General features: G+C 36.8%; 2 protein-coding genes and 1 non-coding gene across 5 annotated transcripts; 2 read left to right on the forward strand and 1 right to left on the reverse strand.

Moving 5' to 3' along the window:
* The first annotated feature begins 3,861 nt into the window (after positions 1–3,861).
* On the forward strand, positions 3,862–54,967 carry LOC134796291 (broad-complex core protein isoforms 1/2/3/4/5). Of its 3 annotated transcripts, XM_063768365.1 has the most exons (8): positions 3,862–4,993; positions 25,861–25,904; positions 37,397–37,613; positions 44,044–44,226; positions 44,557–45,036; positions 47,469–47,646; positions 47,768–47,815; positions 49,955–53,988. In XM_063768365.1, exons 3-8 carry the CDS (start codon positions 37,428–37,430, stop codon positions 50,308–50,310), a joined length of 1,431 nt encoding a protein of 476 aa, XP_063624435.1. In that variant the 5' UTR covers positions 3,862–4,993; positions 25,861–25,904; positions 37,397–37,427; the 3' UTR covers positions 50,311–53,988. The 3 variants fall into 3 exon arrangements, with proteins under 3 accessions (XP_063624435.1, XP_063624437.1, XP_063624436.1); XM_063768367.1 differs by lacking the exons at positions 3,862–4,993; positions 25,861–25,904; positions 49,955–53,988 and adding an exon at positions 54,072–54,967 and having other exon boundaries at positions 37,380–37,613; XM_063768366.1 differs by lacking the exons at positions 3,862–4,993; positions 25,861–25,904 and having other exon boundaries at positions 37,380–37,613; positions 49,081–50,098.
* On the reverse strand, positions 42,497–42,580 carry Trnal-uaa (transfer RNA leucine (anticodon UAA)). The gene has a single exon. It is a non-coding gene; the product is annotated as a tRNA-Leu (tRNA).
* On the forward strand, positions 54,250–58,061 carry LOC134796301 (broad-complex core protein-like). The gene is made up of 2 exons (XM_063768386.1): positions 54,250–54,377; positions 54,946–58,061. The coding sequence occupies exon 2, from the start codon at positions 54,963–54,965 to the stop codon at positions 55,293–55,295; it is 333 nt and encodes a 110-aa protein (XP_063624456.1). The 5' UTR covers positions 54,250–54,377; positions 54,946–54,962; the 3' UTR covers positions 55,296–58,061.
* Positions 58,062–66,456: the final 8,395 nt, after the last annotated feature.

Consider the following 66,456-nt stretch of genomic DNA (forward strand, 5'->3'; position numbering starts at 1 on the left):
TGTAGTCTAAACCGAACGGTGCCTTAAATAAACCGGTCAAGTGCGAGTCGGACTCGCATTCCAAGGGCTCCGTACATTAAGTCCGATTCACGCTTGACTGCACATTTCTAATAGGTTTTCCTGACATCTATAGGTAAAGAACTATTTTGTGTATTTTTTATTTTAGTCCCAGTAGTTACGGAGATAAAGGGTTTTTAGATTAAGGGAAATTTTTTGGCTATTTTCTTAAATAAATTCTTACCTATATATTTTAAAATTATAAAAAAATATATATTTAAAATTCTCAAAATGAACTCTTTTATTTGACATATAACACTATATAGTTTGAAAAACTTAATTTTTATTTTTTTCATTTACCCCCCAAAAGTGGTCTCCATGTTTCAAATTCATTTATTTACGTTACATGTCCGTCTTTGGGTCACTAATATACATATGTGTACCAAAATTCAACTTAATTGGTCCAGTAGTTTCCGAGAAAATAGGCTGTGACAGACGGACAGACAGACAGACAGAAACACGAGTGATCCTATAAGGGTTCCGTTTTTTTTTCCTTTTTAGGTACGGAACCCTAAAAATAGGAAAGAGCTAAACAGTTTTTTAGCAAAAATGCACACATTAATTCAACTTATCGTTATATTCGTCCTGCTACAAAACAAGCAAAGGCGGGGGGTGAATACGCGCCGGGAATTATTAGTTTTATTTTAGGGGAGTGCTTTAGACATTCCTGGCTGTGTTCTCGTTGCAGCGAGAGCAAGAAACGAGAATTGTAGGAAAACCAGTGTATTTAGGATGATTCCCTAGAACGGTCCGGTCTGGGCCGAGGCGTCCGACGGTCTGTTTGGTGCTCTTTTTATAGAAAACTGAATCGGACGCCTAGGCCTTTACCTGAATCTCTAGCTAGCTAGCTCTAGCATGAGTTATCCTCTCAATTGTGGTCTGGGGTAAGTATTTATTCAAACCAAAAAATACTAATTAGTAGTATATCTACCCAAAAAAACTAAAGCTATGGTGTCTCGCAATATTTTTTTAGTAAGTTAACTAACAATATTAAATGTACTTACTTTTTACACTTTGAAACATTATCTGACAGGCTTCGTCAATTGAGTAAACTATATAACATATGTATGCACGTGTCTCTTTCTTTAATATCTCTGGCTACTAGTAAAAACACTGTGTTAATTTAATCTTAGCTAAACAATCCTTATTACCAACAGAAGTTAAAAAATAAGTTTTTCGCGGGCTGTTTTTTGCAAAAGTATGTATATATATTTGTATTTACTTACTCCTCTGGCGCAGCGACCTAAAGTGTGTCTTGGCCTCCAACACGACTGCTCGCCACTGATCCCGGTCCTGTGCCATTTCTATTTGTACTTACGAATAAATTATTTATTTTTCTATCTTTTTTGTCAAATTCGTTCGTTCTGTCTACCTCTTCTAAAAATATGAGATCTCTAATCAAGTTTGTCTGAGCGTTCGACTAGGTAAAGGCGCAATTGGAATCATATTTCTGCTTACTCGAGATAGGTATGCTGCGCTAATTTGGATAAAAATATATGCATTTAAGAATTGCGTCATGATTAAAATCTCTGTTTGATTAAAGGACTAGTTCTAGGATGTACGTTTCCTAGAACTAGTGATGATAACTTACCACTTACGGAGTCTAGATAAAGATCAGAAGGGTAAGGTAGGGGGAAGTACCAAATACCAGACTAACAGGCCAATTCGAAATTACAGTGACACCAGAATGATATCTGAATCATGTCAATTAGTTATCGTGCGTTTCCCGCACCAATAAGTATAGGTACAGTCGCCATCGGCCAAGGTGCTCAAAAATATCTGAACACACTCTAACGCCTTGACAATAGAGGCGTGTTCAGATATATGTGAGCGCCTTGGCCGCTCCGATATATCTGGTGGCGACTGTACAGAGAAAATACGAGCGAAAGCACAAAATCTGAATGACATAATTAAGGGCCACCGCACACTAGCGTCTTTTGAGCGTCGGCGTCTAATCAGCGCTATAGGGAAAGAGAATAGATAGTAGAGAGGGGTCCTGTCATAGTAAATTTTGTAGTCACAGTAAATTTACTGCCATCTATCGACACACGACTAAAACTCAAAATGAAAACGTATAAAATTATCAAAAATATGTATATACAGGGTGTCCCTAGCCATTGGACAAAGCCGAAATGTACATATGATTTAGGGTATTTAGAACCAGTATACAAAGTATCATAACAATCGGTGTAGCGGTTACGAAGAAATTAACAAATTACGATTTTTTTACTTTGGAGCAACCTGTATGTGTTAGTAGCTCCTGAGGTAATAAATAGTATGAAACCTGCTTCGACCGTTTTGATTATCTTTTTTATTTATGACATTAATAAGATTATGACTTTTGACAAATGTCATTATTGCCGCACATTTTCAAACAAATGATTAATACAGTATGTTTCTTTTTGTTGTCGATTATTGGAAATAACTTTTGTTTGATAACTTATTTTTTTATCTTTTGTTCCAATTAAAAAAATATTACCGTTAGAGCATTTCTGAGAAATAACCCTACGTGGGATTTCAGGGTTTGTCCAATGGCTAAGGTCAACCTGTATATGGATAAATGTTTTTATTATTTTTATATCTTTTTGATCCATGTTCATTCACTGATATCTATGTGTTAAAATTGTTAAATATGAAACGGTGTCGTCACGCCATCTAGCCGAGTATAGGCCAAAGGTGTGTGCGCCATCTATCCGAGAATGACTTTTTCTTGATTTCCGAGGCACGTTTTTTCCTTAGACTTTATTCATCTTATACGAAGTTACATATGTCTTTGCTATAGGTAACGGCGTCGTTGCGCAGTTGCGCCGACGTCGCGTCGAGCAGCAGCCATAGAGTAGACTAGACGCTGACGCTCGGGAGACGCTAGTGTGGGGTAAGTAAGATGTCATTCTGATCAGTGTACGTTCGAATTGGCGCCTGTAGACCCGTATAAGAAACTATATAAAATCAGAAAGTTGGGTACCAAATTTAGCCCTATCTCCGATCTGAATAGTAAACGTTACCAAACAAACATGCCGTGACAACCGCCTATACAATTGTCGTCGCAAATCATCGCGTACCGGCAAAAAACCGCATTGTTTCTACTAATAAAAACTTCTAATAAACATGCAACTAAGCTACGGGCTTCCGGGCAAATAAAACATAAAAATATATCCTATTTTCATAGGGCGGGGGTGGCTAGCCCCCCGGGGGTGGGTGCTTGCGCAAAAACCCAAAAACATCGAAATGAAAATGAGTGTAGCAGGGGGGTGCTCTGCTGTGTTGGTAATTCATTTTTAACATTAAGCCTGTGTGGGTTTTAAAGTACAGTCGGGACAATATGTGTTAATGCGTAATGGGATGCTGACTGTATCTGCACTTATGATGTTTTAAGTTATTTAGCTTTATAGTAAACGTACTTAAGACTTAATTAGTCCTAATTAATTATATTTTAATAGTTATACCTTATATGTTTGTAAATTTGTAAAAGACAGGTAATATTTAATCAGAAGTGGGATAGTTTTACAAATAGTTTAATCAATAAACATCTCGGTATCTATGGATGTCATTATTTTTAGTTTAAATTTGATTCACACTATTTTTGTTACCTATTGATAATGTTTTGGATCCAGTTCCCTCGTAATGTTAACCATTTTTGTATATAAATGCCTTGTTAAGTTATAATTAGTTAATATACCTACCTAAGTAGATATTTAAAAATATGACGTGGTAAAGTTTTCCAAATTGTATAGGTATACTGTTTAAGTCAATTATTCTGCTAGTTATTTTAGTTTGAAGTCTAATTAGCAAACTAATATGCTTCCTAATTATTTAGTGCTAACTGCCGCCGAGTGTACCCCGCGAGTTCGCATACCCCCCACACACACCTACACGCACTAGCGAGAACATAAAACGCAATTTTGTATTAGATTTAATTTGACTCGCACACTGGCGCGTCGCTGTGTGCGTGAGGAAGTACCGCTTTCTACGCACAAATTGATTACGATCGTCGCCGAAAAGAGGAATTTGCATACACGTGGAACCTTTTTCCCTTTCTCTAAAAAAAATCAATCCATTTCCCGCGCTCATCGCTCGTGTTTTGTTTCTTAATTTGTCAGCGGGCGTCTTGGAAGTTTAAGTTTGTCTATGGTCATGCGTGATAGTGTAGGGCTAACTAGAGTGCAGGTGGGTGCATGCCAGTGCGGTCGGGTCCGCCCGTCGCGGCGCCGCGTCGTCGAGTGAGAGCGCGATTTAAAAACTATACGAACCCGCGCAGCGAGCGCCAGCCCGTAATACCACCCCCCGCGTAATGATTTTTTGGCGATGAATTTATATTCGCGCGCGAGCGGTGCCACTTTTTCGACCCCCTAAAACCCCCTCCCCCCGCTCATTAACGCAACCCAGATATGCAATTCTGATCTTTGACGAGGAGGCTGTAGTGTCGGCGGGCGCCTCGTCGGGAGAGGTGCCCCGTTTTGTTTTTTCCCGCCCGGCTTCATTATTGATGGCATCGGGACGGTAATGCGGAAGCATGTGTGAACGTTTCATTACAAAAGGTGGACGCCGCTCGTGTTAATATTGCAGACCGGCCGGACCCGACCGGACGGGTGGACGCCTCCGCAAAAAAAACTTTAAAATAAAAAAAAGAATAATTGGCGCAATTAGTTGTCCGGTGCAAAGATTCGATTTTTTAGAATTTTAAATTTTTAAGTTTGGAACGCGTGGCGCGCAACTATCGCGTGGCTAAAGTTTCCGAAGTTCGATAAACTTCTCACGTGCGTGTGTGCTCGGCGGACAGTTGACGGAGTTCGCTCGGACTGAATTTTCGCGTCGCGCTTTTCCGAATTTTTTTTATTGGCGGGCTTTCGGCGGACATTGACTTGTGACTTTGTTGAAGTTTTTGTTGATTGTTTTTTGTTGTTATCATTTTTGGGAGTGAGCGGCTACTGCAAAGGTAAGTTTACACACTCACACTACAATAATAAGTACACAATTAAAACTGCTTCTATTTATGTCACACATTGAAATTCTCACAGAATTTTGACAGAACCGGAAGTATATTTATCTATTCACGGGAATCTTTAATCCTTTACAAGTCATAGATTTGAATATTCAACAAGTTTGCAACTTAATCTTTATTTTTTATTTTTCTCGCGAACAATTAGTTTGACCCTTCTTAAGTTAGCTATTATTATGATAATCTATGGTACTGGCCGCGAGGCGAGGGACAGCGCGGCTGCAAGTGGACCGAGACCTCCACATTAGATGCTCCTGCATAAATAATTTAAAAGTAATAAATTAAAAAGTTGCATCGGACCGTTGTGTCGCAAAATTCAAATTAAGAACTTAGACGATTATCAGTCGATTATTTTATATTCGGTTGATTATGATAATAGTAAGCCGATAAAATTATTTTCTTTAAATATCCTGCAGAACATTCAATGCACTTTGGTAAAGATATTACACGATAGATTAGATACTAATGTTATTAATTCTAGCACTTTTTTATTAACTACCTAATGTTTAAAATATAATTATTTCGATATTCAGATAATCACGTAATGGATTAATCAATGACGTTAATATTGAATTGAATTTGTAAATAAAAGCCATAAAATCATACCTATCAAACTCAGTTAAACAAAATATAATTAGTTATATATATCCGTGTTCCTTTTGTGCAATTTTTTTATCTTTATCTTATCTTATATTATACTATATTTCCCTTACAAAAAATAAGGCCAAAAACATTATCTATATTTATTAAAAAATAAACGACCGACACATGCGTATTTTTCCCCGCACAATCACATTCGCGCGTTTCGCGCGCAGACGGCGAGCACAATTCTGCAGACTCCAGCTTGCAGCGCGCTGCCCGTTGCAGCCCCGTCGTTGTCGCCTTAGCCTAAATTCCTTTTTTGAATTTTGTATCTATTCTTCGGCCGTTTTGTTTGCTGTTGGGAGCCTGTTTGAGGGACTAGTTTTGATTTTAGAATCGTTTGTAGTGATGGTAAATGTTGGTTTTGTATAATAGTTTAACTAGGTAGGTAGGTACGTACCTACTTTTAAGTAGGTAAGTATGTGTATTTGTGTGTAGGTGCGTATTTTCTAATATTGTTAGCATAAGCTTTATTCAGTATATTAACCATTTAAAAGGTTATTTATTATTTAAAAAAAGGGTCTGAGAAATGTAAATATGTCTATACCTTATTTAGGTAAAAGTCGTAAAAAAGTTTGAAGAGCATGAAAATCTCGTAGTTTCCTGTAAAATAGTTGTACTCCAGTTTAGTGCCGCCGCTAACGGCGCGCTTCCTAGAAATTAGCAAGTTGCCGAATCGCATCCAGACGCGCATCGATTCAGCATCCGTCCCAGACTAGAAAAAAGTAAAAAACGGTGACAGACTCATTCCGCCGCCGTCTCCTTTCTAATCGCGCCCCCACACGCACGCGCGAGTTTTTAATTGCACCCCCACCCTCACCCCGGAAAAAAAGGGCCCGAGCACACGATGGATTAGCATACAGCCTCGCAGAGAAACGGTGAGCGCACCCCTTCAGTTTTTGCCGCCATATTTTTTCGCGGTATTTCGGCGGGGGGCTGCGTAAGCGCCGACACGTTAGTCGGCAGCGGCCGGCACTATGTGCAACACCTGCACGAGCGCCGTCAAACGTACTAACACCAGTGGTCAGTGAGTGGATTGTTTTTTTTTTTAAAAGGTGAGTCTCTAGGCTAAGTTTATCGGCCTAGCCAAATTCGCGATAGCTAGGAGCAAGGTCGCCTGATAAAAATTATTTGCACAAAAATGGATAACCTCATTTCGGGACAACGCCGCGTTGTGCTAGAACAGTGACTATTTTTTTAATCGCTACTTTTATCAGTTGAATGCGATTATAGCTATGAAACTGGCTATTGCAAAAAAATCTATCTCTTTCTAGAGCACCAATTAAGAGCGTAACAGACTAACAGTTCATAACTCGAGTCGCGAGTTTACTCAGTGTCTATGTGAATCTCAACGAGTAATAACATGCATAAAATATTAAAGTAACGTATACGATTTAAGTTCTTTTAATAAACTTTGTCGGTGAATAAAGACAATATTGAATTGTCATTCGCGAGTGTACGGTGAACTGAAAAATGTGGCTGAAAAAATTGTGTTCGGTGTTAAAAAATAGACGGTGTAGTTTATAGGCACTCCACAAAAAAAAGGTAAACACAACTCTATCAGTCTATGCCACTTTCATTTTCAGGCGGCCTAAAAAAAGTTGTCAAAAATATTTTTCACTTCATGATTCAATTCCGCGGGATTTAAACGGAGAGGTTGGTAGATGTTTTATTTTTTCTGCAAATTAGTTTAAATGGAAATTGACGTTTGAAATTCGAATCCTGTTGGAAAAACCGTTATACACGTGTGACAAGTTTCAAGTTTTGTAGTTAAATATCACACTATTTAGTGCTGATTTTATATTAGACTGACTATTATTAAGTGCCTACTTTAAAACATTGTAACTAGAACGCAAGATATCACTACACGTACAACATACATACGACGTGTGTGCCTAAATAGTTAGGAGGTAAATCAGCCAAATTACGTAATACCTAGTTAATAACTTTATTGCTAGTAACAGCCTTAACCTATCCGTAATTTTAAATACACTATACATTTTATATGTTAATCTAAATAACTTTAAAAAACAGGCCAAACTTCTTACTTCATAAAATAAAAAAGTTATTAAAATGCTTAGTGAACTTAAATAACTATAAAAAAAATAATGAGTTATACAGCATTTCTGCTTTTAAATATGCTATTTCATGAAAATACAGACTATATAAAATAAATATCAGAAGACTTGCGTTCTGAAACTTGAGCTGTCGACCTTATTTAATTTAATGTCACTTCGAGCGTAGAGTATTGTTTAAGATAGATTTTTAAGAAAAAAAAAATATTTATTAAACTTTAAGTACAAAAAGAATTATAGTAGGGTAATTCGCCAGTAACTGGCCACTGTTAGTAATTGGCCACCCTAAACTAAAAATTAATTATATTCACCTATAAACTGGCTAGCCAGTTATTGAAACCTTATACTAAAATGAATTCTGTTTATAGGTGAATAGAATTAATTTTTAGTTTAGGGTGGCCAATTACTAACAGTGGCCAGTTACTGGCAAATTACAAGTTAAGTCTTTTTGTATTATATTTGTTCTTCTAAAGAGGTTATAGGTACTAATGTGAGTTTCTGTTTATATAAAACTCGTAGAAAACGTTTTAAATAAGTCTAAAATATTAAAATAAGTTTTCCGTGTATTTGCCTAAGTTGGATTCCATAGTAATATTGTCTGAGAAATACCTAATGTAACCTATTCTAAGAAGTTACACACATAAATTTTATCAGAAGACGTAGAGTTCAGCGAGTTGAACGTTGTAAAAATTATACAAATGTTACTTTAAATATGTATACCTATTTGAAACTACATTAGTAAATAGTAAGAATTATAAAAATCATAAGATCAAGGAAGTTGGTTTTTAGCCATAGATTCTTTTTGTTTAAATAGTTTCCTAATTCTTTCGAATTGCGCAAAAATGAGGTCACAACGCCTGCTTCTGTTGTGAAAATAAGTACTAAGTATGTACCTTTCGTGAGTAAAAACACTTGCTAGCCAGTAAGTGTATTTATAGACTATTAAGGATGACTCACGTTAGACCGGGCCGTGTCCGGACCGGAGCTTCCGGCGCATCGTTTTCTATGGAAGGAATCACGTGATCGCATGTCATGGCCCGGACACGGCCCGGTCTAACGTGAGTCATCCTTAATAGTCTATAAATACACTTACTGGCTAGCAAGTGTTTAAAACTCACGAAAGGTACATACTTAGTACTTATTTTCACAACAGAAGCAGGCGTTGTGACCTCATTTTTGCGCAATTCGAAAGAATTAGGAAACAATTTAAACAAAAAGAATCTATGGCTAAAAACCAACTTCCTTGATCTTATGATTTTTGTCAGCAATTTCACACTTTACCTAGTGGTTCTTCTTAAAAGCAAATAAGAAAACGTCCTAACCTCTTATATTAAATTCGATTGTGCCTGATAGGATATTCTTAGTTATCTCGATCTCTCCAGAACTCGGCTCAAATAAATGAGAATGTCAAAGAATTTAATTTCCTAACCATTTTGTAATTTGTCAAAGTGACAATAGTATGAGGTCTCTAGCGACTTTCATATTGATTGTCACTGTGACAAGGTACGAAATGGGTCGGTAATTTTTTTTTTACTGTACCTATTCTTTTCTATGTTGGTCCACTCCTATTGGAGAAATCGGGGAACACCCTATTACCAAGACTCCGCTGTCCGCCTGTCTGTCAGCAGACTCATGAGCCGTGATAGCCATATATACAGTTTAAATTTTCACAGATGATGTATTTCTGTTGCCGCTATAACAACAAATACTAAAAACAAAGTAAAATAAATATTGAAGTGGGGCTCCCATACAACAAACGTAATTTTTTGCCGTTTTTTGCGTAATGGTACGAAACACGTCGTGCGCGAGTCCGACTCGCACTTGGCCGGTTTTGTAGTCGGTTAAACATCTTCCGCAAGCGAAAATATTATAAGAGTTTTATATTTCCGTAATCTACTTAAATCTAAACCTAGCTCCGGTTTCCCGCGAAGTATAACTAACTCGAGAAAATATTATTGCTTCGAGTACGAGACTTTCAGCTATGGAAATTAGACTGGAATAGTGTAAAAAAATATATTTTTACGTAAGTCCATTGACAGTTGTTTTTGCAGCATATTTAAAAGGGTACTAAATATCAATCTTCATTTGTTTTACGGCCAATTATAGATTTAAATTCTATTCTCACAAGAAACTTCAAAGAAGCGCATGCCACATAGTATAGTAGGTACCTAAATGTATGATTCGCCAATGCTTTAATACTAAACGCAAATCAAACTGACAACCATAATCATATCACTATCTCTCTCACTCTTGCCATGACCACACAAGCGTGAAAGAGAGTCAGTCTGGTTTGCGCATAGTTATACGCATAGGCTAGACAAGCTTGCTCACGCGCACCGCTACGCGTCTACGCATCGTAGTGCACTCTACGCATGCGTAGGCCCTCATAGACCAATGCACTCTAGTTTACGAAGATTGCTATTTCAATGTATGTAGTATGTTTCTGTACTGACTGCACTGCATCTCACAGTGCTAGTGTGTTAAACAAAATGGTAATGATAATATATTTGAATAAAAGTCTAAGCCTAACTAAATTTTCCTTGACATTTTTAATCTAATAGTTACTTAATGTTGTCCTTCTTATATCTATGTGTCTATCATTTTTAGTTACCTATACGTATTTCTTGACAGTGTTGCCATTTTTGCAGATGTATTTTTCACTTATATGACGAAAGCGAAGCTTAAAATAGGGATGATGACACATGTTGAATTTTATAACAAAACCTAGTAAAATAGATAGAAAATGAGCAATTTATCACAATAATGTGGATTAAAAAATAATATATGGAAATAATACAAAAATACAGGACCTGAAAGTTCCAAAATTAAAGTTTTTTTTTTACTTCCAAGAAGGAAATAAGTAAGGATACCATTCGATTCCTTAAATTGTATCCAAAAAAAGATTGTAGAACAACTATGTACATAAACGCAATATTTCACCGACAAAACGCAATTATCTTGTTTTTTCCATACAGTGCATACTTCAAGATGGACTCTTAGTGACCTTGACGTCACGGTCACTTATCGTTTTGTTAGGGGCGTTTCGCGAGTGAAGTACGACTGTCGGACTTTGACTATCATTTCTGACTTTTGTATTGCTTTATTGCAATGGGTCCCATAAAGACATTTGATCCTAAAAACAAACCTGATCGATTGATATCGTAAAGGAAAATTTGTCATCTAGCCTATTCACGATTGATTTAAATGTTTTAAGAAAAGTAGCCGTGGCAGTGGGGGAGGCCGGATTCGAGCCGACGTCTTCAACTTACGCGGCTCCGCCACTAGAGGGCTTGGTCACTTTCTCTTCAGCATATGATATCTAAGGTACCTGAACTAAAGAAGGCTCGTTATTTTTATATTTCATTTTTCTTCTGTTTAATACTAACTTGCATTTCATACTATGATACTAGCGAACGTGAACGCATTTTTTTCAATTCATTCACATCATATACACACTTATAAAAGTATGATTTTTTTTAAGTAGGCAAGCTTAAGAACCAGGCTTTTGGCACAGGTAGAGTCAAAGAATTTAATTTCCTACCCATTTTAGGTCTCTAGCGACTTTCATATTGATTGTTGTGACACTGTACGAAACGGATCGGAAATTAAATTGTTTCACTGTACCTTATTTCAGTTTATAACCTGAGTCTCATCCGCTCATCTGTCCATGTGGCATTTATATTTACAACATAAAAATGAAGCCCCGCTTGCTAAGCACACATTTGCAATCGCGTTTTTATCGGCCGCAGCCGTTGAACCTAGATAACGGCTAGGCTGACGCCCTAGGGATCTAAATGCTAACCAACTTCCAGAAAAATATTTATATAAGGCTCCCAGTGACCAAAATAGCTGCGAGTTTTAGGATAAATTTAGGGAAGACGGTGTAAGGTAGGCGGTCAACTATAAACATATTTATGGAGGGAAAATATAGTGTCAACTTAGGTGACAATGCAACAACGTAACCGAGACAGTGACAATGCAAAAACTTAAGGTAACTTTCGGATACAAACTACACCAGCATTACTACTGCCACAAATGTCAAAAATCTGGGCAGAAATTTGCGACAGCAATTTTGTTGGCAGTTATGGCACGTTGCAGTAATGCAGCCGACTGCATTGATGCAGAAAACGTCAAAAGATCATTTTATTAAGTAATTTATACTAAATTTGATATTTTGATTACATGACATTTTAAAATCGGATTTTAATTTGTTACATTGACCCATAGTTACATGACCATTTTACCAGTAAAATACAAGTATAAGTGTTTCTCTACTAATATCCATATTATGACTAAAAACATCATCCTTCTTGGCTTATCTATTTTATAATAAGACGAATTTAGTAACATATTAGGGAAATTATTTAGACGTCATCGAAACCTAAATAGCTTCAGAGGATAAATAACAAGCAAAATTCTAGAATATAGTAATGACTGGAATACTAATATAGGTACGTACCGTAACTACATGAACAGCAATAGTTTCCTTGTTATGCCATTTTTATCAGCGAACAACCTAAATTTAGTTATTGGTAACTAGGAAAAGGTGAAGTACAGCGGCATACAGAAGTGTTTTCCCATTATTCATCTTCTAAAAATAGACATACATTTTTATAGCCGGTCAAATAACTTTGTCAGTAGAAAAGGCGCGGAATTCAAATTTTCTATGGGACGATTACCCTTCGCGCCCATATTTTTTTAAATTTACCTCGTTTTTCTACTGACGGGAATGGCTTGATAGGCCAATTGCACTGCTACCGCAAATGTCAAAATCGATGTTGCTGCCCAGATTTTTGACTTTGCTGCAGTAATGCTGGTATAGTCGAAATCGAAACGTTACCTTTATTTCGCTCTATTCACACTGACAGTTCATGTGTCAGTGTGTCTATTGCCTAACCGTTACACTTTCAGTGAGATAGATATGTTTCCTCGCAATTTCACATGTACCTAAATTCAACATTAATCAGCATACATTTCATTTCGTAGTAGGTACGTTCTCAAACATATTTTTCGTCAGTACAAATAATGTAGAAATTTATTGATTAGCCTGATTAAAAAAATCTAATTATTTTAGTACAATCACGCAGTAATTGTATTTATAGTTTGTCAAAATAAACATGCATATGGGTAAGTAGGCTTGACTAGTAAAAAATTAAACAGTTAACTGTCATTGATTTAATTACCTAATAAAAAAACAGTATTTGCCATTAAGAGTAGCTAATGTGATGTACTTACACTTAAAATAGTTACTTATACCTACTTCCTTTGACGGTAAGAACAATCGTTGCTTATATTTTACAAAAGGTCGTAAAAGCCACGGTTTTCTTTGACGACTCTTCCTTTATGTAAATAAAGCAGAATTTGACCTACCGCCTTGACCAGGTGTCGAGATTCCTATTACATTAAATATTAAATGGGTCCAATTACTTTCTAGGACTCTATCTTATAGACTTATGATATACTTATAGAACGTTATTTTGTGTCATTAAAAATAATTTATCTGAATTTTAGAAATAATTTAATAAGTCATTTTATATAAGAATTTTCTTTATTATGACAAACGGATGATGTTTAAATACCAGTAAATACAGCCAAAATTAAACATACGTTACAAAACAAAGAGTATGTATTTAACATTTTGACAAAAAATAAACTCATATATTATTGGGTATTTTGTGGTCATCGATAAATAATTCAGTAAATAATTTCATTAAAAAATACCAGCAAAAGTTTAGGTTAGGTTTTAACCTTGGTTTAGACTACTAAATAATAGTTTGTGGTCATTTAGTAGACACTTTTGCGCGCGTATACTCTTTATCACATCGAGCGCTAGACATTCTGACGCACTACAGGATACGGAGCGAAAAACACATTTAATAAACGTAGCTAAATAGATATTAGGTATTGTTAACTAATTTAAATTAAACCATGTTAACGTATAATATAAGAGGGAAAATCTACATTTAAACCGACAGTATTCACGTCTCTGGTATTACCAAAAATGTCTCTAGAGTTACCAAAAACTCATGTTTCCGTTTGTCTAAATATTAGGTCTAGAGCAAGTAGCTTGTTTTTTTTAAAAGTAATATAATACCTAATTATAAAAGTTAATTCGCCCATTAAATGAATCTGAGGGCAGAAAGGGGTAGGTACGAGTATAAATAGTAGAGCTTACAGGTGAACCTATTAACTGAACTACATGTTTAAATTATTGCCATATTTCATTATTTATCAGAGACCTATGGGTTAATTTAATTTTCACCTCACTACCTATCAGGCATACAGCATTAAATTCTTATAATAACAATTATAGTAATAATGTCGTTGATTATGCATTAAGTTAGTTTTAATTCTACCACTAAATGTAACATTGTATTGTATAGCTGTTTGTTATCCCTAAAATGAAAAATTAATAAAATAAAAAAATAGTATAGTAGATTGTAGTCTTTTGTAAGGAAAGGTTAATGAAATAAATATATTGTGTCTTCACATCTCATCTCAATCTCATCATATCAGAAGCGTCTATTTTAATTTTAATATCTGTTGAGGTTTTGATATTGAATTATTGATATGATATGATGTCTGGGGCCGAGTAGTGCCCACAAAATGCATAGAGTCCCCAGACTCCCTTGAGCCGTGGCAAAATGCCGGGACAACGCGAGGAAGAAGAAAATGCATAGAGTCGTAAGGCACCAGCTCGGTCGTATCATAACTTTAATAAGACTTTCATAAATTATAAATCTGAAAACCGCTCAAGCTTTATCACGATTTTATAGTAGGTAAGTAAACAATAAATATTTACCAATTTATCAAATCATATAAATATATACACAGATACCTATTGTGAAAAGACTTAAGCTAGTCTTACGTTATTTTTGAATTTTTTATTTACATTTTTGTATTGACGTTTATTGAATAAATTAATTGTGAAATAGTTACTAACACTTAAAAAATATTTTTAGTTCAACATGGGACATACCTGAGACTTTCCTGCTGTAAAAACCTGTTAAATAAAATTGTATATGATTTACCTGTTAATTAAAACATTTACATTGTAAAAACCCACATACGCATAATCATATACATATTTAGGTATGATTATAAAGGATTATTATGGGTGCTAAAGTGTAGTACCACTTAATATAGTTATCGGTGACGTCAAATATACTCGTATTTATAGGCATTAATAAAATTGCTCTTATTTTAGGTTTAGTTCACCAGTCACAAGTCAGATCCGGTTCGAAGGACCAACCACTTCCATATATTCTATCAAAATTCAAATGTGTATAAGAAACAAAACCCATTTTACTCATCATTTATAGCGGTGGAAAGTTATTATGTCTCACGCTTGTAATTTTTTCTTAATTACAATTTACAAATTGTATACAGAAAGAAATAGGAAGATTACTAATATTAGACGTTACATCCATAATAATTTATCAGCGCATTAAAGGACTCTAGTTACGGATTACAATAATTTTTAATTTGATCGTCAATAAGTTCTAGGAAACAAACAATAGCTCTAGGTTTAGTGAAGTCATCGCTTGTGTAGTAGCTAAGTATGCGGTCAGTCTTAAGGATGACTCACGTTAGACCGGGCCGTGTCCGGGCCTGAGCTTCCGGGGCTTACTTTTCTATGACATGACAGGTAATCACCTGATGTTTTCCATAGAAAACGATGCACCGGAAGCTCCGGCCCGGACACGGCCCGGTCTAACGTGAGTCATCATTTAAGGTGACGTTCGGATATCAACTGCAGCTGTTTTACTGGTGCAGCGTCGTTGTTGCCGCCGCTCTATCTGTGTTTCTTTGATAAAATGACTGAAGTTCGCCGCCGCATTACTGTCGGGATTATCGCATTAATTTTTTTCACTATTTTTATCAAGAAAATTGACAGATAAACCGGCCGCAATAACTACACCGCAACAGTAATACTCTGTTTTCCGAGGATAGCGGTGCCGTCATATAGCGGGCGTTTCCATACAAAATACTACTACATTCATATTTATACGTATTATTTTGTATGGTGACGGCCTCTAAACGACGGCATCGCTAACCTAGGAAAACAGAGAGTAATCCAGCTGCAGTTGACATCCGAACGTCACCTTTAAGGTGACAGTCCATTTCCAACGACAGCAGCACTACCATCCATTTTACTATGGAAATTGAGAATAACACCGACGCGTTTGTACTAGTAGTGCAGCTGCGGTCAGAAATGGAATGTTACCCTTACGCGGTTAAAAAATAAAGTAGACTCTTACTTTATTTTTTAACCGCGCTTTCATTACTGTTGCGACATTACTGCGGCGTCGTTGATGCTACCGCTGTATTATTAAATGTTAAATATGTCCTGAAAAGTAGGTGAAATTCGGTTCATATAGGTACCTAATTAAGAGTATAAATATAATTTTGCAAACAGCGAACTTAACAGAACAAGTCCACATTTTAATTAAAATAACAGTTAATTTATAGGCGCCTGTAGTATATGTATTTTGTCTAGAAATTTGCCTATTCAACAAATAAGCCTATGACATATATAGTAGGCCTAATAGTTGAGTAAATAAATGCTTATAGCAAATTTCTCACATTACGTCAAATGACGTACCTATAGTCCTACTTGCAAGTCAAGTGTTTTTACATATAATCAAATCGTAACAACAAAATATTTTAATTAATATTCCAATTCTAAGCTACCTCAAAAATTTGCTAAAGATAAGTAAATAAGATAAGAAAGTTTTTGTTTGAAGAAAAGTCACCTTTGTAACTGGCATATCCGATCCATGTCGTATGTTTAGCAAATTTTTGACGTATCTTAAAGTTCGAATTAGGCCGTTACTTATTTGTCTAATTGTATTATAAAAGATGACTCACGTTAGACCGGGCCGTGTCCGGGCCGGAGCTTCCGGCGTATCGTTTTTTATGGTAAGCATCACGTGATCATCTGTCATGTCATAGAAAAGTAAGCGCCTGAAGCTCCGGCCCGGACACGGCCCGGTCTAACGTGAGTCATTCTTAAATCTCTTCTTACATGAAAAGCAAATGTGTGTATAATATGTTTGCTTTTAAAAGCTTTTTAATTGATCTTTGATCGACGCACAATGAGGCGACAATGAAAACAACTAAATAGTATATTTTATAAATAAACTAGGTACTTTAAAATCACTTTTTATATATATCATATTATATATTTATGTTTTTTACACAGGTAATCATTAAGTAGGTACTTAAGAGTAGATACTAACGTGTGGATTAAGACTTCTAACCAGACGCAATCGTAGGCAAATTCTATTAGCCCATTTGACCATCTCATCTAATGATATTCACCTACACCGATGATTCAGCGTCGTTTCTCAAAGCAAACAATAAAATTACACAATTAAATGCATTAGAATCACACGTACGATAAATTCGCTGACATACACACAAGCACACAAGGCTTCCCCGAATATATTGCACACCGGATTCTCCATTGGCCGGTGGTGACAATCCAGTTTAGGTTCTGAGAAAATTCGGTAGCACTTTCGAATTCGTGTCGTTATGAATCAAGTACCAATTATGTCAATGTCTTGAATTCTGTGATTGGGTAAAAATTAGTTTATGTAAATAAAGAATTTTCTAACTATAATCAACTTAAAATAATAGGCATTGCACGGATATCATGGTCGCATTTTTATCACCTGTCATGTCATGCGTCACTTTCGCAGTTTCATACTTGTTAGAACTTGACAGGCATGGTGACAGATGATAAAGAGGCGACCATCTTAGCCCTACTGGTTTTGGTGAAAACAGTATAAATTAAACCATAGACAATAAAAACTTAAAAAAGAGTAAAATAGTATAAAAAGTTGTGGAGTCCTGCACTCTAATCATTACTCCAAATCTTCTGAAAATGGAATTGCAATTGTTATTAAATATACATATAGTATATATAGTAAAAATGAAAAATTTAAACTGATTTTTAAATTTGCTAACAAAGTTCTAACTAACCTTTCATTGCACTGATGTGTACAATCACCTGCAATAATATGTTACACAACTTAGGCTGCAAAAATATCTGACACGATCTTATTTGTAGAGCCATAAGAGCACGTCACATATTTTTGCGGCCTTCGAAGAGTAACATATTATTATTATAGTACTAACCTATAAATTATTCGAAAATTTGCTCGAAGTAGGATTCGACCCTAGCATACTACATCTAAATAATGGTATACCTGAGTAGTTAGCACCTATGTATACATATAGTTAAGCTGGATCTAATGAAAAGATCCGAGATCAAGAAGACCGTAGGTCAGTAGGCGGAATTGGTAGCGCGTTGGACCTGCAATCCAAAGATCTGGGGGCCGATTTTTGAATTTCAAGCGCTCGATTTCGTCACTCGAAAATCTGTGGAACACGGCCAAATGCTATTTATGAAATACGAGCGATAGAAATTGGGAATATAGTGGTATTGACCACCGTGATTAGTAGATTTTAATTGCCTAGTAGTGGAGATAGTAGTAAAGGGAGAACATGTAATCGAACGATCGAAATTCAATAATCGTCCCCCTGGGTTGGAATCCCACGTTGTCCAGAGTTGATCACAGTTCATTTTTGATTATTTCTCTCTCTCTAGACTCTCTCAATAGACGCCTGTATATAATATTATAAACGTAGAACAATATGAAAACCTCATAATTATAAGGATTCAATTTAAAACATCGCTGCGATATTTATTTAACAAAGTTTATGTAAACATTAGTAGGCGTTTCCTCCTAAGATTAATATTTCGTTTGTTTACAATTTGCTTACGCGACACTAGTGTGTTTACTTTTGTTTATCCGGCAGGTTTGATATTAACTAATAATACATTCTTTTGACTTATGGCATTTATCAATTGGTGTGGGATGTACGTCTTATTATTATTTGGTGTAATTGGTGTGGGATGTACGTCTTATTAAAATTTGAAATATGTATGTATTAGAAACTCTGAATAACAACGTAGCGCCATCTAGTGAGCAAGTAGACAGACTCTTTAATAAGTACTATAATTATTACCTCATTCCGGTAAAATTTTCAACTGTTAGGTATAGTCATTGAAATTACCGTTGAAATAACCTATGAGTCACCTATTCTTTGAATATACATTACACTTATGTAGGTAAAAGTTTGAAAATGTATTAAAGAAAGTAAAAATCGATTTTATAGTAACGCAATTCACCTTAAAATAAAATTGATAACGATTTCAATGTCATTAGCTAATATTATGATAACTATAAGATAGGTATTATTGTTGCTGCAAATTGGGTTAAAAATACTACATATAAATAACAGGTTTTTTAATACGGTAACAATTACAATGATTAAGAACAAGATAATTGTACATTGGAATTTCGAAATGGGGGTAATTTTGAAAATAACAAAGATCTAGTTAATAAAGAAAAAAGGTTTTTTTTATTTACTATAGTAACAGTAGGTACGCAAGTTGCCTTGGTAAGCGTTGCAGTATGATTTTATACATAGTTTGCCATTTTCAAATTGACCACGGTTTCCAAGCAACCCCTATATAGCTTACGATGCTATTCAAAATTAAAATCGCTTGTAAAATATATTTTTGGTTACATAAACAAAGATTTTGGCACTATCATTTTAGGCTAAATAGATCTGCCTTATCATAATCTAATATAATTCAGTACTCGTTATCTTTCGATATGAAAACGGCAATCTCCTGCACTGGCTGCTATCTAGGCGTGCCCTAGGTTAGGGCTGACAACTTATCGATATCGTTGACAAGATTTTATCGATAATTTATCAAATTTTTGTGGATGTTGTGACAGGCGAGATAGTTATGCATGTTGTAAACTCTAAATTTGAGAAAATTGATGTTATACCAAAAAAAAACATTTTAAAGTTTATTTTTCTTTAATATAGTATATTCTGATGTTAATATTTATGTTCGCTAGCTTAGCTTGTTTCTTACATACCACATAACAAACATAGATTTAATGTTAGTATGTCTCACAACAGTTTAAATTCGATTAAACTTAGATTTATTTACAAATAATAAACTTGGTTCATATCAGACAAGATAACTTCATAAAAAGGTAATAAAAATGATACCTCAAACTATCATACATTATTTCTTCTAAATTGTTTATACGCGTGACTCCTATTTCAGTGAGTAAAAACAAAGACAGAAATAATTATTTTGAAAAGTAACAAACATCGATATATATTACGCACGTCACTACAACTTATTGCACTTTCGTTATCGCGTTTTTAATGTCGAGCTCGTATACTGGTACCCCGTCTAAACAAGCCCAAGTCCCCACAAAACTCGTGTCACATACGTTTTTAACACAGTGGTGCCACAACTAACATGGCATTTTTCTGTTTGTTTGCGTTAGACATATCTAGTGGTTAGGTTCAGTGTCCGTTTGGCCAAGGCTTACTGATAAGGGCTGACATACCTACATTTCTCGTGTGATAGATATTTTGCCGCATATTTAAATTACTATGCACAGCACGATTTGAAAGTTGTAATATTATTTTTGTTTAATTTTTTAACAGATCAGAATATTTGCAAAAAGAAATCTAGCAAGCCAATGTTGACAGCGGTGAATTTGAATATTGTAAGCGCAATTAATCGATTTCCAATTAGATCGATCGATTGGCAAATGGAAATCCATTTGCAAAAGCAAAATAATGCTTATCAAATAAAATAAAATAAATAAATAAGTCATGAAAGTTATCAGAATGTATCATTTGACACGTGACATTTTAGTTGCGATATATTTTGGCAATCCAAATTAAGATCCAAAATTGTGTTATATACCTGTTTGCGTGGGTTTCCCTAATAACCCTTTATTTTAAATGTTTTATAGATATTTTAGAAGAATAACATATGTCACAAAAACTAACAAAAACTTAGTCTTAAAACATACGGCTAAATTATAACTACAAACATTATATTAAAAAAATAGTCTTAAGTGGAATACTTATCAAGGAAGGGCATCGTACGGGTCGACGAACTTATAGGACATTACAGTAATAAGGAAGTTTTTTATCTACTAGTAAATATGTAATAATACATAAGGAGCGCGGAGAAATGTGCAATATAACTTAAATAACTACGTCAATAATAGTATATGAGCAGTAAGGTTAGTAATAATCAATATTTAAAAATTAGTTATCAATTAGTTATGAATTTTATTGCGATAACAATTGATTCTAATACACATTATATAATACATAGCTGTGGTGGTGGTGTGGGTGTGGTATGTGTGGTGTGGTTGAACAATATTTTCCAAAATGTCAATATCCAGAGCGGGAACTTTAAGACACGTCAAAAATTTGCTAAAGATACGCTATGGATCGGATATGTCAGTGTCAGTCAGTCAAAAGTGACGTTTCTTCAAAAAAACAAAAAAATGTCGTATCCTTACCAAATTTTTGACGTATCATAAAGTTCGAATCACGCCGTACGTTTGTATAGTAAATACAATTGTTGTTGAAATTTCTACCTTATGTTCATATTTATACGGGTGAAAAGAAAATGGTTCAAGTTGTAACATACGTCTTTCTAAGCTTGATATTAATAGAACTACTTTCTTATTGTAGGTAGTAATAAAAATAATCGTACTTTGACATTGCGTAAAAAGAACAAGATCCTTTCTTCACACGGGAGCTATGCGGACCGTTGCAACATTTATAATATGTACCTACATGTACGTACAGTCACGGACTTTAATTATTGACCCATCTACGGTTCAAGCTAATTTGGTTGTCAATACTAACGGTATGAAAAGTCCAATGTAAAGTAAACTGGTGACCGAAGAGCTGGCGACTACCTCGCACAACGTATCAGCATTGCGATACAGCGAGGAAATGCCGCCAGCATCCTTGGTACAATGCCTCAAGGGCCTATTTTAGATTTAAGCTAGTTAATAATTTCGTTTAGTAGTACCACTGTATATATATTATATTGTATGTAAATAAATTATTAAAAAAAAATGACATTGAAATTGAAAAGTAAACCCTAAATGGCCCAACAATTGAAGTCCGTGAGTCCGTGACTATAAGAATAACGGCCCGATTCGAACTTTAAGATACGTCAATTAATAGATCTAGAAACGATATGGATTAGATGTCAGTGTCAAATGTGACGTTTCTTCAAAAAAAAACGTCAATTTTGACACTGACATATTTAATTAAGTATTCTATACAACTTAGCCTCCTGAAACCGTTTCGTTAGTTTTTTTTTAATTTGGGACACTTAGCGCCACTTGCACCATCACAATAACCCGGGGTTATCTGGTTAAACCTTGAGTTACCATTGTTACCAGTACACTTTGACACCGATTTTACCAGTTAACCCTGGGTAAGTGGCGCTAGGACAAGTAGTCCAATTAGGTAGGTCCAACTTCGAGAAAGAGGTCAACCGCCGAATCCAACTCGGTTGGGCAGCGTTCGGGAAACTACGTAATGTCTTTTCGTCCGACATACCTCAGTGCCTCAAGACGAAAGTCTTTAATCAATGTGTGTTACCAGTGATGACTTACGGCTCCGAAACGTGGTCTTTCACTATCGGCCTCATCTCAAAACTTAAAGTCGCTCAACGAGCTATGGAGAGGGCTATGCTCGGAGTTTCTCTACGTGATCGAATCAGAAATGAGGAGATCCGTAGACGAACTAAAGTCACCGACATAGCCCACCGGATTAGCAAGCTGAAGTGGCAATGGGCAGGCCACATTGCACGCAGAGAAGATGGCCGATGGGGTCGAAAAGTGCTCGAGTGGAGACCACGGACTAGCAAGCGCAGCGTAGGACGTCCACCCACAAGATGGACAGACGATCTTGTTAAGGTCGCCGGAAGACGCTGGATGCGGGTCGCTTCCAACCGGCACGTATGGAGGTCCAAGGGGGAGGCCTATGTTCAGCAGTGGACGTCTTATGGCTGAGATGATGATGATGATGATGAAGTGGCGCTTAGTTACTCAATAAAAGTTCAAAATAGATTGTGAAATAGGACAAAAATTTGTACGCAGGGTCTTAAGAGGTTATAACACCTTCAAGGATTAGAGGCGTAGAAAGGGTTTATAACTTCTACGACCTCCTAGCCTATAGTCGGTAGTAACCCTGCCTAAAGCAGGAGGTCCCGGGTTCCCGGGTTGTGACGACCGGTCTGGCCTAGTGGGTAGTGACTCTGCCTGCGAAGCCGATGGTCCTGGGTTCGAATCCCAGTAAGGGCATTTATTTGTGTGATAACACAGATATTTGTTCCTGAGTCATGGTTGTAATCTTTGTATATAAGTATGTATTTATGTATATAAGTATGTATATCGTCACCTAGCACCCATAGTACAAGCTTTGCTTAGTTTGGGGCTAGGTTGATCTGTGTAAGATGTTCCCTAATATTTATTTTATTTATTTATTTTTATATTATATCTTTGTCTAGTACCTAGGTCGATCTGTGTTTGATTAAGTTATTATTATGTAGTCTTGTTTAGTTTTGTTTTTACTCTTTACATTTAACTTCAACATATTTTGTATCCTTTACTATCATTTAGAGATGTTTTACATAATAATACAATACAATACTCTTTATTACACACATAACTAGTTTACAAAAGGTGACAAGGCGGTCTTATCGCTTAAGAGCGATCTCTTCCAGATAGTATAATATTATCTTTATTTATTTTGATACAATTTATTAATTAAATTCAACTAAAACTAGAATTTCTATTATTTCATTGCCTTTATGATTTAGGTGCTAAGTTCACGTTTTTAGTCAAAACAATAATCTATTGTCTACATGTAGACATAATGTCTAGACGCACTGTCATCTATTATTATAGTATGTTACTAAAACTGCTTAGCAAGACTTGAATTATCTTAGTAAGCAATAAGTTAATCGTTTTTACCTATACTTTTATTACTTATCTGTATTGATTGATGTGACTTCACTACACCTTATAAAGCAAAGTCCCCCGCCGCGTCTGTCTGTTTGTGTGAATGTAAGTTCGCGATAAACTCAAAAACTACTGCACGGATTTTCATGGGGTTTTCACATATAAATAGAGTGATTCTTGAGGAAGGTTTAGGTGTATATTTTGGTTAGGGTTTGTGTAACCCGTGCGAAGCCGGGGCGTGTCGCTAGTAAGTCTATATTAAAACGATATGCACATAGTTTTTTTGACGGATTCGGTGTAACGGAAATTTTCTGTTTTCTGGTTGGGTGATAAAGAATGTTTTATAGAATCAATTCCACCGTTGTTATTTCTATTGTACAAAAAACTTAAAACAACAAAATTGTTAATACTATCAACCTTAGATAAAAAAAATACCACGTATTTGTACTTTTATAAGTTATTAAAAGTAACAGTTTTCGTCTTAAAAAATGTATTTAGATATTTAGCCAAAATATATTGTATAAATCCACGACAGTTGAAACTCTCTGGGAGATACCTCAATAATCAGGGGCCTTAATATCACTTGTATAGTTTTTGATATGACAATAATATTATTATATGTCGCCGAAAACGAATTCGTGGCTTATATGTTACGTGTTGTTTTCTTCTTTTATTTTGCCTCGAATAAACGCTCTCTATTCTCTCTTCTATTCTATTGTATTATAATTGTTGTTCACTAAAAAGTTGAATTCAGCTATTTCATTCCGAGATACTCCAATAGGTAATTAGTCACATTACATTGATAATGTCACGAGCCACAATAAAACAGTGTCGAACGCCCCTAATCTCTGCTAATGCCTTAAGATTAATCCCAAGCCGATCCCTTAGTTTCAGTACGTCAATTACGTAACACGTACGACACGTAACCGTCATTCATAACTCACACATGAACACCTCTATTTTCACACATATACGTCACCACTACGTCGGAACTAGGCGCGCGATTGGTCCTTTCACTTTCATATCAAGCCTACATAGTTTGCATTCCAAATAGCGGACGCCCATTGGCCGTTTCAACTCTGACCTTTGCCGTGATTGGTCGGTCCTTTACATATTACCTGAGATATAATATATGGGATAGAATGTGAGGATTCGGGTTTTCCGGGAGTATACGACGCTATGTAATGACCCAGTTTCCGCTATGTGCTTTGCCTTCGCATGTTTTAGGGTTATGTGCAACTGTTGCTTGTTCGGTTATAGTTTCTACTTGGAAACCTTTTTATATATGTACACAGTATAAAGGGTATTATAGAAAAAAGTACAGTCAGAAATAATCAGCAAGATGCTACATTTATTATTCTGAACTACGAGACCGATTTCATACATATAATATGTAATCTAGCGTTATACTTAAGGTAAAATTGTATATCTATGACCACTGCAGTTGCAAGTGTTTGTAGGCTACGGTGACCGCATACCAGCAGGGGGCCCGTATGCTTGTTTTCAGCAGCGTGGTATAAAAAATGAGTGGAATGCGCGCCAATCAAAAAAACCGTCGAAATGCGAGTCAGACTCGCGCACGAAAGGTTCCGTACCATTACGCAAAAAAAGACAAAAAATTACGTTTGTTGTATGGGAGTCCCACTTAAATATTTGTTTTGTTTTTAGTATTGGTTGTTATAGCGGCAACAGAAATACATCATCTGTGAAAATTTCAACAGTCTAGGTCACGTTTCTCGAGTTACAGCCTGGTGACAGACAGACGGACAGACGGATCCTTTGGGTACGGAATCCTAAAAACGATCGTAAAAGTCGTATCAAAACCAATTAAAACGAGTTCTAGATGAAGTAATATCCAGATGTAGTGCATAATTATTTTCCATAGTATTTTCATGGAAACGTACGAACGTGTCTTGCTATTTCAGTCAGTCTCGGTACAAAAACTGCTGAGGTTGAATGAAGTAGCATGACAAATACGAACGTTCCCGAGAAAATACGATTGAAAACAACAGAACTATGCACTACATTTGTACTTCCTAAATTTGCCAAAAGTGCAAGCAATCTTCAAAAATGTTGACATAAACCTACTATCACTAACATATCGCGTTAGATTCTACAGATAGTAAGCTATGATAATATACCTATATGTTATCTCGTATGCTTTGTTTATATGCTAATAAAATATTTTCTTTTGCAGATTTTGCAAACGGAACCAGCTAAAGGCTCGTCAAAATTATAAAGGTAAGTAGGTATCTATATTAGTTTTCTGTAAACAGACCTTTAGATTTTATTTCCCATATAAATAATAAATTATGTGACAATATTACACAAATCGACCTAGTCTCATACCTACTAAGCTTAATAAGGGTTGTGTTGGGTCTTGTGTCTAGTAAGATGACGATATATACAGGTTGGCCAAGAAATAAGTGCGTTCCCGTTACCAGGGAGGTTTTGGAATTATACTGAGCACGTTTTACTATGGGACTATCGCCGAAATCGCGAAAAAAAATTTGGCTGTTTCATACATTTTGGCTGGTCCATTTTCTATTGGAAAGTAAATTTTTTTTCGCGATTTCGTGGTTGGTCCCATAGTAAAAGTTGCTCAGTATAATCCCAAAACCTCCCCGGCAACAGGAATGCACTTATTTTTTGGCCACCGAGTATGTAGTATTTATCATACTTAAGTATGATAAGTTTTGTCTCAACGGCCCAACCACTGCATATCTTTTTACTCTGGGCATATAATAAAAAACATAATAAAAAAACTCTTGATCTCTTTTACAAACATGCTATGATAAATGTGCAATGCAGAACACCTAGAAACTAACCGTATCTTATCTACGTCATGATTAGACCGTGCCTAAATAAAACTGATAAAAAAATCTAGGTACACTTAGATAGTAGAATAAGCAAAAATATTAAATAAGCACTAAAATTCTATAATTATTTCATATTGAGAAGTTCGCCTACCACAGAATAAATAATAGTACTACCTTACAGAAAGGGCACTTCCTACAAAACCGAAGTTTGACAGCGATTCAGGGACGGATCATGCTATCCCTTTCTAATGTATGGTGCTATCCCTTTCGGCTATTTAGGGTTGTCAAAATTCAAGTCTTTATCTTATCTGTGGCCGTGCACGCAAAAGGACGTCAAGTGGTGCCAACCCTAATAATTGCTCGGAGCAATGCTGAGCCGAATAGAGCCGAGTTTGCCCGAAAGGAAGAGTGTCCCACTGGCTATATATTACTCGCTACGCTCGTAGTTCAATTTTAGAATCTTTCGCTTGCTCGGCTATCAATATTAGGTAACTCGGGTTAAACAACAACTTTGCCCCTCTTGTAAAACAAATAATTATCATTTACTTTCTTAGCGCGTAACGTAGAGGCTCCAGTGCCCGACACAGCTCCAATTATCGACATGTTCAATCATAATGTCATAGCAAGGTGTCCAATATTGGGTCTTAACATGTTGATTATTGGCGTATTTACGCTACACACCGACGTTATAGATCTACACTCGAAAGCCTAAATATTTTATCAGCCGTCGTTGCACTTATAACCCCAGATTAACTTTATTTTTAAAGAATATTTACATTTTTGGAGATTAGACGTATATGAGGCTAATGAGATATTTTGAAAGACTAAGCGCCATTTGCACCAACCCACTAACCCGGGGTTAACCGATGAAATGATGTACAGTACAATTTGACACTGGGTTAACGATTTAACCGCTTAACCCCGTGTTAGTGAGATGGTGCAAGATGCCCTAAGAAACTCTTTCAAAAATTAAAAGCTCTTAATTTATACATTTAATATAATTTGATTCCTTCCGGTGTTTTTTTTATGACAGAAACCATCAAGAAGAAACCGAAGTATTATCTTTCCTAGAGGTAGATCTGTTTAGTGGATTTTTGTTACCACTTGAATTTGAAACGACTATTAAATAGATTATTACCAACCAAAGCTAAACAAGCTTGTCGCTCTCAAAAGCTAAAAAGTCTGAAATACGGACTTTACATTGACTAAGGTTCATGCTAATTTGGTTCTGAATTATCAATTACCTAGAATGGCACTCGTGCGTGGACCCATTCCGTGGGCAATCATTGGAATGCCCACGGAATGGGTCCACGCACGAGTGTCATTCTAGGTAAAATGCGTCGCATGTGTCCGCGTCGGGACTCATACTATTTTTCGTTAACCAGCTCTGTACAGATCAGCTACGGAACTCCGTGGCCGCTAATATCAGCCATTTTTGCGAGCTAATGAAGACAGGCGATAAGCTAGGTCACCCAACGTTGATAGCCCTGACACTAAGCTAGATAAAGCCTAAGTTTTTAGACTCCGCCGATAAAAAACGAAATATTCGCGCTACAACATCTATAAAATGGTATCAGCTTCAATAACTGCGACATGCTATGATACCTACTTTATACGGTTGGGTAGATTTTCGGTGGAGACTTATAAATGTAGGTTTGGAGAGCAAAATTTATTAGATATTTTTTTAGATTTAAGAGTACTTAATTACCTAAATCATTTATTACAACTGCCTTTTTAGAATGCATTATTTGATTTTAGATGTAAACATTTAGATTTTTAGAAGTTATATGTGCTAGCAACTGAAACGTTTGAAGTCGGTGCCAAGCCAAATAGTTACAATACTAAATAAATAAATAAATAAATAAATATTATAGGGACATTCTTACACAAATTGAATAAGCCCCACGGTAAGCTCAAGAAGGCTTGTGTTGTGGGTACTCAGACAACGATATATATAATATATAAATACTTAAATACATAGAAAACAACCATGACTCAGGAACAAATATCTGTATCATCATACAAATAAATGCCCTTACCAGGATTCGAACCCGGGACCATCGGCTTCATAGGCAGGGTCACTACCCACTAGGCCAGACCGGTCGTCAAAACTGGTTATATATATACCTACTGATTCTTTTTTTTTTATCAAACTACACCAGGGTTGGCAAAACTAGTTATGGAATGCAAAAAACGTTAAGAAATAATTTAAGGAAATTTGTATGTTAGAATTCAAGAAAAGTCACAGACACAATCGTAGATCACAAGTGCATACTCATTTTATTTTCGTTTTTTAAATCGGTTGACCATATAAGAAAAAACTTGTCATTACTAATTAGTACCTAATTAATAACTAAAAGATAAAAGGCGGAGTATTTTTATAAATCAAAAATATTCGTTGCAAAAATATTTCCCAAGTGACGAACTAATATCTCGGAGGCTTTTTACCAGTTAGAAACAAACGAATTATTCGCTTTAAAAACGGAAGCCATCTTTACACAACCTGCCTTAAGTTACCTATAGGTAATAATACTTAACTATAAAGCAACAAACCTTGAATAAGATTTTCACGCCACTGTTCGGAAATGTGGCAATAGATGGTCTAAAACCAAGCTGGAAAGTAGGCAATAGCTGTAGCACCTGAACCACCACTACTACAATGTTTCATTGTTATCATCATCTGTCATTGGTGACAGTTCGCTACAGCAATGAATATCATTTAAAACATAAAAATCAATAAAAGGTCTTTTTTGGCGCAACTATTTCCTTCAAAAATAAAATTAGGTTATTTATAGGACCAATTTCTTGTTTAAAAAAAATCGAAATGTCAAACCATTCATTCATTCAGTCAGTTCATTCGATTCACGCTTAAGGCGTTTTTTACTTTTGTAGCTGTTTGTGGTTTTTTAGCAAAAACGCTTCTAAGTTTAGAGTCGGTTTGAAGCAAACAACAGAAAAACGCCTCTTAAAAGTGATAAAAAAGTAAAAAAGGCGGGATCGGAAAATACTCACTGAATTGGATAGTGTAAATGGTGTTTGACTAAAAAATATAAGAAACACGTATCTACGCTCGCTATAAAAATGAGTTCTTCTAGTGAAAAAAATGATATTCTTACACTGACGCCTACCGAAATTCAAGAGACAGCACAGGCAGTGGCTAGTAATTTGCTACCAGAGAAATCGCGGGCTAGTACTTATAGTTATGCAAATGTTTTCTTATTTCCTCGCAGTAGTCGTGAAAAGCACTATGTAATGCCTCGGCCGGAAACGCTAAAGATGGACTCGTATTATTCGAGGGCCTCCACTAACGTGTCGGCCCTCAAACTCACTCGTCCATCTTTTAGCGGTTTTCCGTCCTCTCCGACAATGTACTATTGTCGGACCGCACGATTTTAATATTTTCAGCAAAATTTCAAACCAGGTCACATTCAAGTGTTATTCAACACTTGAAAAACTACAATGTAAAAGTAGACAATTGTTCTTAGATAAATATTATAGTTTCGATGATATTTGTACATTATTTCAGCATGGTTAACAAGGCCATGATATGCGTAGATACATTGTTCTCAGTAACAAAAGGAAATAACAGTGTATCAACTTCATACACACTTAATGCATCTGTATGTTTGTCAGTATTCTAACGAACTCAGGTGTATGCAGACGGTACAACTGTGCCAACATCGCTAAATTCAATGTGCAAATTTTATAATAAGTTTTTAGAATACTTGAAGTGAGGTTTAAACCTATTTTATAGCTTTAACGAGTAAATACGAAAGGAAATAAAAGAGTGTTAATGATATTTAAAACTTTTGAAGTGACACAGTTATGTTTGGAAAAACTTATTATTTAGAAAGGCAAGTCAAAATATTGTAACTATTTAAATACCTACATTTCCCTTTCAATTAAGTTCCTATTGTTGTAAACTCAAATTCAAATTCATACATATAATTAGCAAATTGGCCACTTTTAAATGTCAAGTTGTTTTAAAGCATTAAAAATAAATGGCCAATAATTATGATATAGAATTACAAATATCATTTCAATATAATAATATTACTTAGAGATTTTAAATTATTTATAAAAGCATATGAAGAAGCATTTATGATGTGCTTTAAGTGTTTTTAGTGACTAAATATTTAAATAGTATAATAGTGCTGCCATCTATATATAACTATTGCAAACGAAAACAATATGCAGGTTTTTTTTCTCAGCAGCTATTGTGACACAATGAAATCGCGTACCTACTATATTTAAAAGTTGTTTTAGTAAAGTAAAAAACAGCATCGACAGAAAACAAACTTTGTCGTAACCGTCGAAGCTTTTAGCAAAATACTTCTTTCTTTTATATCACGTAGTTATGTGCATTAAATCCTGGTTCTCGCCTAAGTTTATTTAATTTAATTAACAAAATATATTATTATAACTAGTCACCAAAACCTAAACTGTGCTTGATAAGCTATCAGCAGTCTAGGTTTCGATAAAATGCTAAAATGCCACCAAAAAAAGCGATAACGCGGGCATCACAATGTCAAAGCGTCCAAGCGGGTACGTCTAACCAATTCATTCTGATAAATTTATCAGTTATTTGAATTAGCTAGGGATACACTTGTCCGTCAGATCTGGCAAATATGTCTGGTGGACAAATCTGTCTTTGTCTTCCGGAGTTCGTTCGTAGAATAATAATTAATTAATAGCCCCTCGTGTAAATTTCATTCGATAGCGACACGAGCGTTCGCGTTAGCGTTAAGTATTTTTGTATGCGATTTTGAACAGCGCGCCAAGCGGGACGTTTTGGAAACTAAAAATCCCGTACAAAATGACACTTAACGTTAACTTTAATACTTGATACTGTCCCATTAGTAGGGTATTTGACTGTATTTAAAATAAATTATTTTACACCATGCATGAAATAAAGCACCAGAAGATTAATAGAGAAACGTAGACAGCAGTTATTCTTAGACACAATTTCTATTTTAAAACCCGTATAAAACTATAAAGAGTAGGTAACTTGATTGTGACGTCACATGCTAGTGTTTCATATAAATTCCATAGTAGCAAAATCGTTTTGACAGTTCGAAAAAAGAAGCTGATTTGACTAGTAGTCAAATACCCAGTTGCCACTCTTTATCCGAACCCCTGAAAATATTGGTTGTCAACTATCGGAATTATACTGTCAAGCACTAGGGCGTTATAAATAAGACTTTCAAGACTAGTTTCATTACATTCTTTCAAAAAATCAACCCTTGGAATAGAACCAATACTATTCTATACCGAGACCTTAACGGACCTTATAAAAATATGGTACAAATACATAAGGTGTCCAAATCCGTGTCATTAATTATGAGGCACAAAACCATTGAAGACGACAAAGATGGATGGTCAGATAGATAATATGGACTATATGGAGGGCAATCTGCCATTCGACGTATGGATCTCGGTGTGGTATAAAGGATAAGATGATAGCGGATATTAAAATAAAAAAAATAAAAATAAAAATCATTTCTTTCGGACGATTCAATCCATACTTGTTAGTTACAAACTTACAAATATACTTAAATTACTATGTTAGTACCTAAACTAATATGTTGGGAGGTCCAGTATATTATCTGATATATCGTACTAAAATTTGAAACCGCAGGCTTTGATTAAAAAATCGCAATTTCGTTGTTAAATTTTTACTTTTTCGACTTTACGCTAACTTTGTAATTATTGTAACTTCGAATAATTATAGCGTCTAAATTGCACAAAAAGTACATATAACAGATAAAGTAAAAACAGTAACAATTAAGGTAAAACAGATTTAATTACTTAAATTGTGATCTGCACTAACTACAAGTTTCTGTTTGACCCAATGGTTGACTGGTATAGAATGCCAATAAATTAATAAGCAAATAAATAAAATTGCTGAAGTGTGGACCAGTGACAGATAATTTTGAAACAAGTTTGGATATGCACCTACAAAAATTCATTACCTATCTAATTTGTGACCATAAATAACAATAATTAGCTGTACAAGTGTACATATTTACCTTAAATTCAATACCTATCTGATTTCTGGCCACAAATAACAATCGTGTAATTAGCTGTACATATTTACCGTAAATTCCTTCACCGATTCGTGATATTTAACGTGAATTTAGGAAAGAGGAAATGTTAAAATTTATTAGTTATCCTTGAATTCATTGCATTGGTATACCCAGCATAGGATCATATTACCGATGATAGGTTAATGTCGTGAGCCAAGGCCAATGGATGGATAATGCATACATATAACAATAACGTAACCAAATAGTTTTACCCCTAATGAATACATTTTTTTTTAGATGACTGCGTATTTTTTTCTAACCACAGTTGTAAAAAAGACAATTTCATGGCACTTAAATTAGATTTGTCAGACGTTTATAACAATCCCAAAACTCTCTTTTGTATGCGTTTTTTTTTAAGGTTCCGTACCCAAAGGGTAAAAACGGGACCCTATTACTAAGACTCCGCTGTCCGTCAGTCTGTCACCAGGCTGTAATTCAAGAACCGTGATAGCTAGACAGTTGAAATTTTCACAGCTGATGTACCTATTTCTGTTGCCGCTATAACAACAAATACTAAAAACAAAACAAAATAAATATTAAAGTGGGGCACCCATACAACAAACGGGATTTTTTTGCCGTATTCTGCGTAATAGTACGGAGCCCTTCGTGCACGAGTCCGACTCGCACTTGGCCAATCTTTCATTTCCTCATCATAGCGTTTCTTCTGCCAGTCGTTTCAATATCATAATCATATCATAACAATATCAAAAGTTTAACAAATAGTATACCCCCCGAGCACCGACATCGAAATGCGGAGTGAAAAACGCTTGACACAACGCTCGATGTTAAGTTAGATAACGCTATCGCGTCCGCTTGTGTATTAGCCCAATATTTACAGTAGGGTAAATCTTTTCAACTCGATTGAATAGTAGAGCAAAACGATGCGGCGTGTCATTCTTTGCTCCTTTAATTTCTTTTGTGGACGTGTTAAATATGAAAGGGTTAAATGGTTAACCAATAGAAAACCTAGGTAGGTATCTAAAGCTCTATTGAGCTAGTTTCAGCTTAGATACTCGTATAGGTACTAAATGTGTGTTAACGGTACGGTTGTGTCTATAACTCCTCCTTTATAGATTATAATATTTTTCATATGCAAATAATCTTTTTCATGTAACAATCTTACTTACATAGCCTATCGAACTTGGAAATGTAACTGACGCAAGTATTTCTTTATTTTTTGTGTGAGTAATTGCAAATTTAATTAAGTACATATTTATTTTATTTTATGAATTCGAGATTATATGATTCTACGATTAATTAAGCCTCAAGTATGGTAAAGAGGTCAGATGGCAGTCGTTTTCGTAAAAACGAATGCCAACGTCAATTCTTGGAATTAGTTGTCAAGCGGACCCCAGGTTCCCATAAGCCGTGGCAAAATTCCGGGATAACGCGAGGAAGAAGAAGAAGAAGTATGATAAAATAAAAGAGATAATACCTTTCATTACGACCACCCAAGAAACATAGTCATAACCACACTATGTTTAAAAAATGCCTTAGAAACTATCAATTTCTTCCATTCCTTGCAAACATACTACAATCTCACAACCTGCATCTTATACCTTACGTGTTAAGGCATATATTCTTTTGTCACGACATGGAAAGTTTGTCAACAAAAACACAATGACACAGAGACAATGATAAGGTCAGATTTCAGCGACGGAAGGCATCTGGTCCGATGTCTAGCTCAAACTGTCTTAAATGTCATTAAAGTGGCGAGAATTGTCATCGTACTATAGACAAGGCAATTCTAGGAAGCGTATGTAGGGCAAAATATTCTGACCGTTGACAAGTGAAGCCTTATTTTGTAACTGGAGACGTCATGGCTGTCGTTTTCTGTACGAAACAGTCTGCCGATTTTTGCGGGGGAGGGGACGTCAAAAGTATTGCTATTTCTACATGATTTGACCGTAACGTAAAAATAGCCATGTCATTTCATACAAAAGTTTGCACAATTGTGCAAGTTTTTCGGCAGAGGAGGAAGCTCTTAAAGGCGACTCGAGTTATTAAATGCTCTACGGGTGAAGCACACTTCACATACTAAGTACCTACACATACTTGGTACGGCCACTGCTAGCTTTTTAAGTAGTAGTAGTAGTAGTAATATTATTGTGCACAGTTAAAACAATATTTAATACATTATAATTAACATGCAAAAAGCACGGTTGGCTGTTCATAGAGGGGTGTTGGTGCCTACACTTATGTATGGTAGCGAAAGTTGGGTATGGCAGAAGAGGCATCAGAGCCAAGTGAATGCAGTGGAAATAAGAGCGTTGAGAAGTGTGTGTGGTGTGAGATTGCAAGATAGAATTAGGAACAGTGTGATAAGGGAAAAGTGTGGACTGAATGTAGATGTAGTGACAAAAATTGAGAAAGGTATGTTGAGATGGTTTGGACATGTGGAAAGAATGAGTGAAAGAAGGCTAACAAAGAGAGTGTATAAGGGAGAAGTGGAAGTGGGAGTTGGAAGGGGTAGACCCCGGCGGACTTTCTCTGATCAGATCGGGGAAATCCTGAAGAAAGGCCAGGTCTAGAGCACCCTAAACCGACGAGCGTGTATGAAGAATGTTATGAAAGTGAAGGAAGCGAAAGAGGTATGTCAGGATCGTAGCAAGTGGAAATCCGTGGTCTCTGCCTACCCCTCCGGGAAATAGGCGTGATTATATGTATGTATGTAATTAACATAACGAGCGAAGCAATAACAGGTGGTCTTATCGCTGAAGGGCGTTTATTTTTACTTTACTTTTTACGGCAACAATATTGTTAAGCGCTAACGTTTGACAATGACGATTATTATATAAACATAAATATACTCTGGCAAGCCAAATTTGTCAGTAAAAAGGGGCACAAAATTCAAAATTTGTATGGAAGATCGACTCTTCGCAGAGTTACAAGTAAATCTTTTTTTGAGGGTAGTAGTTTCTAACCTAGCACCACACCGGTTAGTTTGGCAATATACCCACTGGCTGAAAACTCCTTATTTAAACATAGGTACTTACCTAATAAGTAAACCAAATAATGGCTCATTTAGCCGGTGCGATAACTCGCATGCGAGTTTCATTACATCGGGTTATTTGATCGGTCGGCTGAGTTGATGTAACCTCAATGGTCCGCAATATAACCAAAATCTCTTACGCCCTAAATGAGCCCTAAAAGAAAAACAATAAAAATATTTTTTTTTCAACCAGTTTGTTCTTTGTTTGTTTGTTCATGTGTCTTTCAGTGGGACTTACAATAGAGGCTTACAACAAAGGCCACTTTTATAGGATTCAATAAAAAAACCTTCATTTGTTTCATAAGGAATCCACTCAAATGCCTTACAAAACTAAAAGTTCCAGTTTTTTTTGTTAAAGAAGTCAATGAAGTTACTTTTCGAGGTATTTACTTACAATTGCGTTATTCTTTAGATTTAATTATTTAATTCTGAATTATATTTCTTCGGACTATGGGATTGGCCGGTTGAAGTATGTTACAGATGGCGACAGCATAGGTAGAGTTAGACCAAGAAAAGTCTGCAGCGATTTTGATAGCCCACGCAGTCCAAGTGTTATTTTAAACGTCAAACTTCTATAAAATCATGACGTGTACGAATCCTACGAATAAGTAGTGTCAATCCTTGTTTTTTTTATGGCCTGGATGCCGTGTAAGCCAAATCTGAAAGAACAAAACTAGCAAGTAAAACGTATGCTGGTGCCATCTATGCAAACCTTTGACAGTTGCCAACCCAATTGCAATAGGTTTCATTAAATGGGTTAACTTCCTCGTAGCCTAGTTGGTAGTGATTTGTGTAAGATGGTCCCGTAATTTATATTTGTTTGTGTAAGATTATTCATTAATTATACGCAACAAAGCGTAAAGTCTTATACTTACTGTTTATTTATAGTGCTTAAATAAACAGTATAACACATACTGACTTCGATTAAAAATGGCGCGAATAGTTGTCATTTGATTTCGAGGAAACCTCAAATTCGAAATTGAACATCCGTAAGAGGGAGATGGGAGATACTCCAACGACAGGCTCTTTAAGTTGATGATGATGTTGATAAAGAGTTGAAATAGAATTGAAAAATTGCTGCCAAGCAATAAGGTTCAGAGGACACCATAGTCCTTCAAGCCCATCTGTAGCTGTCATAAATAATAGTACCTATCTGTCTTCATAATAGTATCTCGACAATATTTTTGCAATAAAATAGGCCAAAATCATTATTCATTTTTAATAAGCAATTGATACATTATGCAAGACGTTTTTATCACGTTTGACCCGTTTTTTAATCTTTGTTGTTTTATTTCTATTATAATAATTGACCATATTGTGCTAAAGTCTTTCGATAACGGTTTCTCTTGAGCTTATCTTTGAAAGTAGCATGATAAACATGTTATGTTTTGTGCCAACTACGAATATAATAGGAATGACATACGTACGATTTAATCCAATCTATACCCTAACGACTGGTTATTTTTATCAAATACTTAACGCGCCAACTAACTAAGTTTTCATTATGATTTAAGAAATTTTATTAAAATGTATTTCATACCATACCTTGCCTTGCGCGTTGGAGGGTCTGCCATCTTGTGTTCTGAAACGGAAACATAAACTTTACATTAACGTGATTTACACTTCACGCCAAAGCAAATGCTGCCCTCTACATTTCACGTTCTTGTGAATTGTAGGTTCTGCCATCTTGTGGGCCATATAATCAGGGGGCTCCCTACCGTTCATGCACGCCCCCTATCAAAAAGGAAGCGACAGTAAACTCGAAACAAACCGGCATCCTGACAGCATCAACAATTTACTTTTTCGCACGAGAACTAACGCCATCTATCCTTCCAGGTCGCACACACATGACTCGCTAACCACAACAATGGCCGACACGCAGCACTTCTGCCTGCGGTGGAACAACTACCAGAGCAGCATCACCAGCGCCTTTGAAAACCTTCGAGATGATGAGGACTTTGTGGACGTCACGCTGGCCTGTGATGGGAAGAGTTTGAAGGCGCACCGGGTAGTGCTCTCGGCTTGCAGCCCGTATTTTAGGGAGCTATTAAAAGTAAGTACATATTAATAATAATAATAGGGCGTAGGGATGTGACGACCCCATCGCCCGCTGGTTTTACCAGTGCAATCAGTCAACGCAGGGCAGCTTGTGGCGAGCTGTTGGGGATTAGCGACCTCACGTACCCGAGTGCTCCTGGGGAGTTCTGTTACCCGCAAGGAGGGTGGGTGGGACAGGATTCTCTGCCTCTGGCTTGCCTTAGCCGGCCGGCCAGAGTGGAGTTGTTAGAGCTATAAGCTCCAGGGGTGGAAGTGAAATATGCATAAGACGCGAGTTGGCACAGTGGCTGTTAACAGCCACTGGGTAGAAAGCGGCGCACACCTCTCAACGCCCCTGAGCCGCTCACACCGGTGTTGCCCTTGAGCCATCCTAGATGTCGCTTTTTGTGGGGGCCCATCTTGTGAGGGCGAGTCACCGTCTGCCGGAAATAAAATTGCATACCGTTTTATTAGGCAGGCGTCCGGTTTTTTACCCCATAGCTCAGTACTTAGTCCATCGCTTTCACCCAATAACCTAGTTCATTTTACATTCCATCATCTCTCAATAGCCCTTACACCCTGGCGGGTGCTGCCTCTGCATGCGTCCCATGACACGGGTAAGGGCAGCATCCGCTCGGTGTACCCCTTACATTTCATTAAAGTGTCAAAAGGGCCTCTACGTGTTGGCTTCGGCTCCGCGCACGCCTCCCAAAGGTCCGGAACACCATTGTTCCGTGATGGGAAAGACATACAAATAATAATAATGTGTAATGCCCCTACTCACATACTCCTTTGGCATACTAAGGTAGACTCAGACCGAGCTGGACGCCCTGGATCGGAGGGTCCGATCACTGCTCACCGCACATCGCATGCTACACCCACGCTCGTCAGTTATGAGATTGTACATCCCACGGAAGTGTGGAGGCCGAGGCTTCCTAAACGCCAAGGATCTCCACAACCACGAGGTGTACAATCTCAGGAACTATTTCCTTAACAACGAGTGTGGGATGCATCGTGATGTGGTGGCAGTAGATAGGAACCTCACGCCTAGGGATTGCAATCCGGTCCGGCGGATCCGGTAATCCGGCCGGATCCGGCACTTTTTAGGAGCTACCGGATCCGGTTAAAATCACCGGATCCGTACCGGATCCGGGAAAATAGAAAAGGGCCCGCACACAGCACCGACTGTTAGCGTTTTAGGTGAGATAAAGGCGACGGATGGAAGAAAGAAGTTAAACTGAATAAAGAATGAATGAAAAAGTCAGGATTTAGTAAAATAAGAAGATATTTATTATTTAATATGACGATGATTGAGAACAGAAGAGAATTTCCTCTTCTTTCATGTTGGTGGCACAAATTGGCACGATACGAAAACTAAAGGATGTAGATGTTATGGAAGGCATTTGTAACGACCGGTCTGGCCTAGTGGGTAGTGACCATTCAGTGACACTGTCTATGAAGCCGATGGTCCTGGGTTTGAATCCCGGTAAGGTCATTTATTTGTGTGATGAACACAGATATTTGTTCCTGAGTTATGGGTGTTTTCTAATTATATAAGCATATATTTATCAATATACTATACGTATATATATCGGCGCCTAGTAGTACTACTTAGCTAGCTAGTACCCATAGTACAAGCTTTCCTTGGTTTGGGGCTACGAGTAGGTCGATCTGTATAAGATTGTTCCCAAATATTTATTCGTGAATTATGTACTTATTTGTGAAAGCAAGATAATATTTTAGCGCATTTCATATAATTTTGGTTTATTAGAATGGATGTCAGCGTTACTAATAGTTCCATCAAAGAACAGTTACGAAAACTTGTCCTTTCAAGGAGTTCTCCAATTCCCATCCCATAGTTACCCCATTAACAGGCTTTGGAATCTAATCAAATTTATAATTTTATTGTATATGTAAATGTGAGCAGAAATTAATACATGACTTAGATTTCAAGTTTTATTTTTAAATTGAGATTGACATTGTGACACTTTTTATTAGGTACTTAGTTTTATTTTATTGTTAAAAGGTTATTTCTTATTAACTTTAAATTGTTGTTTTAAGAAAACATTTGTAAAAATACCCTTTGCTCCTCATATAACGTATAAAACTTGAAAAATATGTCATTTAATTAGTTTTATTATCCTTATACCTAACCGGATCCGGTCCGGCCGGATCCGGCCGGATCCGGCCGGATTGGGGCCAGAATCCGGCCGGATCCGGCCGGATTGAAAATCAATCCGGTTTGCAATCCCTACTCACGCCGCTTTCCTTGGCAAACGAGAACTGGCGCAAACCTGTTGTACTAAGTACTGCGGATCGCAAGGCGGCATGGGAGAGTAAGGTGCTACACGGGCGATTCTACAAGGCCCTCACGGGACCCGATGTGGACCTGCTCGCGTCGGTGAACTGGTTACGATTCGGGGACCTCTTCGGAGAAACCGAGGGTTTTGCCTGTGCAATTGCGGACGAAGTGATGATGACGAACAACTATTGGAAATATATCCTGAAGGACGGTACGGTCGACATCTGTCGGGCATGCCGCCGTCCCGGAGAGTCACTCAGGCATATCATTTCCGGTTGCTCTCATCTTGCTAACGGCGAGTACTTGCACAGACATAATCTCGTAGCCAGGATTATTCACCAGCAACTTGCTCTTCTATATGACCTTGTCGACCGCGAAGTACCGTACTACAAGTACTTACCTGCGCCTGTTCTCGAGAATGGTCGTGCCACGCTCTATTGGGATCGATCTATCATCACTGACAGGACTATTGTAGCCAATAAGCCTGATCTTGTGATAATAGATCGATCGCAACGTCGGGCCGTGCTCGTTGACATCACCATCCCCCATGATGTGAATCTCGTGAAGGCCGAGAAGGACAAGTCCAGTAAGTACCTAGACTTGGCTCACGAGATAACCGCCATGTGGGATGTTGATTCGACGATCATTGTCCCGATAGTCGTTTCAGTAAACGGTCTAATAGCGAAGAGTCTCGACCAACACCTTGAGAGACTCTCGCTAGGTGGTTGGATCAAGGGTCAGATGCAGAAGGCGGTGATCTTGGACACGGCGCGGATAGTCCGCCGGTTCCTCTCTCTGTAGCCCTGGCCACCGGTAGCTTGGGCCTTGCCCCGCTGCTGGCGGCACCCTAGGTTAGGTTTTTTATAATGTGTTTATATTAATTTTTATTGTTTTGTAAGTGTTTTTATATTTTACTTTTATATTCATATTATAAATAACCTAACTTAAGATGAGAAATGAATAAAGAGAAATAATAATAAAATGCTTTACTGCACACTACAAAAGAAATGTATGTATGTAATGTATTTTTCAAGAGATTTATAAGTAAAGAATTTGAAAATTGCTTATCAACCAAAACAAACTAAATGTATAAAACATAAGCACAATATATAAAACATTAATCAACCAACAAAAAGAAAATTTTACAAATGTTTGCTTTTTAAAAATAAAACGTCAAACATTTTTATAAAATCGATATGTCGCAGTAAGATAGATAAAGCCGTTATATAGTTATAACCCTAGGGATATAATTATATGACGTAACATAGTTATATGAAAGCGATTCATTACTATCTTACTAGGAATATAACTATAATACGTCTTTAGTTTAGTGGTATAGTTATATTACTGGATTAAGTTTAGTGAAATAATTGTTGGTAGGAGTGCAGCGGTGCGGCGGAGGTATAGTTATATCCCTAGGGATATAGTTATATGCCGTATAGTACGTATTATAATCATATTTCTAGTAAAATAGTAATTGTAGGTATTAGGAGTGCGGCAGTGCGGCGGAGGTTTAGTTATATCCCTAGGGATATAGTTATATGCCGTATTATAATCATATTCTGAAAGATTGGATACCCAGAAATGCAATATAGCTAACAAACATTACTTTGAATGATCCTATACCAAATGAAGAGTTGTCGCTGTGAGAAATATGCCAAAAATTATCGCCATTTGGTGGCCAAGGTTATTTCAAATGTTCCTGTAAAAAAACAAATACACAGTGTTCTACTAAAAGATGCGCCTGCAAGAAGCATTCAGTACTATGTAATTCTAGATGTCATAATTCCGCGTCATGTAAGAACAAAAATTAAAAATATGGTGAAATACTGTTCATTTTTTCAATAGATTTTATGTATCTTGGATTGGATTGGATTTGATGTATCTTAATATTATATTTTCATGCTGCTATTTTTAAGGGTTTATGAGACATTGCGATCGATTCACGAAAGCTGGCGCGAGATTTGACAGAATTTCAGTGAAAATAGCTGTCACTCAGTAGAAATCTCGCGCCAGCTTTCGTGAGTCGACCTGTACTTTTACGTAATATTGCTAAAAAGTATTACAACTACTTGCAATATTACTATCTTACTAGGAATATGATTATAATACGTATTATACGGCATATAACTATATCCCTAGGGATATAACTATACCTCCGCCGCACCGCTGCACCCCTACCTACAATTATTTCACTAAACATAATCCAGTAATATAACTATATCACTAAACTTAATCCAGTAATATAACTATATCACTAAACTAAAGCCGTATTATAGTTATATACCTAGTAAGATAGTAATGAATCGCTTTCATATAACTATGTTACGTCATATAATTATATCCCTAGGGTTATAACTATATAACGGCTTTATCTATCTTACTGCGACAGATATATTATACTTACGTACTTAATGGGCAACGTACAAAAATATTGCGTATAAATCTATAAATATTCATAATAAATAACAAATAATAAAAAATTAAAAAAAAATTGCTACAAATTAATTTAAATTATTTGACTGTCATTAAATAAAAATAAATTGTAACAAAATTCATAACAACAAAAAATAAAACCAAAAAGTGTAATAACGATATGTCAGGTGTGGGGTTCGAACCCACGCTCCCTCTCGGGAACCAGAGCTTAAATCTGGCGCCTTAGACCACTCGGCCAACCTGACTTAGCAACCTTGGGCGAAATTATGCATCCGCTTATGCACACTGCATATGTTGTGTAATTGTGGAAAATTAGTATTATTGTTTTATGAACGAATCTAATGTAATGAAATTAGAATTCACTTAATTTTCTTTGAGCGCTACAGTAGTACCTATGTATATAGTTCCTATAATACCTACTTTAAGTATTTCGTTATGAATTCTTATTATGTAGTGTAACTAATAAATAAAAAAGTAAGGGACGTTTATTTTTATATTTAATTTGATTGAGGTTACTAATTATTTATTCTTATAGTCATCGATTAAAAATTATATTGACGTTTCCATCGCTACAATTAGCTGATACCATTTATATTTATATCAAGTACTTATTAGGTATTATAGTAATATTTGTTAAAATATTGATCTGGATTCGAGAGTGTCGTAGTGTTATTGCATTTTACTATGGCATAAACACCCATAATTAAAATTAATAGGTTACATATCTTTAAATTACTTAATTACTTAACATACCTAAATAATGGCATAAAAACAATTGATGTAACATGTCATAGTAGGTACCTATATAATCATACATTGGTTGTTAATGCATACGGATTACAATTTATAAATTTATTTTGTTTATTAATTTATTATAAAATAAATTGACTAAAATTAAAGAAAGTTCCAAAAGCGCCAAAATTGCCCTGGGTCTTACGAGGTTATACAGTAGGTACCGGCCAATAATATATACCTCCTATTTTTTTAACGTAAAAAAGATACAGCCGTTTATGTCACAAAAAAACGTATATTTGGACACTCAAGGGAATAAAAATTTATAGGGTCGGTACCTAAGTACTTTCCGTTGTCCTAGAACTATGAAATTAGGCAAATAGTGTAATCTTACACTACCTACAAGTACAGGAAAAAAACTGAAAACTATAAATTTGCAAACAATAAAAAAAATAGATATTTTTGTACGGAACCTTTGGTGGGCGAGTCCGACTCGCACTTGTCCGATTTTTTATAAAACCTCAACTTAATCGTGTTAACATTAGCTAAAGCAAAATATTGCAACTATAAATATTTAGCAACTTAACTTTTCAAGCCACGTGGGTCGTCAGCAGCCCAACCATGTGACCAACTATATCAAATCTACATGGATGGTCACTATATTTTATTGCCTTACTGGGAAAGTTACTAAAACTCACAGTCTACTAGACAATTTGAGAGCCGCAGGCTGCCCACATAGCACTTACTTCACTGGCTCAGTGACCCAAAAAGGATCTTGGCCACTGACACACGAGAGCGCCACTCTGCCCTATTCTGCACCACTTCATGCCAGTTGGGTATCCCGAGGGCGGACAGATCTTTTAGGGCTTCGTCACTCCAGCAGTATCTGGGACGCCCAGACGGACGTTTTCCGCCCGCCCACATAGCACTAAGACTATTTAATCTGACCAGCACTAATAAACTTTCTCTTCCCCAGTCAACACCATGCAAACACCCAGTGATCGTCCTCCAAGACGTGGCCTTCACGGACCTCCACGCCCTCGTGGAGTTCATCTACCACGGCGAGGTGAACGTGCACCAGCGGAGTCTCTCCTCCTTCCTGAAGACAGCTGAGGTGCTGCGAGTCTCCGGGCTTACGCAGAACGATGATGCTCAGGGGGTTAGTACAACTTTTTACAGACAAAATTGTTTCTAAAAGATGCACACTTATTTAGGGAACCAAGATTGCACCAGCTTTGCTCGAACGTGGAGTAGGTATGCATCTGTTTTGTCGCCATAGAGACATCACTATTTTCTGCATTGTTAAGGGTTTGTTCTGTTCAAGTAGCTTCGACGGACTTTAGTGAAAATAATAAAACTTTATGTAAAAGAAAATACTAATTCTAGTCGGGTGGCTATTAGTTCAAAATGTATCAGGGGTAACACCATCAACAAACTTCTTTCAGGTTAAAGTATTAATGCACTTCTTAACACTCCGCTTCCTCCACAGCCCCTGGTGCAGAGCCTGGCGCGCGCCGCCGCCGCAGCCGCCTCCCCTCACACCCCACCCCCACACCCCGCGCACGCGCACCCCCACACCCCCTCCTACACCGACAAGCTCGAAGAAGCACTCCTGTCCCACCCCCAGCACTCCAGCATCCAGCATATGATGCGCCGAGTCTCCCTCCCTCCCCGCCGCATGTCCCGCTCCGCTGACAACTCCCCTGACGTCATCAAGCGCGCGCGCCACGACAACAACAACGAAACACAGATTCACGCAGCCGACTTCTCTACTAAGAACCACTCGATCATCAACAACACAAGAGCCCATGAGCCTGGGAACAACGGGAACGGGATTTCGAACAGCAGCTCCTCGCCGTCGCCGAGACTTATGGATGAGGTCAAGAATGAGCCTCTGGACATGATATGCGGCTCCAACGCTGATATAGACCGGAGTACGGATGATACGCCGCCGCATCACAGACCACTCGTGAGTTGGTAAAATCGAAGTTAGGCATTAGTCTCCCGTTGATGCCGCTGCGTCCAATTATAAATATGTGCGGCGTCAATCGAAGACCGAGGTCTAGAGTTTACGCACAATTTTGAACATTTAGAATTATTGCTTCAACAATTTTTATCGGCTATTTATGTATTGAGTTCAAATTCAACCGTAAAGGTGAAGGTTGCTTAGTAGGTAAGAGTTCAAATATTCGCGGAATCACAGCAGTTATTTTCTTCGCAAATTACGTTAGCGTACTTAAACCCAATGAAATCATAAAACTGGCTTTCATCAATTCGTACGCTTATTAAAGATATTCTCTCCTGAAATTATCATTTCCAAATAGAAACGGAATTATTTCCTCGTAGAAACGAAAACATTATATGTTGGTATTAAACGGGCCTCGGCCTTGGCATTCGTCTTATTTAGTTCTGAGTTAAATGAAAATATTTATTTTAGGTTCCAGGAAATATCTTAAAAGAAAAGGTTGAAATAACTAAATAGATATCGATACGAGTAAGTAAGTATTTAAAAAAGATCTAGAAATTCAGACGTTGAAAATTTGGCATTAACTTCTTCTCAACATAACTTCGACAACGTTACCGCGACAATGACAATATAGCGGGATTTTTTCGAAAATACAAGATTTTGTTTTGTTGACGATTGACATCGTTACCTCGTCAGCACCAAGCTTTTGGGACACACGTTAACCATTTCCATGTGTTCAAAGTTCAAACCCAAGACAAAGGATCAAAAACGTTCAGGATAACCGGCGTTGTTTCTGTGGACATTAGGTACAAAAGTTAACGATTTGCACACATTTTTCTAAGACTTATTTTACAACTTTTAAAGAGTAGAAGATTCTAAGATGCCTTTAAGGATTAAGTACGAAAATTAGGCTTGAAATTCCATTTGTTTTATGATGTCCACCGAATAGTCGCATAATCCTCATAAAAAGTGTTTGACCCGATTAGCACAAACGATGGGATACTCCCAGATTGTTTTATTAGCCAAAATATGTGTCTTGCAGTAGCGCAATGCATATTTTGTCAGGTGATCACATGAATTGCAACTTTAGGCATTAAGAATTTAACCCGACTCGGGCACTAGAGCAAAGCTAACTGCCCGATAATTTGTCACCCGAACACAATCGGCGCGCCATTTGACACTAAGCGGTTCCGGGTACGGATTCTAGTGCTAGATACTCGGTAATCTTAACGCCTGAGCTTCTAGAATTGTAACATTAGCTTGCTGCTGTAAAAGTATGAATGATCGAATTACGAATTTAAAGGAGAACATTACATAAAGTAAAGGTTCTCCTCTCGCGTCGAATGATGGTCCCTGTGACAGTTCATTTTTATATGGAATTGTCTGTGTACGTGATTTGAAAGTATAGCACATTAACCTTTTCGACGCCGTGTCAAACACAAAAGCTGTCACGCGGACGCCACGACACCGAAGTGTCAAAACTGAAATCGAACTTTATGCATATGCACGTAGGTCTATGTTGCTCTGTGGTCTGTGACCGATTAATCAGTCTTTGGAGTTGAACCTGCGGTGCGGATATATCGGTCATTGGCGTCCAAAAGGTTAATTTATTTAGCAATGTAGCATTTAAGAATCAATATGATAGTCGCTAGGGACCTAAAACAACTCACTGTCACAAGGTACAAGGTAGGTAAGGTGTAGGTAGGAAGGTGTCGTGTCTTGTCACTGTCACAAGGTACAAGGTAGGTAAGGTGTAGGTAGGAAGGTGTCGTGTCTTGTCACTGTCACAAGGTACAAGGTAGGTAAGGTGTAGGTAGGAAGGTGTCGTGTCTTGTCACTGTCACAAGGTACAAGGTAGGTAAGGTGTAGGTAGGAAGGTGTCGTGTCTTGTCACTGTGACAAGGTACGAAATGGTAGTTACTGAAATTAAATTCTTTGAACGTACCTTTCATTCAAGGGAAGTTTCGTGGTTTCCTTAAAGTAAAAGAGATCAATAACATTGTGAATGGAAACTTAACACTTCAAGGTCGATTTGCAGATTCCTTAAATTTATTTATAATATTCGTACTTTCTCAATAACAGACGTGCCTCAGAACTACGAAGTACGAACATTAGAATATTTTTTTCACTAAGTGAAAAGTTTGTTCGCCAAAGTTAAATTGGAATACCAAGTCTGATAGTTGAAGTCTTGAGATAATTTTGCCTAAATAACTTTTTTAATTTGCCTCCATTCAGGAAGACTGAATAATCAGAATATGACAGAATATAATTTGGGTATTTCATTTATTTAGGTAACGCGATGATTAAGTTCTAGATAAACTTGATCTTAGTAACTTTACCCTTTAAAATCATTTAATATAAGCAAAGCTTTAGCATCATTAAAGATTAGTATAAAAACACCAAAGACTAAAATGCCTATTTTGTATGTGCCTCAGGGAGGGGGCCCGCCGTCACGCGGCAGTTCAGCCGAAAATGACGACCGCACGCCACCGCCACCACCCCATCAGCTGCCGCCATCGCCCTTCTTACAACCGGCGGACACGAAACTTTTCGCGCCCTCTAACCCTTACAACTTCAATATGACGGCACTCACGGAACATCCATCATTGCAAGGTAACTATAACTAGTGTTTGCCGTAGTATGTGATTTGTGAATTTGATACTGTGATAGTCCCTATTTAGAATAAAGACGAAGCATGGTACAGATGAATGCAATGTCGATATCGTGTTTTCAGGTCTGCAGAGTCCGCTGGCTCCCGACGGCATGGCGAGTACTTCCCAAGGTGAGTCGCGGCTTGTCTAGCAACAAGTTTATTTTATGCATTACCTACATATATTGAAAAAAAAACGATATTTTTAATGCACTGTCTGTCGTATGCCACCATCACCGCTTCCTCTCTGCTCTGTCATTATTAGGTTTATATATCATTATTAGGTTTTATATTTTTACAAAATGTATGAGGCAATTATCACGTGACATAAATATTATTATGTATTTTACTTATGATATCCCTATCTCCTATAACCTTTTAACCTCTGTATATGTCTTCATTTTGTGCTCTGTGATCTGTATAAATATTAATGTTAGCTTTTTTGTGTTCTGGTTCGATGTATGTATTGACTATACTTATTAAGTTTTGGTTCCTGTCTGTTGGCAGTTCTGGAAGTCGTTGATCATTGAACCAAAACGCAATGCGACGTGCATGTTTGTATTGTAACCATAGTTTATGAACATATGCTAGCTTGTTTCCTAGATGTGATTTAAAAACACTGTGTGTTAGGACATCCCTCACTCCCTTCTCCGGATTAGGTTGTTTTGTTCTTAATTTTAATTCGCAATTTTCTTTTATTTTGAATCTTTCTTCTTTTTTTTATACTTTCTACTTCCTTCAAATCATTTCACGGTTAATGGTAAGAATTTTGTCAATCACGCACTTGACCCAATTGGCTGTAAAATGTTATTGTTACAAAAACAATGTATATACAAACATTTGCAACTAAACTTAGAAATAAATGCACTCGTCCTAAGAATGTCAAGCGTCTCGAATGTAATAGTTTTGAAAATCTTAGCTCGTTGTAAGATCATGTCTGTAGAATCACGGTGGATCCCATGAATCAGTAATGTTTCTAAAAACAAACTCGTATTACCCATTATCACCTTGTCTTGGGAAAAATATTGTGTCAAATTATATTCGGAACGTTCAAGATTGGACAATGGAATTTTAGTAACGCTATCGCGGTGTCAGCTTAAAAAAAACATTTGATTTCATTGAAGAATTACTATTGTTCGAGATATTCGAAACTGCACTGAGCCGGGCGCGTCAGTTTGTTGTAAAACTGATTTCACTCATTTCACCGTAAGCACCGTAGGACGGTTAGGTAGAGAGAACAATGCATTGCGTACTAATACCGCTTTATACGACTCGACGGATGGCTATCATCAGACTTAAAGGGGGGTGGCGGTGCTTTAAGAGAGGCTACGTTATGGAGAGTGCATTAAAAGTGCGTTCGAAGCTTCGATGGGGCTAACAGCTTGTGTTGTGACCAGGTGGCGCCCGCACCCCCCAAGAAGATTACAGATGCGAGCCGTGTAACAAGAGCCTATCCTCGCTGACGCGGCTCAAACGGCACATTCAGAACGTTCACATGCGCCCCTCGCGCGAGCCAGTGTGTAACATATGCCGGCGGGTGTATTCCAGCTTGAATAGCCTCCGGAACCACAAGTCCATCTACCACCGCAAGCAGCAGGCGCCGGCGCCGGGCCAGGGCCCGTTCTACCCCGTCAACTGACGGCCCCGCGCGCCGCGAGCCCCTCGCGCTCTCCGCCGCCCCGCGTACCCGCCATACGAAACGTTGCCATTCGACGAAACAAAACTGCCATCCTAACCACCTTAAAGCCATACTCTTGCCCGTACCTTTGTTAAGTTTAAAAAAATGTAACGCGATATGTTCCTAACACTTGTATGTAAATAGCATAGATTCACTTTGTACTTGCATGCGCATTGCAGTCTTTATCTTATATGTATACATAATTTATCGTTACTAATAATGTAAATCGCTTCTGCGCGAGCGTGGATTGCCGCTATTTTCCCGGCGCTCGAGCCACGGTCGATGCACACTCGCGCAGTTTTGCCTTTCTGGAACCAATTGGGACATCTATGATCGGTACACACATAACCACCAACGTTCCATTTACAAAAAAGAAGCGCATTAGTCAAATTCGAACTTTTTAAACACGTTGAATTGCCTCTACAATACAATTTCAACAGCAAATAATTAACCACATTTTCAAGTGGTACTAATTGTGCCAATTGGTTCCTTCAAAATGGGACCCGTTGGAGCGCAGGTCGCAGTGGTGTTGGATACGAGTGGGCGGGCTGTATGTTGACTAATGCGCTAATGTTGGTTGTTATGTGTGGCAGTGGGCCCGCTCGGGGCGGGGCACCGCTGCGAGGTGTGCGGCAAGCTGCTGTCGACGCGGCTCACGCTCAAACGGCACACGGAGCAGCAGCACCTGCAGCCGCTGCACTCGGCGCGCTGCTCGCTCTGCCACAAGGTGTTCCGCACGCTCAACTCGCTCAACAACCACAAGAGCATCTACCACCGGCGCCAGCGCGGCGCGCCGCCGCCGCCTCCACCACTCCCCCCTCTGCCCGCGCCCGGCGCGCCGCAGCTCCAGCCCCAGAACCTTTCCAACGTCGACGCCAAAATCAATCCCATCGCGTCCCAACACCACAACATAGACTTCTACAAGTTCAAAGATCAATTCAACGTCTAAACAAAAAATTAACACATTTATTTTTATATCTTTTAAACGTCTCGTTGATATTCGTTGATATTTTATTTTAAGATTTATTACTTATACACTTTTTTCGATCAGAACTTTGAACTTGGTAGTTGTATGTTTGTGACCATGACAGTGACTATCATCACAATGAAGCCGAGAGCTTCCTTTGACATTCCAAATGTTACAAGGGAGGGTGCGGGCCCGAGGGACCGCGGGACCGCGCCCACAGTGCAATACTGCGGTATGTGACTATTCCTGAATTATACACTATGTTAAATGTGTGACAATAAGGCGAAGAGAAAAAATATTTTGAGAAAAGATTAATATCTTGGTGCTGTAAATTTATATATTAGGCTTAAATTAAAAAAAGAAACCGTGTTCGTGTAAGTAAACTAACTAAAGAGGCATATTGTTTTCAACCTTGTGTTCATTATTCGGCGTTTTGCAATTTATTTATTCTGTAATTTTACCTACATGATCTCACTCTTAGATATTTATACGAGATTACTAAAATGCTATTTAAAAAAATTATACACAATTATATAATTGGCTTATGAGGCTTTTCAAATTCACTTTAATTTTAGGTGATTTTGTTATCCGTAAGACTGAAATCAGAACATAGCACCAACAGAAAGATAAAGTAAGGGTTTATTTTTGAACGAAATTCAACCCGCAGAAAGCACAGGTCACTAATAATACCGGACTTTTACCCAACAATACTGAAATAGACATATTTAATGACATACACATACACAATAAGGTAACGTTATAATATTTATTGCTCGCTTACTCATTCGGTTTGAATTTTTCTTGTTTTACTTTCTTTTTTAGATTTATTTTAATTTTATTGTCTTTTAATTGTACACTGCCACACCAGTGAGTCTTTATTTCTTGAAATATAATTTAAAATCAATGCAAAAACATTTTGCGAAGTGAATATCGAGGTGCCATTTATGAAGGAATGATTATTATGGCTACATAGTTATGTTTTAGTTTAGTCAGAATTAGTTACTTATATCAAACTAAACTTTTATTACGACTTGTGTTCATTTCAAATTATTATTGTTGCGTTTTTCCTTGTTTAGTGTAGTGTTTTTTACGTATTATCATAGTTTTATACATCTATTCTTCGTAGATTGACAACAATACATCTATTTTGTTCCTGTTTGTTTTGTACAATTGTAATTACAATACATCACACATTATTATATTGACTACATAATAGGAAATAGAATAAATTTAATAACTCTCAGTGTTAAATGTTCCTAAATTTGACAGTGTCGATCGCTGACTCAATATTTCGAGATCAATTTTATCGATTTTTTTGCTTGCCATATAAATAGTTGTAATTGTACTAAGGCAGGGCTTCGAAACTCTTAGACTACAGAAACGCCAAATTATCGACGTGTACTTTAAAGCACGTGTATTTAAGAACAAATTTTAACGACTGTTTGAGAAAATATACTTAGAGAATACTAATATGTATAAGTAGTGTAAAAGTTTTGAGCCCGACAAGTTCAGTGGTGTTAATGTCTAGTTGTGTTTACTCCTAGTTGAATATACATCACTTCGCCGACGTAATGTCGTTAAATACTATTGTTGTATTTTCTTTATATTAGCCGTAAGAAATTCTTAAACATAAACACATTATTTATTGTAACGATATACACATTAAGTAATTATTAGTGCCTGCTTTACATAACTATTGTGTTTTTAATGAAAAAGACATATTTTGCGTGTACTTCTAAAGTTTAGAAGTAGTGTTGGAAACACGTCTTATTATACGAGTACTGTAGTCGGGACGACGCTTTATACTTCTACTAACAAGTATGAGAGGCTTCCTAAAGTAAATTTAATGCTATATGTTATAAGGTTCTGTTGTTATTGCTAGATACATAAAAGCTTAGCCATTACAATTCGTTTAGTTATACGTAGTAGGCTTTATATTATACTTTAACGAATTGGAAGACTAGAGATTTGGTGCTAAAATTGGAACGATGTTCTTGTTAGAAAAAAATAAGGACGTGGAAAAAAAACGGAATCAAAATTTTTAAAAATTCGCAACATTCCGTGTGTGAGGAAAATGTTAAGTTTTTATTTGCTTGAACTTGCAAAGTTTTTGAAACGTAAACGGTAGAATTGTTGTTTTTTTTTGTCTAGTAATTTAGTACTAGGTTTTATTGTTAATTTGGGTTTGGGAATTACGTTAGTTAACTACATAGGATTAAGGTTTATCTGAATTCACATAGATAATAGCGTCTACATGTTTATTTATGATTACAGGGATGTGCTGCTGAGGCAGTACGGTCATTTGGTCTTTGATTATGTCTTTAAAGAACGTGATGAATTTATTTAGAGAAAAGGGCGTGTGAACGCAGAACTTTTGCCAAAATTAATAAGCGCTATAGACTGATTAGACTAAGTACGCGTTTGAATTGTACACTATTAGGCGTATTTGTAGATAAAAAATTGTACAATTATTTACTAAAATTACTAATTTTATAAAAAATATCGCTTTGAAATGCGACGAGTCTAAAATTCGGTTTTTTTGAATATTCGCTTGTGATTCGAGAATCTTATTTCGGTTTATATTGGAGCTAAATTTAAAATGTGATCTCAAAATTGGAGGGTGAAAAACCATGGTTTTAAAGGGCGAGAATTACACCGTGTTCTAAGGAGCAGAACACATCCCTGTCGAAACTACATTAGTTAGGATCTTAGCAAGATTAAGACTGTTTCTGTGACCTGTTTGTTTTATTTCTCGTGTAGGTACATAATTTCCCCGCGCGGCGGGCGTCTTTATCAATGTGTTCTTATACTTCTTGTTGGCGTTTTTACTTATTTTATAAGGAATCTAAATTAATTTATTGGTTGTTGTATTCAAATTTTTATATTTTTTTTCTTTTAAATTATTATTTTACTCTCCTTACGTTTTTGTTATTGGCATCTGTGTAATGCAGTCCATATTTAACGTTTTTGTTAACGCGAAATGTGCCAAAAATGGGGAGTTTTAATTTTGTCTTCCATTTTTAAATAAATTCTATTTGTGAACGCGCCAAATTGAATGTAAAATGTTTGGCAACTATGAACCAAATGATGGGCTGCACTTTTCAAAAAGATAACACAAATTGACATCACTTATGTACGAAATAGTCTTCTTTCTTTTACTTTTAAAATAAAATACTTGAAGTAACTACTCATAAAATGTAATTGTAATCGTTATACCGAACTTCATAAATCCTAATATTGATGATAATGGCGTTTTTAATAAAAACAAATATACTGAAATAATATCGTCAGTTTTATTAGATCCTCACGCTTCACCCGTAGTGATTATTTATTGTACGCTTCGTGTATTGAGTTGTATCCCCGGAGCTTCGATATATAGTGCTGACTGTACTTGGCTGTGCACTGTTTTATGTTTTATTAACGTGTCACGCTTGGCATTTATTTTCGAGCCTCGATTCTCTGTACCGCCTTTTCTGCATGGTGTTTTATTTCCCTTAACACTATTCACCGGCCACTATGCAGCTTCGCCATCATTTCTGTTTATTCTTTATTTACCTACTTTACATTTTATTTTATTATAATTTAAGTCACTTTTTATTTTCTGGAACAATTATTTTCAATTAGTTTTTTCACACGATTGCATTTTGAAAAATGAACAATGGAATCCCAGTTAGGTTACGTTTATTTTTCGAACGCGTTTGGGGACCTCCCCACATTTGTTTTTTGGTTTGATCTGTTTGCAGGTAAAAAGTTATTCTCGTGTTCGCTATGCGGGAAGGTATTATGCTCGAAGGCGTCGCTCAAGCGGCACATTGCCGACAAACACGCCGAGAGGCAGGAGGAGTACAGATGCACCATCTGTGAGCGAGTATACTGCTCGAGGAACTCCCTGATGACCCATATATACACCTACCACAAGTCGAGGCCGGGGGAAACCGATCAGATTCGGTTTTTTTAGTGACTACTCGGACGGAGTTGGCGCGGCGCGCGGCAGTGTTCTAGCAAAGAGAACCATCAGAACAACCTCGCCTATACCACCGCACTCCCAGGTCAGACATAGCTTTAGCAGCTAAGGATAAGACGCTAACTCATTAACAGTGACTTTCTAATAATAATCATGCACCGTTTTAATCTTAAGCTAGGGTTAAGGTTCCTTTTCCGTTTACATTTAAAATATACGATACTTTTTTTGACACTTAAATTTTTTTGGGAATATTTTCTTTTATTATTTTTTTCAATTTGTTTAATATCCTGAGCCGAGTGCCCTCTCCCATCGAGATTCGCAGTTTTGACGTTGTTGTGTTGCTTGAAGCATGCTTCTATCATTTTGTTATCACGTGTTTCTGTGTCATTGTGGTTGAGAGAATTTTCTAAGATTTGAATAAAAAAATCGTGATTACTGTGTAGTTAGTCAATGTGTACAGTGCATATTATTAGTATTATAATAATAACTATTATTATTACTATAACCTCATACATTCTCCATTATTAATAATTGCTATAACAGTAACTTTCAATTAATACTCCTTTTATAGTCTTGTCTGAGAGATTCGCTGTTCGGTTCCCAGCCGAATGGCTTAACGGAGCGGTATAATAGAACTGTCTTTAATTTTGCAGCTGTACCGCCCCTCCGTATGCCCCCGCCGACCGCCGGCGGGATCAACGAGCCACAAGAGTGTCCGTACTGCCGCCGGACATTCTCTTGTTACTATTCCCTGAAGCGACACTTCCAAGACAAGCACGAGCAGTCCGACACCCTGTACGTGTGCGAGTTCTGCCACCGAAGGTACCGGACTAAGAACTCCCTGACGACGCACAAGAGTCTGCAGCACCGCGGCTCCAGCGGCATGCTGAAGCGCCTGCTGAAGACCTCGGCGCTGCAGAGCGCGCTCGCGCCCTCCCCGCATCACCTGTTCGACTTGGGCGCCAGCGACCACGCGCCCCAGCTACCCCCTGGCCTTCAATGACCACAAACCATGGCTTAAATCGGTGGCTACTTCACCCTCGCACGAGTGCGCTCGGGCCCACCCGCTCGCATTCGGCGCGAGGCACAATGGACGCGGATACGAAAGGGATAGCATCATGTGCAATATAACGGACAATGCCAAAACAATGCAGGACTTTGCCGCATTATTAATTAATCGTATTATAATTAGTTAAATATTGACGTTAGTTTTAAAATTACATGAACAGTATTGTCGCGCGGGCGCCGCACGATGTGGGCGCCCTTGCTTAATGAAAGGCGAAGCGTGCCCGCATCGCGGGGCCTCGCTTAGTGTACGCTTCGACGATCGAACTTCGCTTTGTGACATTATAATGTAACAGTACTAAAGTTACTGGCATTTTCTAGTGAAAATGTTCAAACAGTGTTCAAAATGACAATGTAATCCAGAGCAATACTAAAGTATTAATATTTCTAGTACTGCCAAAATTATGCCAACCGTATTGTGAAAGAAGAACGTTTTTTTTAAATCACTTTTCGATTAATGTTTAGTGTCAAATTAGAATCGCTAACTGTACAAAAAAAACGTACAAATTTTAAACCGTAATTTTTAAAACGCAAAGAAAATATTTTTTAAAGCGACTTTTTCGGAACGCCAAAATCTAAATTTAAAAAAATACAGATTATATAGTAATTAATTAACCAAAAAAATTAGATTAAAAATGTTGATGTTGAGTAAAAAACAAAGACTTCTTAGAATCTGATTTCGAAAGTACAAAATTAATGTCTAATTGAAACATATGTGTAATCTATGTGCGTTTGGCTTCAATTCTAATGGTATCATCAAGTAGCCGTGCCTTCGTTCTTCTTCATGCCATTAAGTATTGGTGAAGGTTGCGAGGAGCGCGGCGTGGACTGTGTGGCGTGGCGAGGACAGTTGGCGGACGAGCCGCCGCCGAGACTTACAGGGTTGCGAGGCACGCACGCCGCGAGAGGGTCTTCGAAAAGGTTCGGTTCGACGATCGTATACGTGTGCATGATTTCAAATCATGATGTAAAAGTAAAGCGTTTCTTCTGTAATAAATTACGTAGTTTTAGGTATTAATAGAATTATATTTAATCTGTATCCAATTTCGGATTTCTCTCTATGAGTGTATAGTGGTTCTTATTTAAATGTCGACCAACGTAGCGGACGTCTCGTTATTGAAAATTTATTAGATTATTATTATTATATTATTCTCAAAAATCTTAGGATAACCATAAGATGGCTGCAGATTGTAAAAAAAATATTTTATTTACTTATTTAATGATATTATAGGAAATTGCTTAGGAACCGTTTCGTCTGAAATTAAAACATATCTGCTCAGGGTGTACATTGGCGAACGATAAACCTATCAGGAACTACAGGCGAACTCCCGACATATCACAAAATAATATGTACGAAGACACCTCAAGGAAAATATATAACACCGTGATATTTCACAAGCCAAAGAAAGGGGATATACATATGCCAATATGCATTTATTTCCAGTAGAATAAAACATTCTGAAAAATCTAAAGAAAAATTAAAAATAAAATTAGGTATCGTGCCATATCCAAATTATTGTTAATCAGTATCTTCTTCCGTATACTATATATATACCTATGAATACCTATGAATTTAAAAGCCGACATATCAGTCACTGAAAGTGAATCGTCAGTAAAGATCAGATCATCAATTTTCAATCAATGCACAATTTCATCTTCGTCAGTCGAGGATTATGCATTTATTTTTCCAATTATAAGTATAACTTGAGTTAAGAATTTTAATTTTAGATTTTGTATTTTAATTTCCTTTTTCGGAATGTTACATATTCGTACTTTGTGATATGACTATATTTAATGGAACGTTATTTGGTATTTATCCAAATACTTAGTTATAACATTTAATTTTCGTAATTTGAACCTCAGCTTAGATATTAAACAAAACAAAAGCAGGGTTCACCCGTTTCGGAAATAATCATTTTCTAATTTTTTGAGGTCATCCCCAGCTTACAACGCATATACCTCCTTTTTCGTAATACCTCAAGTATATTATTTTGTTTTTAATTTTTATTTCAATGTTACACATACTGGCTGTATAGAAGAGTAATTTCGTTTTAAACGCGTTCAGTTCGGTTCGTTCGGACAAGAATCATTAGCCGAAGCTTAGATGAGACAACAAGCGGGTAGTTTGAATTGTAAATACTTATAAGTTAGAAATTACATCGTAAATCGTGGCATCATTTGGGAATAGAAGCCTCGTGATATTATTAACTAAATGGTAAAATAGATAAAATCATTAACGGAAAGGATTTTTATATATTATTCTACTAATGGATTTATTGATAGTGAAACTTAGACGTAGTCTTTCCATAACGTTTAGTGTTTGTGTTTGTTGTTTTCGCTGTGCAATTATTTCTTATCGGTTTGGCTGTTTGTAAACTAGGTTGTTGACGTCGTTATTTTTTTTTGGTAGTTTCCCACCTATTTGGAATTCTTAATTCGAAATTTTGATCTCAGTTGACAGCTGCGTACTACATCAATTTCGGAGACAGCCGTTTGTGATTGTTATTAGGTCTTAAAAGTGAATTTGCGTTAAGTTTGGATATGTGTCGGCAAAAAACGGGACCGCAGCTATGAAATTCAAAACCAGAACGAAATCTATAAAAAATAACAGCGAAACGATGAAAACGTTTGATATTTTGCAATGTATACCAAAATACTGCATTTTTATGTATAGTAAGTCGATAAGTGAGAAACTTTTGTAATACTTAAAATAAAATCGCCCTCTGATTATAACGATATAATTTCGCATTGCCAGTTGAGTTTTGTTAAGTTTACTAATGAAATATATAAACCGACTGTGTTACTAAGTAGGGTAATGCACAAAATAACAACAAGATGCCTTCTTAACAGTACAACTATAACAATAGCCTACTAAGTAAATATGTAAGATACCATACTTGGGATACTTTGTGGGGGCGTCATAATAGGCTCAGTAAATGCTTTACATTCGCTCGGAGAAGATCGAGCGGTTTTTTGACTTTTTTTTGAGTTTTTGCACCTCCTAAAAAATATCAAAATGCTCGAATCTTCTGCTTACGCGTATATTGGAATCTGCATTTAATAAGGCTTTTATCTCTTTGCTCAATTTGACCAGTAGACTTTTTAGTCTTAAACCGCCTGCAAAAAAATAAATAAAAAAACCCCCACAAACAAACATAAATGAAACAGCAAGTATTTTTGTTTTCTTAGCGACGTAATTATAAACGATAAATATAAAAATAATGCAACTTACGCTAAAAATACATTTAACGCAAAAATGCAACTTAAAATAAGATTAAAAACTAAATATCATTAAAATATTCATATCAGTAACATACAAGTTCACAAACGGATTCACAAAATAACAGTTTTAGGAATATGTCTTAACGATTTTAAGTATTACCTCCAACTACTTATAATTTTAATGTATTACTTACACTTAGCGTCTCCAGGACAAGTCAATATATACGTGATTTATATTTATCTAATACAATATAATATATTGTAAATGCCAAACTAAGTTATAGCACTTGTTACATAGTTTTTCCCATACATACATTATTTTTGTTGACCATTTCCATGTTTAAAATGCAATAGTATATCGTCTGTCTTTAAAGTACCCGGTCCATATTATTTGTATGGCCGGACTTTAAGGGTTATTACATTTAACTCTTCACAGGAAACGTTGTCAAGCTTTTTCACGAATCAGAACAAGAACCAATAAATTATAATAAAAAAAGACCACCAACAAACCCCTTTTTTCCTTAATCGTGTAAAAAAATGTTAAGATTTTTTTTGTTCAAATTATTGGTAATATTTTCGTGAAATCGAAAACGTGAAAGTTAGGAAGTCTCCTGCGGGAAGGTAGATGTAATAACCCCTTTAGATACAGATGACCCAGTACCTACAATAGATAATAGAAATATTTCAGTTGCTCGGCCAGGGTAGTGGAAATCAACATGAGAATATACCGACTTCATTGTTTTATTTGATAACTTAATAATAAATAATGGGCATCGGATACCAATATACCCCTTACGGTAGACGAATTTTAATCTCATATTAATTTGATATTGTTTGACATGACTTACAATATATCTCATCTACACTTAGCAGAGCGAGCGAGATGTACTTAGAGTAGTATCAAATTAATATCAAATCAGTGTGGTTATTAAAATCGATTGCCTCTCTTCGCCGCATGCGCAACATTTAACATAAGGGTACGTTTACATTGTGTCAACTGATGCATACAAATGTCAGACGTAGCAGTCAACGCAGTGTAAAACACCTTAATAATTATTATATTAATTCTGATCGCCTTTTCTAATATCATGTTGCAAGATTGTTGTTTTACATTGTTTCTCCAAAGTCGGTGTACTCTTAAATCAATAGCTTTAATGTTATATCAGTATCTTCCACTTTATTATAATAATACAGTTAAAGCAATAGTTCCCAATCTGCCAACGTAAGTACCTCAGTAATTATAGTTATATACTTTATATAATCTATTAAACAGTTACAGCCAGCAGCCGTCGCCATGTTTTCGATAGTTTCAGTATTATTTTCATGTTATGTATGTTAAGTTGGTCCTTCTCCTTAACTGATCAGTTCAGGAGACCAAAGTGCACTCAAAAGCTATAAAAATTTGTCGTTTTGTATGAAAGTGTTTACAGAGGTGATCCTTTTTTATTGCTTTCGAGTGTAGGCGGCGATCTGCAGCTTCAGTGAATAGTGACATAAAATGTAGTTCCGTAAATCAAAGTGCACTTACAACTTTTATATAAATACCTGATAAGTATTATATACTAAGGAATAGATTCACGTACTCCCGGCCGAGCAACCATCGTTGATTCCCCGTCTTTTACAATATATAAATGTATTTACAATTTACACACTTATGACATACAATATACTCACAGTTATTGCTATAAGTAACTTTTTATCTACAGATAAAATAAAGCTTGGTGTGATTGAGTTAAAAATTAAGGTCAGCGCCTTCGGAATGTCATATGCTGGTTTTTTCGTGTTCAAAAAAAAACTGCCAGTAGTTTTAAAAAATCTGTTAAACCTCTTTCGGAACGATCAATTACGGATATTAAGAAAATCGCATCTCCGAAAGTAGCGAGCCTGGTTTTTAACAGAATAACACCTCTTGTTATACTCGGGTGAACATTTTATACACAGAAATATTTTTTTATGAGATAACAATTATATGTCAAAGTTAATTAAGTGGCAATTCTAATTTTAACTGCACTATATTTTGCTGACACACTTAGGATTAGATTTTTCTTTTTTTCGTAATTTAATGTATGCACGATCTGCGTTTTTCATAGCATCGATTTTTTAAGCATCGCGAGCGCTTCGGGGTCTCGGCAAAGATTTTTCTTTAATTAATATTATTCTGATTAAACTGAAAAACCGAAGCGCTGACGACCGAATAAGCCTAAACTAATATTGTGTTATATTGTAAAAGTTATAGTTTGCCATCGTTGATCAAAGAAGAAAATATGTGTTAAACGTTTAGTTAGTGAGTTTTGTTATACTTTTAAAGTTCTGGTTCGGATGTGGGGTGTACAGAAATGTTTCATAGTCGTGTATGATCGAGTAAGTAGGTAGGTGTGGTGGCTCCGGCCGCGTACGAGTTAGGCTTCTCTAAATTGTTGTAAGTTGAAACATCTATTCAGTCGGTGAAGACACTTAAAGTACTATTGTTGTAGATTGTAATATGGAATCGATTTTAAAGAGGTGGGCGAAGCGGCTATTGACATCTTTGGGCTAGTTTTGACACTAGTTCGTAGTGTAGGGGAGATTTCAGGCGTGAGGTGCCAGTCATGTCAGATCAATGTTTTTGAGATTCATAACTGCTTTGTGCATGCATCCACACCGGAGTTAACTTTTGGGGACCAACACTGTGCAATGGTAACATTCAGGTAACTTCTGTGCCTACAGATAGGTAGGTACCTAATGTAGCAGTAACGCTTGGAAACGTTATTCTACAAAAGTAGCTGCGGTATAGATGGCTATAGAGCGCACATCGATTAAAGTGCGATCGCTGAGCACGAATAATGTCGTACATTGACCTGTTATTGCTAACGGATGTCTCTCGGTTAGGACTTCGGCTCACACAAGTAAGATTAGTAGAAGCTATGTGCGGAATTCCATTGGTCGGATACTCCTCGGCGAAGGAATATCGTGATGAAACCTTATACAATATGCGAAGAAATTTAAAAGTGTATGTGTAAATAGTATACTTAGCCCAAATCTTCTTGAGAGAGGAGGCCTAGGGTCAGGAGTGTGACGTAGTAAATGATTATAATGATGATGATGACATATCCGTACCTCGCCAACTATACTAAAGCTTTCAAATACATTTCGTACACATGAGTCACTACAATAGTATTGCGAGTAAGCATAATATAAGGTCAATGAACGAAATTCTCCACGCTCAGTGGCCGCACTTTAAGCCTTAAGGAGATTAGAGTGACAACCCTATAGATGTTCAGGGGTGTCACTAGCCGCTGCGCATGAGTGTCTTTACTTGTTTTGATGTTGTTGATATATGTGAATAAGGAATCGTCTCGGGCAGTTGGCACATATCAGTTGTCGGAAAACTTAGTACTATAAGTATCTTTGAATCTGACTCGCAAAACGAAACTGTCATTTCAGACTTGTTTTTAAAAGTGATTTTAGATTTCCTTTACTGAAATCTGCGTTTGAATTCTCAGAATAACAGTTGAGTGTAATAAAAGTATAAAATAAACTCGCAGTGATTCCATTGATGAATTGTATTTTTATTTTAACCCCTTAGCCACCCCTTCAATTTAATATCTTAAACAATCCCATTAAACTTACCGCGGCATAACTACCACAATGTTGCCTGTCTCGTTAGAGCGAGAACTATGTCATGTAATGTTGCGCAGATTATGCGCAAGTCACACAAGCGGTGTGCCGTCTTTCAAAAGGATCTGTATATTACAACGCGCACCGGCAAACGCGCAAATGCTCCTGTATGCAATGCACAGGCATTTCATATATATTCATATCATTTATTGCATACATGTGTTTACAGTAGGTCTTATTTATATCTTAGGTTACAACATACACCCGTATACCCGTAAGGGCATAAGAACATTTGTTACTTATCATTTAACACCAGTGACCTGTATTATTAGGTTTAAAATTACAATTACATACTAACAAAGAATTATAGTGGTCCAGTGGAGTCTGATATAGATTCAGTAAAGATTCTTTTTAGAGTCCTTATCTTTAGAATTCGGCTCGGTTTTTAAAAACTGTAATCATTACGTCGAAATTTAACTTGTTTGAAACGTATTATAAAGGCTTATTTTCATTAAAATCGTAAGCGAAGCTTAGTAAGTAGTATTCCTCTGTAAAACTTATTTTATTTATTTTAATAGTCCCTAAATAACTATGTATTGTAAAAGGTCGACTGAAAATATTCGGAAGTAAATTTATCCGGCTCGAAGGACCAAAACCTGTTGAGGATTATGTTCGTATGTAAATATTACATAATTTTCATTGGTTAAATTTAAATAAATTATATGCTATTGTGAATCACTAGCAACGAAAAGCGATATTTATATAGGTATGTCAAATTCAAGTTGGCTACCAGCCAGCGAATGATAATTAATAAGTACACAGCTTCAAAGTACCGTTTAACACCAACTTAGCGCAATATTTATAAAACCATGTTGTCCATGTGTTGTCCTCTTCTAATTTAGACGAATGAGGTCTGGAGGCGACTTCTGATTGTAACAACAGGTTATGAATTTGTTATATAGTTTGTCAAAGAACTGTCTCATTTCAATCATAGACAGAGAGAATCACACTATCTTTGTCTTACACTAGTACTAGCACCCAAAAGAAAAAGGATGAGTACCTATAGTTTTCCTGGTTCTTACTGACTGACAAATTGGTTTGACAAACTATAGATATGATCTGTCAGTCTTAAAAGTTACATTTCTTCAACCAGAAACATCGCTTTTAACACTGACATATCATATCCATAACAAATCCAGATCATGTTATTAAAATCAACATGCAGCCTGCCGAAGATGACTGATGCTGGAAAGAGAAGGTATGGGAGAAGTGCCATGTAAGAGCCAATAATAGTCACACCTGAACGAAGATCCACTTGGGAGTTTTATGGCGGTTTCAGATTAGCGTTTTATAGGAGGGTAGGTATATACTAGCAAAAAGCAGAGCTTTGTAAGGGCTCGCGGAGTTTTTCTACCTAAATGTACCGGACCGCGACTTCGATCCAGTCCGAGACTTGTTCCATGTTCGATCGCGTGGGTACGAAATAAATCCGTTAAAGACGCAGCTATAAGTGAGAGCAAGAAAGAAATATACTGACCGGACCCCGGTCGCTGTCCGGTACGCCTGTCTGTTACAGCTTTTACTTTGTCCATTAAAAACGTGTCCAGACGACAAAATCAAATTGCCAATATCATCCACACGTAATATACAATTTCATAAGCGCTTATTACATCCTACACGGTCGCTCAGTAGTTTTGGTAAGGAAGCCAGCAACTGGCTTTCCTATATAATGTTGGGTCAGCGAGCCAATGTCCTTGAATTTATTTATGCGCCCATACCACACAATTGAGCGTAAAACTAATATCCCGTCTGGACACACCTACTGGCGGTAATCATGCTGCTCCGCACATAAACTTACGTATAATTTGCTCTCTTAAGTGCTTATCAAGACGAGTGAGATGACCAAAATAGCGTATGTCTATGTTGCAACAAACCTAAGTTCCACTAAATACTGCCAGGGTTCAGCTACAGCTCTATCTTGGGTATCTCCCAAGTGCTCAAAAAACGAGTCGGATGTCCAAAACAGCGGGTGTGTATGTTGCACCAAACTCGAGCTCCACTAGGTACTGCCACGGTTCAGCATCAGCTCTTTCTTGGGTACTGCTTTCCCAAGTGCTCATCAAGACGTGTCAAATTATTAAAACAGCGTGTGCCTATGTTGCACCAAACCTGAGTTTCACTAGGTACAGCCAGGGTTCACCATCAGCTCTATCTTGGGTACTGCTGTCCCAAGTGCTCATCAAGACGAGTGAGATGACCAAAACATCGTGTGCCTATATTGCAAGAAACCATAGTTCCACTAAATACTGCCAGGGTTCCGCTACAGCTCTTTTTTGGGTATCTCCCAAGTGCTAAAAAAACGAGTCGGATGACCAAAACAGCGTTTGTCTATGTTGCACTACACCTGAGTTCCAATAGGTACTGCCATGGTTCAGCATCAGCTCTTTCTTGGGTACTGCTCTCCCAAGTGCTCATCAAGACGTGTCAAATTACTAAAACAGCGTGTGCCTATGTTGCACCAAATCTGAGTTCCACTAGGTACAGCCAGGGTTCAGCATCAGCTCTATCTTGGGTACTGCTCTCCCAAGTGCTCACCAAGACGTGTCAAATTACTAAAACAGCGTGTGCCTATGTTGTACCAAAGCTGAGTTCCACTAGGTACAGCTAGGGTTCAGCATCATCTTGGGTACAACTCTCCTAAGTGCTCATCAAGACGAGTCGGGTGACCAAAACAGCGTGTGCCTATGTTGTATAAAACCCGAGCTCCACTAGGTACTGCCAGGGTTCAACATCAGCTATCTTGGGTACTGCTCTATCAAAAGTGATCATCATGACGAGTCGGATGTCCAACCCAGCGTGTGTCTATGTTGCACCAAATCTGAGTTCCGCTAGGTACTCAGCATCCGCTCTATCTTGGGTACTGCTCTCCCAAGTGCTCATCAAGACGTGTCGAATTACTAAAACAGCGTGTGCCTATGTTGCACCAAACCTGAGTTCCACTGGGTACTGCCAGGGTTCTGGGTCATTTTGTTGAGCTGCACGCCGACGTTGCAATTGGCGTGCAGTCGGCGTGCAGTTTCCATACAAGTCGCAGTCGGTTTGTAGTCCGTCTGTATCGGCCCTAAAGGGGGCCACTGATTAACAGTCCGCCGGACGGTATCGGCCTGTCAGTTGTTCGGAACTCTCAAAATTTTGTTGTAACTGACAGGTTAAGTCTTAGTCTTAAGTCACTGAAGTTTGTATTACCTAATATGCTTATCTTTATTTATAATTGTGGCAGTTCCAAGGAATAGTAACACTAAAACTGTTTCTCGAACTGAAAGTACCCTTAAGTTTGCTAACACAACATGACTGATCGGTTCATCGGCGTCGCAGAACGGAACATACGAGTAAATTGACCTCCGCAGTGAATATACAGCAACATTGAATGTTTCAGTATTCATAGAAACTTAATTGCTAAATTGGGAACCAACCGTGCGAAGCGCGATGGGTCAGAATCCAACATTTTAACCCACTTTTGTATTCATCATTGTTAGCACATTGTACATTAGCACGAATTTTAAGTCATAATTTTTCTAACAGATGGCGCTAGTAGTAATACAATGTTATTCCTTTATTTTATTTTTTTAGGTTTATAAAATTATATTTTTATGTTTGATAACACATCTAAGAGACATGAATTTAAATTACTATGTTAAATTTCAAACCTAACAGTGCGATAGTTTTTCCGTAAAGTGTACCACAAGAATGCATAGTTTGTCGAATAGTGATAGGGCTCGCTTCGCTCGCCCTAATTATATTATCGTATCGTTCCCTCATAGTACATAGTTTAAAAAAGGTAAGCAAAGTCTTGGAACTATTATTAAGAAAAATGATGTGATATACTTTCCCTCCTTTTTTATTCTGAAACAATCATGCTGCTAAAAGTAAAATACAACAGAAATTAAAATATGAGTAGGTAAATCAGATTTTTGACATAAATACGAACGAAAATTTATATTCGTAATTTTAAATAGGTACTTACTTTATTATTAATTCGCCAATGACCAATCCTGGAATACTTTACATTAAATATTAAATTAATATTTGCCAGTAAATAAAAGAAAACTAACAAGCTTTTATTTCGTTTTTACTCTGTTGACCCTGTTATTTTCGACCAGTTTTCACAAGTTTTACTTTTGGCGCGTTAAATGCGCGGTAAAATGGAATAAAGTGAAACTATTCAAGTTAACATTTATGTCACTGATGGTACACAAAGTCTCGTAATAATTAGTAACTGA

Source organism: Cydia splendana, chromosome 13 (assembly GCF_910591565.1).
Source record: "Cydia splendana chromosome 13, ilCydSple1.2, whole genome shotgun sequence".
NCBI classification, from domain to species: Eukaryota; Metazoa; Arthropoda; class Insecta; order Lepidoptera; family Tortricidae; genus Cydia; species Cydia splendana.

Excerpts from the sequence above, each read along its gene's own strand:
- LOC134796291 (XM_063768365.1), top strand. The coding sequence starts at position 37,428 with ATGGCCGACACGCAGCACTTCTGCCTGCGGTGGAACAACTACCAGAGC. Across the intron at positions 45,037-47,468 it reads CGCCGCATCACAGACCACTC|GGAGGGGGCCCGCCGTCACG; the intron begins GTGAGTTGGTAA and ends TATGTGCCTCAG. Across the intron at positions 47,647-47,767 it reads GGAACATCCATCATTGCAAG|GTCTGCAGAGTCCGCTGGCT; the intron begins GTAACTATAACT and ends TCGTGTTTTCAG.
- LOC134796301 (XM_063768386.1), top strand. The coding sequence starts at position 54,963 with ATGCCCCCGCCGACCGCCGGCGGGATCAACGAGCCACAAGAGTGTCCG.